Genomic DNA, 70,203 nt, shown 5'->3' with positions numbered 1-70,203 from the left:
GACCTGGCTTTTCATCCCAGCTTTGAGACTTGGAACTTTTTGATGGACAAATTGATAAACCACTTTAAGCCTCAGGGTCCTCATCTGTAAAATGGGGATGCCTACCTTAAGGGGTTGGTATGAGGATTAACTGAGATAACACTTGAAAGTGCCTTGCATGGGCCTGGCATGTGGGTGGCTCATTACATAGTCTTCTTGCTTTCTTGCCTCTGGGTTGGGGATTCACAGCACTGCACTACAAGGGTAGCCCCTCTCCATTCTGGATACCTTGCTAGGGGAGAGTCTGGGCTTCTACCTGTGGCCAGGGTGAGGGGAGAATTCTTGCCTTGTCAGAGATGGATCAATGACTATGAGAAACCTAGCCTGTGATTTTTTTTTCACTCTAAGCATTAAAAGCTCCTAAAGCCTTTTGTCTTGTTACTTTCTTCCCCCTCTTGCATGCTAGAGGGGGAAGATAGTCATTTAGATTTCCCCCCTCTTACCTCTTCATTGTTGGCAAGGGGTTCTCTTGGGTAGCTGGGAGAAGGTTGTAGTAGATCTCTCTCTTTTTTTTTTTTTTTTGAGATGGAATCTCATTCTATTGTCCAGGCTGGAGTGCAGTGGTGTGATCTCAGCTCACTGCAACATCTGCCTTCCGAGTTCAAGTGATTCTCTTGCCTCAGCCTCCTGAGTAGCTGGAATTACAGGCATGCGCCACCATGCCTGGCTAATTTTTGTATTTTTAGTAAAGACAGGGTTTCACCATGCTGGCTAGGCTGGTCTCAAACTCCTGACTTCAAGTGATCCACCTGCCTTGGCCTCCCAAAGGGCTGGTGCCTGACTGGATTTGGTAGATCTCTAATTGCCTTACCAAACCTGCAGGGTCTCTGTTAAGTGTCTGTTGGGATCTTATGTGATACCGTGGACACTGCGAGAAACAGATGATGGGGCAGATGGGCACCTGGGATCCAGCTCATTTTTTATGTCTGCTGAATGGTTGATTGGGTGCCCCTTTGTTTGGTAAGGGCTGGGAAAGTGAACCAAGTTGGAAGCAGAGCAGGTCTTGAGACCACCTTAATGAGGAACACATGGTCTACTTCCCATCTCCTGGGACACAGGTAATTTCCAGCTTCCAAAATTAATACGATTTTTCATATAAATCCTCCCCTACTTCATTGTATAATAAATAATTTGGCCTTTGTCTTCAGTTCCTGAGAAGAAGACTCTAAATTCTTAGAATTTCCCAAGTGATAGGAGTATCTTTGTTTTTCGTGGCGGGTCCCTGAAACTACACCTGAATTTATGTTGAGATTTGACCTTAGGCCACACCTAATTTTATATTGAAATTTGATCTCAGACCACACCTGAGTTGATGGTAAGATCTGACTGAGGATAGAGGCTGACATGCCAGAATGACCAACCATACAGTTATAGGGCTGGGACTTTGAGCTGGATGATATCAGTTTGATCCCCAGGGAGGGGAGAGGGGCTAGAGATTGAGTTCCGGCACATGCCCATGATTTTAACCACATTATACCTATGGTAAAACTCTATATATAAAAACTTCTGATACTGAGGTTTTGGTTAGCTTCCTGGCTGGTGAACACATGGATGTGCTGAGGGATGTGCAGGGGTGTCCTGTTTCTATGAGCAGAGGACACACATCTGTGCCTGGACACTCCTGGACTCTACCATGTATTTGTCTTCATTTGGCTGGTTCTGATTTGTATCTTTTGTGATAGAATTATAATCTTAAGTATAGCATTTTCCTGAGTTCTGTGAGTCATTCTAGGAAATTCTGCAACCTCAGGGTGGTGGGGGATGGGTTGTGGAAACTCCTGAATTTATAGCCAGTTGGTCAGAAGTGCAGGTGGTCTGGGGATCCTTGAGCTTGTAGCTGACATCTGAAGTGAGAGCAGTCTTGTTGGGGACTATGCCCTTAAACCCATAGGGTATGCACTAACTCCCTGTAGTTAGCGTCAGAGTTGCATTACAGTATTGAACCTCCACAGGCCGTAGACTCCTTTCCTTCTCTTTTTTTTGGTCAGTGCTATGTAGTGAGTGTCCCATGTTGCAGAGCACTGGATTAGGTACTGTGGAATAACTGCACAGAGATAGAAGCCATCATTTCATTATATATTAAGCTGAAATAATCAAGGAAAGCTCTCTGGAGGAGGCGGCATTTCAGGTAGCCTTAAGACTGGGAAAGTTTTGGATAACTTAGAGAACAGCATTGTTATGTTCAAGGGGTGGCAAGTTGTATTAGGGTCTAGAGAGACAGAACTAATGATACATGTATGTATGAAAAGGAGTTTATTAATGATTGACTCACCCAGGGTGAAGTCCCACAGTAGGCCGTCTGCAAGTTGAGGAGCAAGGAAGTCAGTAGTGGCTCAGTCCAAGTCCCAAATCCTCAAAAGGAGAGAAGCTGACAGTGCAGCTTTCTGTCTGTGGCCTAAGGCCCAAGAGCCCCTGGCAAACTACTGGTATAAGTCCAAGAGTCCAAAAGCTGAACAACTTAGATCTAATGTGTGAGGGCAGGAAGCATCCAGCATGGGAGAAAGATGAGGGCTGGAAGACTCAGCAAGTCAGCTTCTTTCACCTTTTTTCTGCCCGCTTTTTCTAGCCGCCTTAGCAGCCAATTGGATGGTGTCCACCCACATTCTGGGTGGGTTTTTCTGTGGGTGGGTCTTCCTCTCCCAGTCTACTAACTCAAATGTTAATCTCTTCTGGCAACACCCAGAAACACCCAGAAACAATACTTTGTGTCCTTTAATCAGGTTGACACTTAATATTAACTAACATACAAGTAGATTCCTATTGGCTTGGCCCAGTTGGGAGAAAAAGATGAAGAGGTAGATTGAAGCTAGCTTGTGAAGGGCCTTGGGTGCTAGAATAATCTTTGAGAATTTAAAGTGTAGTGGGGGAAGTGAGATACACAGAACACACACACTGAAAATACCCAACGATAGGTAGAAACCCATAGAAGGAGATGAAGGGGCACACCATGTAGGAGGCAGTGTGGGTGCAGTGGGGAAACGGATGGGAAGGGAGGGGATGAGTCTATAGGGAGGACATCTGGGGTATAGCAGGTCTGGTTGAAAGCCTAGAGTTGGGGTCTCCAGGTGATGAGATACTGGGATAGGATTGGGTAGTACACAGAGGCACTTGAACAGTAGTGACCAGAATGACTTGAAGGCCTGGGTATGGCAGAGTCACTGCTGGGTCTGGGTCCTTGTGGGGCTGTTGCTTTCAATTCCTGGGGTGCATCTTGTGGGAGAGGTTGATGAAGGTCCTGGGCCTGCCTTTTCCTGAGGGCACTATATTCTGCTGCTAGGGCTGCCATAACAAAACTACCACAGACTGGGTGGCTTAAAACAACAGAAATTTCTTTTCTCACAGTTCTGGAGCTTGTAAGTCCAGGATCAAAATGATTTGATCTTTCCTGAGGCCTCTCCTTAGCTTGCAGATTGCTGCCTTCTTGCTGTGTCCTCCCATAGCCTTTTCTGAGCATGTACCTCCCTGGTGTTTCTCTTCTTAGAAGGACACCAGTCATACCGGATGAGCCCCCTCCTTATTACCCAATTTAACCTTAGGTGCCTCTTTAAAGGCCCTATATCCAAATATAGTCGTACTGGGGCTTCAACATACAGATTGGGCGGGGCGAGGGGCATAATTCAGTCTATAACAGGCGCACAAAGACATGTCACTGCTTTTTTTGTCCCCAACCAATGTCAACGGTAAACAAATAGGGTACTTAGGAGTGCCTTTTTTCCAGTCTGAGGATTAGAAGTTGGTCTAGGGGCTTAGGTAGCTGATCAGACTTACTCTCACCAGACTGGCTTTTACCCTTCAATTCATTCTAGAGCAGTTTCTTTAGTGCAAATGAGAGTGTCCTCAGGGAAAGGAAGTTCATTGTTTTTTTCTGAGTGGAAGAGAATGGAGCCTTTGGCTGCTACAAAACAGCATTGTGAGAATTATTCTAAAGCCAAACTGAAATAATTTGGTGTCATCTAGACTTCTGTAGACCAATACAGTAGCCACTAGCCATGTGTGGCTGTTTTAGTTCAAAGTGATTAAAATTAAGGAAAAAAATTCAATTCTTCAGTTCATATTTCAAGTGCTCAGTAGCCACACATGGCTAGTGACTGCTGATTGGATGACACAGAAATTGAACATTTCCATTATCACAGAAAGTTCTGTTGGACAGCACTGATCTAGAGATCAGTGGCTTACAACCTTGCCTATGAATCAGAATTAACCTATGGAGGTTTAAAAAAACACAAGGGTCTCAGCTGCACTTCAAGATGTTTTGATTTGTGAGGTGCAAGGGGCATCCTGCTACCAGTCTACAACAGAATCTCTCCATGCTACCAATATGCAGCCAAGGTTCAGGCAGGAGTGTCCTGAGTGTCTTGAAGGCAAGGGCCAGGGTCTCCTTTTTCTTTCCCCAGTATGTAATCCCACACCTGGCACAAAGTAGGTATTCAGAGCAGACATGGAAGTAATGCATGAATCTGGTCTGGGAGAGCTGGCTGTGTGCCATCCAGAAACACTAGTTTCTCTAGAGTTTGTTGTTTTTGCCTGGTGATGGTGATTCAAGTTCTGATTCAGAGGAATGATGGCGGTCCCACCCCAAAACACACAAACTCAACTTGGTAGAGACCAAGGCTGTGCTTGGGTTGGGATGCTTCTGAGATTCTGAGGGGTGGATTGTGTTGGTGAAGAAACAGAATTTTCTTACCTCTGGGTGTTTTGTTTTTTTTTTTTTTTCTTTTTGAGACAGGGTGTCCTTCTGTTTCCCAGGCTGGAGTGCAGTGGCACGGTCATGGCTCACTGCAGCCTTGACTTCCTGGGCTCAGGTGTCCTCCCATCTCAGCCTCCCAAGTAGCTGGGACTATAGGCATGCACCACTACACCCGCTAAGTTTTTGTAGAAAAAACTTTCTACAGGCATGAGGCACCATGCCCAGCTTCTTCTTCTTTTTTTTTTTTCTTTTGAGACGGAGTTTTGCTCTTGTTGCCCAGGTTGGAGTGCAATGGTGTGATCTTGGCTCACCACAACTTCTGCTTCCCGGGTTCAAGCAATTCTCCCGCCTCAGCATCCTGAGTAGCTGGGATTACAGGCATGTGCCAACATGCCTGGCTAATTTTGTATTTTTAGTAGAGATAGGGTTTTTCCATGTTGGTCATGCTGGTCTCGAACTCCCGACCTCAGGTGATCTGCCTGCCTTGGCCTCCCAGACTGCTGGGATTACAGGCATGAGCCACCACGCCCGGCCCCAGCCTTTTATCTCTCTCTCTCTCTCTCTTGTTTTTTTTTTTTCTCCCTTACTGATACAGGATAGCTTAAAGGAAAATTGGGTCTTGAATTTGGCCACTGTGTGGTCTCACTTTCCTTTTTCAATTCAATAAACATTTATTGATGTCTGCTGTGTGTGTGTCATTCTTTGTGCTAGGCACTGTAGGGAGTGACAGAGGTGAATTAGATGATTCTTTGCCCTCACGTTGTTCACTGTCTAGTGCTGGGAGATACAGGCATATAATTATAGTATAAATCAAGCTGAAAGCATGTTGTGAACAAGTTATAAACACAGCGCTCTGGGTACACTGAATGAGGAAGTGATTAGCCCTCAGAGTCTGGGGAGGAGGTGTGTGTGCCTGTGAGAAAGGGCAGTGACTGGAGATTTCTTATCTCATCACTTGCTAAATCTTACCACCTCCACGGAGTGGATATTTGCAAAAGGGGACCACTGTGTCAGATACGTCCAAGAATTTCTCAGCCCCAACTGCAAGGGCCTAGGAAACAGGATGAGGGGAGGGGCTCAGATGCCAGGAATTAGGCAAGAGCCGAGGGTTGGGCGTGGCCCTATGGAAGATGAGAAGTGGAGGTTCCTTTCAGAACACATCTGTTAACTTTGGGGATGGAAAACTGTAGCAGATGGTGGCAGGCGATGTCAAGGTAGCAGATCAAAAAAGATTGGAAATGCAGCCTGGCCGCAGCTGGGGTAGAGAAGCTAGTGATGGAATGGAAGAAGGGAATAGAGATTGTGGCCTATCCCAGACTAAGTCTTGACTGAATATTCTTGTTTAGGAGGATATAGGGCAGCTGTTTCCTCTTCTTCCCTAGTGCTCCAAAGAAGTAAAGAACTTAAATGGAGCTTGAGACATTGAGGTTAGACACATGGATAAACTTCCCAGCTATGACCATCAGGTGATATAGAAATAAATTACTTTGGAGGAAGATGAATTGCTTTCTTCTTCAGAGACCTTAATGCCAGCCTGGCTTGAGCCGATGCTTACCAGTCAAGGTTGAATTATAATGTAATTGGGGAAACTTACTTTCTCTCCCTCCTTATTTTGGCCCTCACTCTCTCAAGTACAAAACAGAACAAACAAAACACCTGCAAAAGAATTTTCCTGTGCATCTTCTTTTCCATTCTTCTGCCCCTACATCTCATTCAAGGACCCTCAGCCTGATGTCTGTCTCTAGTACTAGCTTGCAGGAGGGATGGCTGAGAGCCCAGAACAGTCCTCCATGGTGGTCTGTGCCAAGCCAGGTTGCCATTTCCATTTTCATTAATTGAAGCAGCTTGACCCTGATCATTTCAGGCCAGCAATTTCCTGTCTGCTGGTTAGGAGTGTGCGGAGGACATGTCTTTGCAGGTCATTCTGTCCTTGCATCTACCTGGATGGTGCTAACACCTCATTCAGGCAGCAAAAAACGGTCTCCTGTCACAGTTAACTGGGAGAAGCCCAACCTCACACAAATGCCCAGCCTCTCCTCTTGGGATCTCACACTTTGTCTTCTTCAGAAGGTCCTTCTGGTGTCTACCCTCCAGCCTACCTGCTGTAATTTTGGTTGTTTTTTTTTTTTGTTCAGTTTTGAGAAACCTGCTAACTGATAGCTCCCTCTCAGAACCTCATGTCATGATACTTTCTTCTGTGGCCTGGGAGAAGAACAAAATGTCTTGGAAGGAAGGGGTTTGCCTTCAACCCTGGAAGGCCATACAGCTGAGTGATTGGGGTGTGATGGCTTTGCTCCGAGCGTGAGTGTGGATGTGTTTTGCTTATTGCCTGGCTGTAAGGGAGGTCTGTGTGTCCCCTGTGAATCACTGAGTTAGCATCACTTTGTTCTTGTGTTTGGTAGTGCCGCTTTGCAAGTACCGTTTTGTTTTTTTTTGTTTTGTTTTGTTTTGTTTTTGAGACATAGTCTCGCTCTGTCGCCCAGGCTGGAGTGCAGTGGCCAGATCTCAGCTCATTGCAAACTCCGCCTCCCGGGTTTACGCCATTCTCCTGCCTCAGCCTCCCGAGTAGCTGGGACTACAGGCGCCCGCCACCTCGCCCGGCTAGTTTTTTTTTTTTTCCGTATTTTTTAGTAGAGACGGGGTTTCACCGTGTTAGCTAGGATGGTGTCGATCTCCTGACCTCGTGATCCGCCCGTCTCGGCCTCCCAAAGTGCTGGGATTACAGGCTTGAGCCACCGCGCCCGGCCGCAAGTACCGTTTTAAGGGGTAGGGTAGTGTGTTCCCTTAGAGTAGGAGTCCACTGTATTACATGCATTTGTGTCCTCCTGTGATCATGGGATCTTTTTTGTCTGTAGTTTTCAGTCTTCCAGATGGACACTAGTGTAATTGAGTGTGACCCATTTTTGCTGCTGTTGTGTCTTTGTGTGTCTGGTATTTTTGTGTAACCTCTGTGTTTGGGGCATCTTCAGGGAGCTTGTGGAGTCTTTCTGAGTGTCCTCTGGCTCTGTTTGGGCGGGGGAACACAAGAAGGAGCCCAGACTCGAAGGGGAGCTGTCTGGGTGGGGGGAGCGTGTTGGGAGGGGGCGTGCTGCAATCTGTGACTTGGAAAACAGATTCGCAGAGGAGGCGAGCAGCCCGGGCGTGCGGAGCGTGCGGGGCGGGGGCGGAGGGCCGCTCTGGCCCCCAGCTCCTCCGCAATCCAATTAAATAACATTTAAATGCATAACCAGCCCGCGCGGCGATGAGGCTGGAGATTGGAGCGGGCTCGGCGGCGGGCCGCGCGGGCGGCGTTTTGTGGAGCTCAGCGATCTGGCGGCAATTTTCCCGCTCGACGCGGCTTTTACGAGCCCGCTCCCGGCGCCGCGCCCGCTCTGCTGCGCCCGCCCCGCTCCCGGCCGCTTCCCGCCACTCCCCGCCTCGACGCTTTTTTCTCCCTCGCCCTCTCTGCAGCCTTCTGGTCTGTCCGCGTGCGTGTCTCTCGCTCTGGTCTCTGTCTCTCCATCTCTTGGGGTGCATGCACCTCGCCCTAACCTCCCTATCCGGCTGCTCCCGCGTCTCCTGATGCCTCTCCTGTTTGGTCTGTCTCTGGGTGTCTGCCTCCCTCTTGCGCTGCCTGTCTGTGGCTCCTGCCATCTGTCAGCTTTTGCTTTTCTCGCTGCTGTTTCTGCCTCTGACTTTGACCCCCTGTTCTGGCGGATGCCGCCTCCACTTCTCTCTGGATCACCATGTCATCACAGCTTCTGGCTGTCTTTCCTCCGGTCTTCTTGTCTCTGGCCTTCTGCATCCTTCCACCCTCAAACCCTTTCCTTCAAGCCGCCTTGCCTTCTCCCCATGACTCAGAGAGCCCACCACACCAGGCTCTCCGCAGAGTCCTCAGCCTTTCTCCACCTGTGTGCCTGTGGGGAAGGCCTGCAGATTGGGAACAGCTAGAAAGGGCCGGGGAGGAAAGGAAGGGAAGCTAGGTTAAGAAGAGTGGGAGCGGGTGGTGGGCTTACCCTGCCTGGGCCTAGGCCCAGCGGGAGACGAGAGGAATACATATGTGGTGAGTGGACGACTGGAAGAGACCCAGTCTTCCCTACATCCTTTAGGAGCAGAGTAGGGAGGACCACCACATTCAAGGTCAGGGGAGTGGTTCCTTTTTGGGAGGTCTGCAGGAGCACCAGAGAGATGTGATTCCTTCAGGGCTTCAGGCTCTTCTGAGGTTAGCATGGAGGTGGGTATTTTCTGAAAAACTTCAGTGGGGCAAGTCCCCCCCGCCCCACAGGAGACCCCCCGTGAGCTCCTGAAGCCAGGTACCTGAGGAAGACAGGGGAAGCAAAGCGGGCATTTTGTTCCTTGTGCTGGACCTGACTCCATTGTTTCCTCTTCAGTTCACTCCCTTATCCCTGCTCAGGCGCCCCAACATATGGAGCTGCCGTTTAGCAGATGCTACATGGCATGCAGATTTCGAGGAAGAGTTTCCTGGCTAAGAGAACAGCAAGGGCAAAAGCCCTCATGTGAGCATGTCTGGTGTGTTGGAAGAACAGCAATGAGCCTGATATGGCTGGAGCAGAGAAAATCAGGGAAGAGAGTAAGTGATGAGATCTAAGAGGTGATGAGGAGCCACATCACGTAGAGGCTAATAAAGTTACAGTAAAACTCACACTCCGAGTAACATGGGAAGTCACTGCAGGGTTTCAGGCAAGGGAGTGACATGATCTGCCTTGTCTTTACAGAAAATTCTTGCTGCTGTATTGAGAATAGATTGAGAAAACAAGGGCAGAAGCGGGGAGACCAGTCAGGAGCTGATTGCAGTATCAGGTAAGAGGGAATGAGGGCCAGGACCAGGGAGATGGCAGCAGAGGTGATGAGAAGTGGTCAAATTTTTGATACATTTTGCAGGGAGAGCCAAGGGATTAGACAGAGGGTATGAAAGAAAGAGGAGTAGAGGATAAGACCAAGATTTTTTGGCCTGAGTGACCAGGGCAATGGATTTGCTGTTAACTGATACGGGGTAATACCACAGGAGGAGCTGGTTTTGGGAGTAGTATCAGTTGTGGACGTTAGCTTTGAGATGCCTGTTAAGCATCCAATTAGAGGAGGCTAGCAGGTAAATAGATACACAAGTCTATAGTGGGTTTTTTTTTGTTTTGTTTTGTTTTGTTTTTTTCAGACAGCATCTAGCTCTGTTGCCAGGCTGGAGTGCAGTGGCACGATCTTGGTTCACTGCAACCTCCACTTCCCAGGTTCAAGCAATTCTGCTTTAGCCTCCCGAGTACCTGGGATTACAGGCATGTGCTGCCATGTCCAGCTAATTTTTGTATTTTTAGAGGAGACGGGGTTTCACCATGTTGGCCAGGATAGTCTCAATCTCCTGACCTCGTGATCTGCCCACCTTGGCCTCCCAAAGTGCTGGGATTACGGGTGTGAGCCACCATGCCCAACCACAAGTCTGTTGTTTGATGGTGAAGTCCAGGCTGGAGATAGAAATTTGGGAGTAATCAGTGACACTGGATGAGATCCCCTAAGGAGTGAATGCTGATAGAAAGTGAAGGTGGCCAGGTGTGGGGGCTCACACCTGTGATCCCAGCACTTTGGGAGGCCGAGGTGGGTCGATCACCTGAGGTCAGGAGTTCAAAACCATCCTGACCAACATGTGAAACCCCATCTCTACTAAAAAATACAAAAATTAGCCCGATATGGTGGCAGGCGCCTGTGATCCCAGCTACTTGGGAGGTTGAGGCAGGGAGAAATATTTGAACCTGGGAGGCGAAGGTTGCAGCAGTGAGCCAAGATCACGACGCTGCACTCCAGCATGGGTGACAGAATGACACTTCATCTCAAAAAAAAAAAAAAAAGGAAGTGAAGGGCATCTAGTGACAGAGTCTAGGCGCCACAATATTTAGAAGTAGTAGAGGTGTATTTATCTGTCATGGGATTAAGAAACAAAAGGGTCCAGGTACAGTGGCTCATACCTGTAATCCCAGCACTTTGGGAGGCTGAAGTGGGAGGATCACTTGAGCCCAGGACTTCGAGACCAGCCTGTGCAACATCGTGAGACCCCTGTCTCTACAAAAAATAAAAAGTTAGCCGAGTGTGGTGGCATGCACCTGTAGTCCCAGCTACTCAGGAGGCTGAGGTGGGAGGATTGCTTGTGCCTGGGAGGTTGAGGCTGCAGTGAACCATGATTGTGTCACTGCACACCAGCCTGAGTGACAGAATGAGACCCTGTCTCACAAAAAAAAAAAAAAAAAAGTTGTGGAGGTACAAAAAAAAAATGCTGAGACATCTCAGGGAGGAGGATTTAGGGAAGAGGTGTGGGGGCTCTTGGCTTGATCATTCTTTTTCATTCCCAGCTGCCCTTGTGGCCAGGCCCTCATTGGTCCATATCTAGATGGTCCCAGTCCACTCTCTGGGCCACTGCTTCATTCCCTTCAAAACACCACACAACAGCCACACTGACCACCTCATGCCACGCTTGCTCAAGAACCTACGGGGACTCCTGAAGCTCAGCATTATAGTCCTAGAGTCAGGGAAAGAGAGCTGGGGCTAGATGGGACCTGAAACTCTTAGTTCACCTTTACTGCTTTGCCACTAGGGAAACTGAGAAGCAGTGAGCTTCTCTTTTTTTTTTTTTTTTTTTTTTTTTTTTGAGACAGAGTTTTGCTCTTGTTGCCCAGGCTGAAGTGCAATGGCGCGATATCGGCAGACCGCAACCTCCGCCTCCCGGGTTCAAGTGATTCTCTTGCCCCAGCCTCTCAAGTAGCTGGGATTACAGGCGTGCACCACCACGCCCGGCTAATTTTGTATTTTTAGTAGAGATGGGGTTTCTCCATGTTGGTCAGGCTGGTCTCGAACTCTGAACCTCAGGTTATCTGCCCACCTTCACCTCCCAAAGTGCTGGGATTACAGGCATGAGCCACTGCACCCAGCCCAACAGTGAGCTTCTCTAACGTCCCCCTGCCATTAGGTGTCTAGGGCTCCTAAACATAGCTGAGTGCTGTTTATACCAGCCCACCCTGCCTTTTGAATCACTTCTCAACAAGCCACAGATGTACTAGTACCTGATTTTACTCACTGCATGCAGAATAGCAGTGGAGGACTCCAAGGTGCCCAGTGGAAACAGAAGATGCAACTTTTGCCCTCAAAAAAACTTGAACTAAGGATTCCTGAATGATTTTCTCATCATTTTCCTCTATCCCTGCTTTCCTTTCTTATGACTTCCCAACATGGACTCTCCTCTTTTCCATTCTCTGCCCTAGGTTTTTCCTTAACCTGACTCATTCTTCTACCACCCCTCCCCAGATCACTTTTTTTTAAAAGCCTGACTTGGCCGGGCGCGGTGGCTCAAGCCTGTAATCCCAGCACTTTGGGAGGCCGAGACGGGCGGATCACGAGGTCAGGAGATCGAGACCATCCTGGCGAACACGGTGAAACCCCGTCTCTACTAAAAAATACAAAAAAACTAGCCGGGTAAACCCGGGAGGCGGAGCTTGCAGTGAGCTGAGATCCGGCCACTGCACTCCAGCCTGGGCGACAGAGCCAGACTCCATCTCAAAAAATAAATAAATAAATAAATAAATAAATAAAAGCCTGACTCACTGCTGACAGAGAGATCACCTTTTATTCTCCTAACCTACCAAGTAGCTCAGGCCCCAAACCCGAGAGTGAGTATCCTCTTTTCGTCTCTTCCCCATCCCCGATTCATATGCAAGTTCTGTAGGCCTTATCATCCAAATATATCTCAACTCTGACCACATCATCTCACAGTCTCCACTAGTACAGTCCTAGCCATGCACTGTTTATCTTGCCTCTGCTGCTGACCATGACAGCCCCCTAACTGGTCTCCCCTGCGTGTCCCCCTACAGTCCATTCTCCACACAGCAGTCATGTTCCCCTGAAGCCCTCAGCACCGTCTCTTGGGCTGTATGTCTTTTTGCTATTCCTGTGTCTGACCGGGAGTGGGGTGGGGGCCGTTGTGCTAGCCTAGAGGAAGTCAGCTGAGCATGATTGAGTATGCTTCTGAAATGGTGGGGAGTATTTGCAGGGACTGTCTTAGACTCACTGTTTCTCATTTCCATCTTCCCTGGTTCCTTCTGTTCAGCATTCTTCCTTGCTCTCACTGTTCCTCCCCTTCTGTCTCTCACTGACTGATTCTCTGTCTTTTGATTGGAGAGGGGAAAGGATCCCTCATCAGCTTCAGGGTCTTGAGAGATTCTTCAGTCAAATGTACCCCTGTTCCCAACTCAAGCCTCCCCCAACTCTGGGAGGTGGGCTGAAACAGGCCAGGTGGGGAACATTCATCTCATCTTCTGCAGTCTGTACACCTAATTTGAGTCATTCACCATTTTATCCCCAATGCCTAGCACAACTCTTTGCACCCAGTAGATGCTTATTAAGTATTTATTGAACGGGTAAATGAATGAATGAATGTCTTAGGCATTCAGTTTCCCTGTTGGACCCCTGGTCTGGCATTTCTGGTTCTTTACACTATTGCTTTCAAACTTTAATATGCATAAAAATCACCTTGGGACCTTGCTAAACTGGAGAGTTGGATTGAATAGGTCTGAGTTGAGGCCCAAGAATGCATTGGTAGCACGCTTCCAGGGATGCTGATGCTGCTGGTTCTTAAGTCACATTTTGAGGAGCAAGACTCCAAGAGGAGGGGGCTCTCAGGCAGATGGTATCCTCAGCCTAAATCTGAAAAAGAGAATGATGAAGATTGAGGGAGACTGAGAAATAGGGAGAGAGGAACCAAAGAAAGAGGAGGTCCAAGGTCACTAGTTTAAAGGCCTTTAAAGCCCCTGAGAGATACCCAGGTCAGTGGTCTCCAGAAGCCTAGAAGCACCTGCAGCATCTCTCACAACAGCGTCTCTTTCAAAGACCTCACCCCTGACTTGGGGAGGTGGGGCTCTGGAGATGTCTGCCATCTCCATGTCCCTGATTGGTCTCCTTACTCCTGATGAACCCCATGGGTCACAGAAAAGAAAACTTGGCAGAGAAGAGGTTTGGAGTTTTCATTCATTTCCGTGAACATTATCCAGACTATCTGTCAGCACACAGGTGAACAGGAGGCCTGTTTAGTGGAGGCAGACATCTTGCATGAATAAAAGAAGTTAGGATTTAAATCTGGCTTTGGAGGAGGATGGAGAGAGCTTTGATGAGCATGTGGGGGCCTTGGAAAGTGGTGGAGAGGTCATTCCAAGCAAAATGGGCTAGAAGCAGGATGGTTCAGGGATAATAAAGGGACCAGTAGCTGGGGCGAGGAGGAAGGATGTAGGAGGGAAAAACTGTCGGAGCTCAGTGTGGTTCTGCATTAAGGAGGGCTTTGCATGCCAATTTGAGGAATCAGTAGTTTGGTGTGAATGCAGTTTGTTCTGAATGCATTAGGGCGCCGTGGACGGGAGTTCCATGAGGAGAGACATGTATCTGGGAGAGGTGTTTCTGGGGAAGGCTTTGCCATCTACTGGTACCTGCTTATCGGGTGGGACCCCTCTTGTCAGTCTGTCTGTACTCCCTGGAGGCCTGGTCAGGCTTTGAAAGTGAAAGATGGTCCCTGGGTTGTGGGGGAGCTGGAGTGAGGTTTTTCTGTTTGCTTGTTTTTTGTTTTCCCTCTGGGAAAGAGCTAGAGTAATTTTGTTTGGTGGAAAATTTTATGAGCTTCTGCCCTAACTCCAGGGTTTTCTTTTGTTTTAGCCTAGAAGCCCCTGATAACAAACTATGCCTCAGGCAAGGGAGAGGAAGGGGAAAATAAGGAGGTCATTTTTCATGGTAGGTGAGCTGGTAACATCATCACTGGTCCATGCTGGTGAACACTGGGACCCACCTGCCCAGCAATGCCCTTCAGTCTGATTTCTACCAACCACTCAATCCTCCACCCTCCAGCCAATTCAAGTGTCTCCTGACCTTGGAGTGGGGGCCCTAGGACATACCATGCCAGGTGCTCAGAGGCTTTTCCTGCTTAGATATCTCCAGCGCTTGCCAGGCTGGGTGTCAGCCTTCCTAAGAACTAACTTAATACCTATGCATTTCACACGCAGGCATGTGAGGGTGGAGACTGTTTCTTTGCTGGCTACTGGGAAGGGGCAGCATTTTGTGATTATTTGTGGGAGGAGCCTGGCTTGCAAGTCTGGGGTTTTCCCTGACAAGGATCCATCTCTTTCCTCCCTGTGTGTCTCCTGTCCCCTGTGCCTGAGGTCACTCTCTTGTACTCATTCCTCTAGCAGGCCAAAAATTGTGCCAACGGAGAGGGCAGATTTTGTTTCTGTGCGAGAGTGTGGGAGATTATTTTCATTTGATTTATTACAGTGCCTGATGATCCTCATGCTGATGTGCTAACGAGCAGGAGAAGCCAGTAGCAGCCCTCACAGCATCACATGGAGGGCTAGACCGACTGGCTGGCAGGGACTTAGTCCCAAATAGCAATTTAGGAGTGGGAAGGGGGCTTGGGGGCAGGGCTATCACTGACACCTCAGACTCCATTTCTCAATTCTGGGAGGGGAACTGGCATTGGGACAACTTTGTGTGGGCCGTTCTTCTTCCTGGGTCCTATGGCCTCTGACATTTATTTATTTATTTATGAGACAGTCTCGCTCTGTTGCACAGGCTAGGGTGCAATGGTGCGAACTAGGCTCACTGCGACCTCTGCCTCCCAGGTTCAAGCAGTTTTCCTGCCTTAGCCTCCTGAGTAGCTGGGATCACAGGCTCCCGCCACCACGTCCAGCTAATTTTTGTATTTTTAGTAGAGATGAGGTTTCACCATGTTGGCCAGGCTGGTCTCCTGACCTCATGATCTGCCCACCTCAGCCTCCCAAAGGACTGGGATTACAGGCGTGAGCCACCGCGCTCCGCCGGGCTCCAACTTTTATATTCCTCACTGCTCTTAAGCTCTTTTAGCCCAGAGTCCTTTCAAGTGTTCTGTGGCAAATGTGACCAGGACATTTCAGGCAAAATCTTCTCACACTTGTAGAGTGAATAGAAAATTCCAGGTCCTCAGTGTTGATCACATCTTTGATGCATGACACCTAGTAGGTGCTCAGTTTATTTCTGGTGTGGGTGAGGAGGCTTTTAAGTTACTACCTGGCTTCATCTAGGAAGTCGAGGGAGAAGTTTTGGGTTCCTCTGCAGTAACTGTCCATTCTTAGGTTTCTTTTCCTAGGACATTTTAAAATCCTCACTTCTTTATCTGTTCTTATTCTTTTATGGGTGTTTCAATGGTTCTGTTATATCTGTCTTTTTAATTTTATTTATTTATTTATTTACAGACAGTGTCTCACTCTGTTGCCCAGAGTGAGTACTGGCATGATCATAATTCACTGCAGCCTCAAACTCCTGGGCTCAAGGGGTCTTCCCACTTTAGTTTCCCTGGTAGTTGTGACTACAGTCACGTACCAGCATGCCTGGCTAGTTTTTAAATTTTCGTAACAATGGTGTCTCACTATATTCCCTAGGCTGGTCTGGAACTCCTGGACTGAAGCTATCCTCTTGCCTTGGCCTCCCAAAATGTTGGAATTACAGGCATGGGCCACTACACCTGCCGATCTGTGTCTTACATGGTAGGTCATCTCAGACCTTTTTGGAAGGAATGTGGGTAAAAGCAGCTCTGAAGACATTGTGGTATTTCACTTCAGCTGCGGTATGATTTTTTCAGGGGTTGCTACCTGACAACTGACCCCAAAACGAAGGGGCTGCTGATCATGTGCAGTCACACCAGGTCCTGCTGGTGGTTGGAGGGTTGCCTTGAGAGTGAACAGAAAGCCAACCTGAAGTTTAGTGAGGCAGCATGATTGGAAAGGGAATTAAGGGAGGACATGAGAAGATGAGAGAATAGAAAGAGTTTGACAAGGGAAGACAGGAGGAGAGATCAGAGGAGCAAAGAGGGAAGGGCATAGGATGGAAGGTACTTACCGTTCTAGGCTTCAGCTTGTCATCTGTAAAATGGGAATAATGGGGTTGTTGTCAGGAGTAAGACAGTTAATACATGTGACATTCTTAGCAGGTAGTAAGCATTATATAATTGTTTGATGATAATAAATAGGGTAATACTGCCTCCGTCACAAGGGTTGTTATGAGACCGGGGCGTGTAAAGCACTTGGCAGGCTGCAAAATGCTCATGTTTTCTCTGCTACTATTATTATTCCACTCTTACACTTCTTTCAGCCACTGTCCTGTCTTCATGTGGGTGAAGAGGGAGCTGCCAGAAGGAGGTGTGGACCCCTGGGTTCTGTTCTGCTTTGGGGACTGTTTCCTTCCTCCCCTCCTCACCCCCTGGTGAACAGAGTCCAAGCCCCTCACCCTCCCCGCTGGCTTGTATGCCCTCAGGCTCAGTGGAGAGAAAGTAGAGGCTGGCAGGAGGGGCGCAGGAGGGAGGCCAGGGGAAGCCAAGCTGAAAATGAAAGCTGGAGAGGGGGCAGTGGAGCGCCTGGAATCATGTTTGCATAACGAGCTGCGCTGGCTCTGGCTTGCTGTTTTTCCAGACAGGGCTTTCCCTCCTTTGTCTCTCAGCTGGTGTTCCAGTCTCTTTCCTTCTTTTTTGTCTCCTGGCCACTGCCCCTCATTTCCTTTGCCCCTTAGTACTCCCTGCAGCCATCTGGACTCCAGTCTTCCCCTTCCATTTCCCTGACTTCTGCTCTGAGGCTCTGCTCATTTATACCCTTGTTTCCCTGATCCCCATCTCCCTCGTGTGCCCCGCTTCTCTGCCATCCATTTCTGCCCCAGTGAGTTCCCCTCTGTCTCTCTCCCTAGTTCTCCCTTCTCCATCTCTGTGCCATCCCCTTTACTCTCTTTCTGGCTGGAAGTCCCCCATCTTTTCTCTTCCTGCCTGCTTCTGTCTTGCTCTTGTATTCCTGGGTCTCCTTCTTCTTACTGACCCCCTCTGCCTCCCAGGTCAGGCTTCACCTCCTGCCTTCCTCTCCTTCTCTTGCCTTCCCTCTCTGGCAATAGCACTTTCCTGTCAATTATACTGCTTGGATTCAGGGCACTTAGCACCTAGATTCAGGGCCCACTGTGAAGCCCTGCTTTGTTCACTTGATGAAATAATTGCAGTAACAAGACTAAAATTTAATGAGCACTTACTAAACGCCTTATCTGTGTATGATCTCATGTAATTCTCTCAATAATGCTATGAGGTGAATATTATTATCCTCATTTTACAGTTGAGGAAAGTTGAGAGATTAAATAACTTGCCGAAGGTCTCACAGTTAATCAGAATTGGGGCTTGAATGCAGGTCTGCTTGCCTAAGGAGCTTGTGCTCTTAACCACAGGGGTTGATTCCAGCCCTGGAAGAAGCTGGTCTCACTTTCTCTCCCAGTGAGACTAACATAGCCCTCCTCCTTTCTTTAAACATCGTCTTGGCGCCCCCAGCTTCCTCCAAAGGTCATTTGGTTCCTTCTCTTTTCTCTGCACAAGTCCAGATTCAACCTAGCCTCAAGACCTTATTTTATATGACAGTGCTACTAACCATACATTGCCTGGCACTGATCTAAGCACTTTATGCATATTATTTTATTTAATCATCTTAGTAACTATGGGAAGTAGCTACTATTCTCATCCCCATTTTACAGATGAAGAAACTGAGGCACAGGGAAGTCAAATAACTTGTCAGTGGTCACAGAGTTAATAATTGGCAGAACCAGGATTGAGCCCAGGCACTTTGGCTTCAGGGAACCTGGCCTAACAGCCACACCGCTTCACACAGTTCCTGGGAAAACAGGTTTTGGTCCCTCACCTCTTGCTACTAGTCCAGGTGCTTTGAGCAGTTCTTGTGGTCCATCCTCAAGCCCATTTCTGTGGGCACTGCCTGCTGTGGTGTAAAGTCTGCCACCAGCACTGACAGCCCTCAAGATCTGGTCAGGCCACTTGCCCTAATCGGTGCCTGAGGGGATTTATTGGTGGCTGCCCCCAGGGAGGGGGGACAAGTGTTTTCCTCTCCAGCTCTGCTGTGCAGCCTCCTAGCCCGACAGCTCCCTCGTTCTGGCCCATCGCAGCAGCTGATTTACCTCTATGGCTGGGGGATTTAGCTGCTAGCCTGGCTCCTACTATAAATCCCTGGGCAAATAACCGAGCTCTGCATCAAAGCTGCCAACAGGGGAGTGAGCAGGAGCAGATGGTCGCTTTGGCTGTGGGGTGTGGAGGGCAGGGGCAGTGGCTCCAGGGCTTTCTTGTCCACCCCGTCCACACAGAGCCAGGCTGCACCTTGTTCATGCCCATGGGGTTCCCCTAAACTTTCAGAGGATTTGATGGCCCCATCCTGGCATCTCCCTACACTGAGCGCCGGCAGGTTCTGGTTGATGTTGAGTCTTATCCCTGCTACTCCATTTGAAGTCTCTTTGTCTGACATCACTAGAGAAAGAGAGAACTGACTACCATACTGGATTGTATCACCCTTCCAAGAGCTGAGAATCGGGTGGTTTTCTGGGAACCCATCCCACACATGTGGGATGTAGGTAGGTTCTGTCCTCCTGAGAGAGGCTCAGACTGAAGCAGGAATTAAGAACTTCTCAGTGGGAAGGAATGAAAGACCTAGAATGTAAGTGACCTAGAGTGGAGGCTGAGAGAAACCTCCAAAAAGTAGGCCAAAGTCAGGGTGGAAGAACCCGGAAGGATAAAGGTACTCCCTAAAAGTGAGACGTGTGGAAGCTGTGGTTGGAACCCTCAAACCTTTCATGTGTGGCCCTGGCTCAGGAACATGATATGACTGCAGGGATCCACACTGGATCTGCGGGTACAGTGGGACTGGAGGGGTCATTGTTCTATCAGTGCTCCTTGCTTCTCTGACTTCCACCCCTCTTTCTCTGACTCCTTCAGTGCCTTCTCCCTGCACTCCCTGCCTGTCCCCTCTCCCTTCTCTTTGCCATGTTCTCCCCTATGGTGCTCTCGCTTGCTGGTAGCCAGAAAACTCTTCCTGCCCTCAACTGACCAGCCTGCCGTGGTGCGATTGGGCTGAATGAAGCTCAGGGCTCTGGTTCTGCTCCCCAGAACCTTGCTCAGTCTGGAGTCTACCCCCAGTGCCTGTGCCATTTTGTTCTTATGCTCATTTATCTTTCCTGTCCCCTCCCCCACCACTGCCGCCTCCGCCTGGGAGATTACAGTCACTGAATCAGCAGCCAGCTCCAGAGTTCTGCTGACAGGGGACTTTCTGCCTCCGAGGGCTCCTTGGTGGGATCAGGGTCCCTCCTGAGGCCCAGGGGTTTGGGGTAAGGGAAAAGAAGGGCTGGAAAGAAGAACAGGTGGATGCAGAGGGACAGATGAAGGCAAAAGGTAAAGGAGAGAGGTGGGAATACGGAGACAGATAGGGAGAGATGAACAGAATTAGAAGAAAATATAGACAAAGATGGAAGAACAGTGGGAGAAGTGGAGAGAGAAGCAGAGGCTGGGGAGGTGGGAAAGAATACAAGAGGAGGGGTATGGGAACTAGGTGGGGCAAGCTCTGTTCGGCAGCCTGCCCAGGCCCAGGCAGTCCAGGCCCAGCCCTGCCCTCTCCCCTCCCCTGGTGCCTGGGGAAGGCCCCTTGGAGGCCCAAGTTCACTGGGACCCAGCTGAGGGGTGCAGGCTGGGGCCCGCTGGCCCTGGGTCTGGGGCTCTGCCTTGCACCTCCCTCTCTCCTCCTCACGTGGTGGTTTGTACTTCATCTTGTTTGCGGGGCGGCTGGGCCTGCTCTCGGGGTTTAATGATCTGTGCCATTATTTATAGCTTTGCGCGCCGAGAAACACACTGAATTTATCGCTTGCTTCTATAAATAACCCTGGCAAACGGGTGCCCAGGGAGGAGGGCGGGAGGGGGAGGGAGAAGCGAAGAAAGGAGAGGTTGGGGGTAGGGCAGGGGAGGACTCTGTGGACTCTGTCCCCAAAATGGGGTGATGATGTGCACAAGGACAGTGGAGGCCGGCCAGACTCTTTCAGCGTGGGTGTGTGTCTAAGGACGCATTAATATAACAGGACAGTGTGTGCCCTGTGAGGGGAGAGGGAGTGTCTGCATGTTTCTGAGGGCATGCATGAGTTGACTATGTGTTACTGTTTGTGTTTGTCTCCAGTGCCACATTGGTGGCGGTGAGGTTGAAAAAGCACAAGTTAGCCTTCAGCAATGGCTGGTCTCGAAACGGATGTCCAGCAGGGCTGAGAGACAAGGGTTGGGGGTGGGGCTTGGCTAGAGTCGGGATTCTTTCTCTAAGGTTGGGATAACAGAAAAGGTCGCAGTGAGACTGCTTTTCTGGGTGTTCGATGGCAGAGGTGATAAAAGGAAGAAATGAGGCCTGAGGGGGCAGGGGCCAGCGCCACCTGCTCCGGGATCCAGAGAGACCTTCACTTTTGGGCTTCATGGAAGGAGAGGTGGTGGATGGAGAGAGGGGCGGGGTGTGTGGTTGGCCGCAGCCAGCACTCCTCCTAGGACCCTCCTGGCAAGTCCTGACCCAGAGTGGGAGTAGGGGCTCCGTGCAGGCCAGCCTGCCTAGGCAGAGCCAAGGGCCTGGTGCTGTGGCCGGCAGATTGCACCATGCCTGCCTATAGCAGGCCTTCCCCCTGGCCAGGGCTCTTCCCTACCCCTCCTCAGGACTGCCCAGGGTAGCCAAGTCTTGAGAAATGGAAACCCTGGCATGGTCCAGCCACAGGGCTGTGGTCCTGCCTCCGTTCTCTCCCTTAGCCCACCACACAGAACCCACTGCAGCAGCAGCCATTAGCTCTGGGAAGTGCTGTGCATCTCTAATGAGGGCATTTGCATATATAACGAAGAACCTTCACAGGTGTTGGCAGAGCCACCACTCCTCTTTTCCCTTTCTTCTTTCCTGCCAGCTGCCATCTTTGACCTGTGGCTCTTGGGGTGTGGGAGTCCCTGCCCATTCAGCTGGGAGATGTGCTGTGCTGAAGGACCCCAGGCACAGGTGAGTTTCAGGGACCCCCCTCTCTGGGTCAGACACAGTCAAGGTGAAAGCCCATTGTGTCATTGTGCGTGGACAGGCCCAGCAACCTGTGTACACGTGTGAACATGAGCCTGTGCACAAACAAAGAAGGCACAAGGTCAACATGCCCATCTGTGCCCAAGTGCACTGCAGCGTGGTAATGTACCCTGGTCAGTGCAAGTATGCAAAACACGTCCCAGGCTGCACCCTGGCTCATGCTCCGATGCGCAGTGCACACGGCTGCCAGCACATGCTCCTTCACACTCACATCCTGGCACTAGTGCAGACAATTAGAGAAAAATGCACCTGCACCGACGCTTCCTCCATCCACACAGGCCCCCTCCCTCCCTCCTTTCCTTTCTCCCTCATGGAGTCATCAGCTCTTATTCAGGCCAGAAAACTACCTCCCCATCCCACGTAGACCTATGAAGTACGCAAGAGACCATTTTCCTTTTTAAAAAAAATATGAGAGGCCCTTACACCTAGATAAATGACATTGAAGGGGAAGAGAAAATGCCAGGGCCAGGGTGGCAGGTAGGACCTCAGGTTGGGAACTGCGGGGAGGTGGAGAGATTTCTGGGGAGGAGCAGCGCCAGGGGTGCGGAAGTCCCCACAAGGTCATTCTCAGGTTATCCCCAACAGCCTGACTTTCCTGCTGCAGACCAGCCAATCCCCAGCCCGAGGCCTCCCCCGACTCTCCTGTTGGTCCTGCCGAGCCACATGACCCTCCCGCTCTGTGGCATCTGTCTGGATGATGGATGCAGCTGCTCAGCTCTACCTGTTGGGGGACAGGGACTGCACAGCTCCTAATTACCTCCTTCTTCAGTGAGGGCTGAGGGCTGGGGGCTCGATGCTGGGCTGTATGAGACCCCTTCTCCTCCACTGGGGCTGGGGCTGACAACCTGAACTAGAGCCAGGCCTGGAGGCAGGCAGGCAGGCATTCCCTGAACTGCGCTAGGGTGAGGGGGTGTGGGAGCACTAACCTGGGGTGTGGAGTGTGGAGAGTGCTTCTGGAAGGTTGACAGAGGGGAGAAAGTGCATCATAAGTGACTTGGGAAGCTGGGATAGGATATTAAATGAATGACCTTTCTCCAAGGCCATCCCACCGAGGGCAAGATTCAGTTAAATATCAAGGCAAACTTCCTGGCAATCAGGGATAAATGTGCTTGAGCAAAAGACAGAAAGGTGGAGACAGAGGTTTGGAAAGATTTTTAGAAGACGAATCAGATCATCGTTTTCCTGTCTGATGGGTGGCTGGGTCAGAAATAGTCAAGGTGAAAGCCCATTGTGTCAGTGTGCATGGACAGGCCTAGCAACTTGTGTACACGTGTGAGCATGTACAAATAGCTGCAGAAGTAGGCTGGAGTTAGAGTAGGAGGGCTGGAGGTAGAACTCGGAATGATTTGTTGGACCAGTGGGTTGGGTGACACTGAGCTGGATGCTTGAGGAGGTTGCGACACATCAGTGTGGGAGGCTCTAGGTCTGGCCTGGCTTGGGGAGGGATGAGGAAGACCCCAGGATTGTAAAGATGGTGGAATTCCTCCAGACTTCTCCCCAGGGGCACCGAGGTCTTAGGGGGCAGAGGCATGTATTCAACAACACCCCAGTGCAATGGGATACCTGGTGGATGTGAGTGCCCCTGGCTAGAGGCAGGCAAACAAGTGTTTTGGGAATGGGACCACTACAAGATTTCTTCTGATTCTGAGATCCTAGGAATCCCAAAATTACAATTCTTCAGGTTTCAAGAAGGGAAAGTGGGGAAGGGTTGGGCACAGAGCTGGTGAGTAGTACCAGGCATCTTGGCTGCCAGTCCCCTTCTCCTGGTGGCAGTGGCTATGATGATATGGCTATGATAATTGCTATCCTTAGTAAATGATACTGCAACTCACAGTAATGACAACTCCACCAGGATTCATCGCTCATAGTCCTCCCATTTTGGGGGATCTCTTGGCTGAGGAAGACGCGGAAGGGGACCTTGAGTCCCTTTGTACCCCTGGTCCCAAAAGGAGGACAAAATAAACCAGTTGTCCAGGTAAGCAGACCTTGAGGTCAGTGTGGATAGCGAGGAAGGGAGTTGGGGCGAAGGCAGCAGGTAGGCTTCTCATGTTCCAGTGAGTTCTCTTTTTTTTTTTTTTTTGAGATGGACTCTTACTCTGTTGCCCAGGCTGGAGTGCGGTGACCTAATCTCGGCTCACTGCAACTTCTGCCTCCTGGGTTCAAGTGATTCTCCTGCCTCAGCTTCCTGAGTAGTTGAGATTACAGGTGCCTGCCACCACACCCGGCTAATTTTTGTATTTTTAGTAGAGACAGGATTTCACCATGTTGGGCAGGATGGTCTCAAAACCTGACCTCAGGTGATCCACTCACCTCGGCCTCCCAAAGTACTGGGATTACAGGCATGAACCACTGCGCCCAGCCCCAGTGAGTCCTTTTCTGAGTGGTCCCCTGCCAATCTTTATTTGTCTCCCCAGGGCATTTTTCCCAATCAACCGCACCTCTGGGTTTACGTGGGTTGCAAATGTTTGGGCTGTCCTCAGCAGCGTGCCCCCCTCATTCCCCGCCACTTGACTCCTCACTGTCCTAAGCTCATCAGGCTGTGGGGTGGACCCTCCCTTGCCCTTGTCCTTTATGGTGCCTTGGGTGCCCTCCTCTATTGGCATGAGTCTTGAGGGAAAAGGTTAGGTAGGAGGTTGCTTACTGTGCTCCCCATTGTGTGTGCGCGTGTCTCTGCTTCTAGTACAGTTTCTTCATGTGTGTGCTGCGGTGCAGGGTACACAGAATGTCTGGGGAGGCGGCTCTGCTCTTGCCCATTCAGGGTGGTTATGAAAGGGAGACAGAAGGGGTGGGTATCTGGTGATCCATCATCTCCCCACCAGGGCAGACTGGAGCAGTTTTGTGAAACCAGGCTTTCCTGGTCTTAGCATGACACTTATGAGTGTGCGTGCACACACACACACTCACACCACAGTCACCCCAAGAGACAACACACAGACTTACCGACATGCTTGATGCCTCAGGTTTTTTCCCGGGAAGTCTGCCCTGTAAGCTGCTCTCTAATTTATTACCCTAATTTATTAGAGTAAATTTCCTAATAAGTCCCTTTGCATGGATCCCCCATGGCACCCCAGACAGAAACCTTCCATAACTCCCCAGTGCCCATGGAGCGAAGCTCAGACCCTCTAGCCAGCACCCAGGTTCTTCTCTGGTCTATTCCCAACCTGCCTTTCCAGCTTTGTCTCCCATAATCCTCCAACAGGAGTGTCTTCCCCAAGAGGACTATTCCTGTGCACTACATTTCCTCCCTCCTGGATCACCAGAGCGAGTGCCCTCCTCCCACTCACACCTCTAATCATTTTTTAGGCCTCCCCACTCCAGGTAGCCTTTTTGACTTCCCCAGCTTAGAGCAACTTCTTTCTTAGCATGTATGTGGTCCTTGGCATTTGGAGGATGTCTTTCTACAGGTTGGGTCGGAGGAGCTCTGTCTCCTCACTTCTGAGCCTCTCAAATCAGGGCCTGTACCCATTCATCATTATTTCCCTGGTGCCTAATATGGTGTCTGGCATCTGTGTATGTAAATAGCTGAGAACCTGGCCCCAGGAAAGAGCGGCCTTCTGATCTGGATTAAGTCCCTGCCCTGGTTCTTCTGGCTCTGTGACCCTAAGCAAGCAGCTTCCCTTCTCTGGGCATTGCACTAATTGCACTGTGGGGAAGTTGGACCTCCTTACTCTAAGATTCTGTTTCTGTGGTGGTGAGAATGGAGACAAACAGCCAGATATAAATAGATGCATAGGTAGCCCATTACAACACAGCAGGTGAGGAGGCTAGGGGGTAGTAACTAGATAAATGGCTAGGCAGATCCATGTGATCTGGGCTACTTCCTTTGCCTCTTGCACCCTCTATTTATTTATATGAAAAATGGGATTGACGTTACAGGATTCCTTTGGACTTTAGGTAGGCAGAAGCTTAGTTCACACACAGTACACAGAAGGACTTATTTGGAGAATTGTATCTGGGGCCCCTCTCCCTTTTCATGTCTTCCCCTCATGGTCTCTGTTCTGTTTCTTTTCCTCTTGATAATTGCCTGGGAGAACCTGTACTCACCTCCCTTCACGTCAGCCCCAGTGGCTTGGTATCAGGCCTGAGTGCAGTCCCTGACTGGCAGCCCACGGTGGGGTCTGGGCTGAAGAATGCTTCAGTGAGCCTCCAGGCAGCTCCTCTGCTGGAGTCTCCTTTGCAAATGCTGTTGCTGCTGCAGGAACCACAGGATTTCCCACCACCCCAGATTCCCGTATTCCGACTCCTCTGCCTCCCACACATCCTGCCTTCTATCTGACCCTGACCTCGGGGGTCTCTCCCAGCCTGAGAAATGTCCCCCTTGCCTTGTTACCCTTCCCTGGGAATACTGAGGCTGGAGTTGTCTGTGGAGGCCAGGAAAGTTCCTCAGAAATTTGAGGAAGGGGGTGGGGTCTTGAGTGAGGGGAGACCCCTATTCTACATTATGACCTCTGGCTCACCCCCACTTCCCAAGTCACCCTTGGGATAGCACTGGATGGCGGCCCCAGAGTGCGGCCCCAAACCCATGTCCCTGTCTCCATAAGGCCTTAGAGGCGGGAAACTTTCTTTGCAGGGAGCCAAAGGGGAACTGGTGTGTGTTCAAGGTGCCCCGGGGTCCCAGCTTCCCAGCCCTGCCCACTCTGTGATCTCCAAGGACCTTGGGTGCATCCAGCCTCAGGAAAGCCGCTCTGTTTACAGTGTGGGAGGTTTGTTCCCACTGATGCTGCTCAGTCTAGAGCACTGGAGGGAAGAGGGGAAGGACTGTGGGAAAATCGAGGGGGGAAACCACGTGAACTTTGGAAGGAGGTGGAGTTGGTGACTTTTCCCCTCCTTGGAGCAGCTGGGAGGTCTAGCAAAATTTAGCCCTTTATCCTAGGGAAGAAGGACCCTAGAAAACAAGTGAAGAAACCAAGTGGGGGAAATTGAGGGCAGGGAAGGATCAGCAGTTTGCCGGGGGCTGTAGTTGGTGGGAGGGAAGAGCTGGAGAGATCCAAACCAGAGAGTACAAGTCAAGACTTATTGCATGTGATTTGGCTGCAAATACACAGCATTTGGGTCATTGAAAGGGTGAGGGCCCTAGAGGCTGGGGCTGAGTCACATGTTTCATTTTTACCATAGGGACTGGCCTTTGCTTGCAGGGGCCCAGAGAGGGAAAATATTTGGGCGAGGTCACACAGCACTTGCCTCAATCAGAGGCCAGCCTGGCTTTCTCTTGCTTTTATTTTCTCAGCCACTGTTGACCTAAAAAATACATGTATTCTCCAGTCTGTACAATCTCCCATGCTCCCTCTTCCCCCTAAATAGTTATGTGTGAACTTTGACCTGGGAATTCGCTTTGAGGGGAGCACTTTGGGAACAAACATGATAAAGCCTCATAAAGAACTCCAACAGCTTGCAAATAGCCTGTGCTAAATTGCCTCTTCAAGTGAAAATTAAAGCAAATGTCTGTTTTATGGCCATGTTTTCTTGGGCGGCAACTATGGGGAGAGTGCAGGCAGTTCAGAAATGGGAAGCAGAGGGAAGGTGGAGGCATGTCAGGTGTGGGATCCCTGGACAGGTAGAACGAGCTGCTCCGCAGAGGCCCTCTAGACCGTTCTTCTGCATTCCTGCCTCTTCCACCCCTTTTCTATATAGAGAGGGTGTCAAGATAATCCTGTCCCCAGGAAGCCCTTCTTAAGGCCTCTCCTCTTCTCCCAGTGTGGCTTTGGAAAGTTCTTGGTCTTCTGGGGGCACCAACCTCCTAGAGTGCCACTGGTGGAAGCCGTGACATCACCCCGGTCAAGGTCTTGACCTGGGGTCTGTGACCTCCCAGAGTTTCTCTGACAGGCCTCTGAGGTTGTTGCTGGGGTCGAGGGGCTCTAGACCACCCCACCCCCTGCTCTTGCAGTTTTCCCCAGATCTAGTCCACTTTTGCATAGCGGGATTCTAAGTGAGGATTGTTTGAAAAGAGGTTCTAAGGCAATAATAATAATGCAATAACAATAATAATAGTAATAATAATGATGATGATGACAAAAGGAAACTCCTGATCTACTCTAATCCCTTCACTGCACAATTGAAGAAATTAAGGCCCAGAGAGGACCTCTTGGGGGAGGACCGTTGGTTGGATGAAAGGAAGTCTGGGAAAAGCAGCTGTGATTCTGACCCAAGTCGCTTCCCTTCTCTGGGCCTCAGTCTCCTCATGCGTAAAACAGATTTCCTGAACTTCAAAGGTCCTTTTCAGGTCTGTGAACCCTAAGTAAATAAGTGTATAATAATGACAACAATAGCCCATGTTTTTTGACCCCAGGGATGTGCCAGGTCCTAAGTGCTATGCATTTTCTTTTTTTTTTTTTTTGAGATGGAGTCTTACTCTGTCGCCCAGAATGGAATGCAGTGGTGTGATCTCAGCTCACTGCAACCTCCGCCTCCTGGATTCAAGTGATTCTCATGCCTCAGCCTCCCAAGTAGCAGGGATTACAGGCATGTCCCACCATGCCAGGCTAATTTTTATATTTTTAGCAGAGACAGGATTTCATCATGTTGACCAGACTGGTCTCAAACTCCTGGACTCAAGTGATCCACCCGCCTTGGCCTCCCAAAGTGTTGGGATTACAGGCATGAGCCACTGTGCCTGGCCGCTATGCATTTTCCATGGGCCATCCCATTTAAGACTCAATAACTTTATGAAATATCATTATTCCCATGAGGAAACTAAGGCACAGAGAGGTTAAATAACTTGGCTGAGGTCCTTAAATGGCAAAGGCAGAATTTGAACCCTGGCAGTCCCTCTCCAGGGCTTGGGCCCTCAGTCACTACTCATGTAAGGGGACTGGGACTCAGTCCTGCTGACCTTGGGCCAGTGCTCCTTCCACTGTACCAGGCCACCTGCCTAGCTAGGGCGGTGCTGGCCTCAGGCTCTCTGGAGGCTGCTGGGGTCTGCTGTACTCAGTGCTGGGAAGCGTAATGCTCAGTGCACACCTTGCAGAAGGGGCTTTGGGGCAGAACAGGATTTCTTTTTTTTTTTTTTTTTTCAGTGAGTTTCCTGAGCTTCAAAGAACAGGGCTTCTTGAAGGAGGCCTCAAAGGCTGAGAAGAGCTTCTGTGGGACTCCAGGAAGCCGTGAAGGTTCTTGATCAGGGCAGCAATGATACAATAGTGTAAAAATTTCCCTCCCTGCCCCTCACCCAATGGCCTGCCCACCTAGGAAACCCTGCAACAGGCAACCAGACTGGCCCAGTCTGCAAAACCTTTCAGTGACAACCCCCTCAAACACACACATACACACACACACATGCACGCAGTGTCCCTTCTAACCTGGCTATCCCAGCCTTTTCTCTGAAGCTTCACTGCTAGAACTTGATGTTGGATCTGGCTTCCTCCTCAGAAGACAATTTATGGCAACATGTCGAAGACTCTGTTTTAATGAAGTTGCAAAAGTAGGTTAATGGGCTGTGGGTGTTTTTCATTCCCCTCCTCCTGCCCCATCTCCACCCCTGGGTGGATGAATGATGCCTCTCCCAGCAAGATGCAAAGTCAGGCTGAGGATCTCGGGCCTGGACTCAAGCTTGAATCCCTTCCTTGGCCCCCTGCTCAACTCCTCAGCACCACTCCTCTCTGCCACTGGGAAGGTACTCAGAATATCTAGCCCCAATCCCTCCTGCTGTAGCTGTGGTCCAGAAGGTGCTCCAGGTTCTGCCCAGAGGGGAGGAGCATGGCATATTTGAGTGGTGGGTCTGGGGTAAGGACTGAGGCAGGGGTGGGACTCTGAGGAATAAGTAAAATGCTGGGGAATGGATTCTTTTAGACTGGAGAGGCAGGGAGGTAGAAGCTCAGCTAGCATGGACCCAGAGAACTCTGAAGCTGGTGCTAGTATTCTGGAGGAGGACTGAGTTTCTGGGAGTCTCTCCAGTTGCTGTCCCTGCCTGTGTAATTCATCTCTGTGTTTCCTGGTACCATGCCGATGTAGAGCTGCTCTTGCGACTGTTTGCTAAGTGAATGATGGATACAAGAGTGAATGACTCTTCTTTCCCTATGCCAAGTCTCTGGGGCTAAACTACCCTCATCCTTGCTCACCTCTACACCTTCCCTCAGCTGTTACTACTTGGAACCCTCTCCCTTCTCAGACTGTGCCCAATGCTGGCTCTACACTTCTGTCTCTTGGGGAGTTTTTCATGATTAAACTGCAAGAAGAGTTCTCTATTCACTCGGGTCCAAGATTAGGGTCTGTCATCCCTGTAAGTTCAGGGTCCCTAGGGTCTATGTCATTTTCCTCCAGATTCTGCCCTGCCTCAGCAACACCCAGGGCAGGGCTCCAAGACTGAGGTGGGAGCTCTGGGCTCAGTTATTGCTGGGGACATACACCCAGGAGGACCATACTGCTGCCCAGGACCAGGCCTGGTCCTTCCTCCCTACAGAAAGCCGGGAGCACGCACAGCATCTGGCCTGCCATCCCTCCCGGGGAGCAAGTAGCCTTCTTCATTCCCAGCCCCTCACTGCCAACAAAGGAGGCTGTTGGCCAGGGTTCGGGACTTGAATACCAAGATGGGGTAGAGCAGAGCCTTGCTGCCCTACAACTTCAAACTATCCCCTCCTCTAGGAAGCTGGGTCACCTCTGTCCTTCCCCCTCCAAACTCCCTAGCTTTCTTTTACAGCCTTAGCTCCCTCCCTTCCTCTGGGCCAGGTAGTAGCACAGGCCTGTGACCTTTTGAAGTCACCCTATAAAAACCCCCAAGCAAACCTAGTGTGAAGCCCAGAAAACCCCACCATAATCTCCAGGGCAACTCCACAGTTGTACTCCAAACTCTACAACAGCATCCACAATCTACAGTAACATCCCAAATCCCTATAGTAACATCCAGAACTACTCAGCCCAGGCAGTGCCACAGAGCCACCCCAAACATGGCACAGGAAGCTCAACACAGGCCCCTTCAGGAGCAGCTAAGCCTAAGCTGATCTAGCTGACCCGGACAGGGGGGTCCTCCTGTCCAAAGCCCCCATTGGACCTTGCTCCCCACTAAGCTTTGCTGTGGTAAAGGGACGGGTGGGTGCCCAGGGCATGGACGTGAAGGTTTCCGCTCACCTGAGGTGCTGAGGGAAGAGGTCTTGGAGGACAAGCCAGATTGCCCCTGGAGGGCCAGGGAAACCCAGAGGCCATGGTAGTTTAATCCCTGAAATGGGAATCCATGGGGTTTCTGTGGATATTTCTGTGGATGAAGAGGAGACAGGACTCCCGGGTTCCCACGGTCACACGCACATGCTTTACAGATCTGTTTTGGGTCTGAGTCTCGGGGGCATGGGAGGTGGTGTGGAGACAGTGGGTATGGTGGGGGTTAGTAATTGGCAGTTCAGAGGGAGGAGACACAGGCCCATTCCCCTAGTCCGATGAGAGAGAAGAGAGTCACACTGGCACCTGATTTAGGAATTGCTGGAGGGGCTTGTTGAGTGCAGGGAGAAACCAAGAAAAGGGGAGCCAAGGGTTTCAAATCAGAAGGGCTTCAGGGAGGAGAAGAATGGGCAGGAGGTTGGAAAAGAAGGGGCCGGGTGTGGTGGCTCATGTCTGTAATCCCAGCACTTTGGGAGGCTGAGGTGGGTGGATACCCTGAGGTTGGGAGCTGGAGACCAGCCTGACCAACATGGAGAAACCCTAAAATACTTGGAAGGGAGGCTCCCACCCTCTCTGCCCCTGCCCCTGGCAGCCCTACCCCCAATTTCAGCAGGGCTAGGTCCCCAGAGCCTGGGGATGGGTTGGGAAGGTGGGTTACATCTACTAAAAATACAAAATTGGTGGGGCGTGGTGGTGCACACCTATAATCCCCGCTACTTGGGAGACTGAGGCAGGAGAATCGCTTGAACCCTGGAGGCAGAGGTTGCAGTTAGCCGAGATCGTGCCATTGCACTCCAGCCTGGGCAACAAGAGTGCAACTCCATCTCAACAATAATAATACTATTTTTTTTTTTTTTTCTTTTTTTTTGAGACGGAGTCTCGCGTTGTCGCCCAGGCTGGAGTGCAGTGGCCGGATCTCAGCTCACTGCAAGCTCCGCCTCCCGGGTTTACGCCATTCTCCTGCCTCAGCCTCCCGAGTAGCTGGGACTACAGGCGCCCGCCACCTCGCCCGGCTAGTTTTTTTTGTATTTCTTAGTAGAGACGGGGTTTCACCGTGTTAGCCAGGATGGTCTCGATCTCCTGACCTCGTGATCCGCCCATCTCGGCCTCCCAAAGTGCTGGGATTACAGGCTTGAGCCACCGCGCCCGGCCAATAATACTATTAATAATAATTTTAAAAAAAGAAGAGAGGAACAGAGCTGGGAAGGTCCCTGGCAGGGAGGGGTCTCTGTAGCTTTTGAAGGGTTGAGAGCTGGTTCCAGGCCAGGCTGAGTTCAACCTGTGGAGTCACCAGACATTGGCATCTCTGGGTGTAAAACTCTGAGAAGGGAAGAAGATGAATATGGAGTCAGGAGGCCTAGGGACTGCAGGCTCCACCCTTGCCCCTTGACCTTGGGTAATTCCTGCACACTTCTAGTGTCATCTTTCTCCAGTCTGTAGAGGGGGAATAACAACATCCAGCATTCTTGATTATTTAGAAAGCTTCGCTAGCAGATGAGAAAGCTGTTTGGCCCACAATTTAGTAGATGTAAACGGTGCCAGCCCCTCTGTGGTGCATGAGATGTCAAGTTCTAAGTTCCCAGCTCTGCTACCAGACAGTCCTTTTTTCAGGCCTCAGTTTCCCCATCTGTAAAACAGGGGGAGTTGCACTTGTTCATTTCTTGGGGCCCCTCCCCCATCTGGCATCTGTTTAATAATTTTCAAGGTTCTTACAAAGGAGATAATAAATGCCAACAAGCTTTGTTCAAGTGTAAAGTGTGCTTTCGATGTGAGGGGCTGAAGGGCTCCCCGGGTGCGGAGAAAGGTGCTTTGAGCTGGGCCATGGCCCACAGTCTATCTTAGGCTTGGACCCCTGGAAGGAAAATGCAGGGAGCCCTGCTCAAGTTTATCCCACCTGCTTCCCAGAGCTGTGCCCACACCAGCAACATTCTGCTCCCCCTTCCCAGTCAACCCCCAGGCTCTGGGGACCAAGCCCTGCTCAAATTGGGGGTGGGGCTCCCAGGGGCAGGGGCAGAGAGGGTGGGAGCCTCCCTTCCAAGTGGCTCCGAGCTGGAGCACAGCAATTATGCGGGAGGATTTATGTCCCTTTGCCTTTAATCGGAAACTCCATGTCAAGAAGAAAAATCTGCACTGTCCTCCGGCCCGGCTTCCTGCTTTATCATTATTATTGGAGGAAGGTTGATTTGGAAACTTAAAGAAAAGTGGGGTTGGGGGTGGGAGCCACTGGGGAAGGGGAAGTGTGGGGCACAAGGATGGCCTTCCTACTGTTTGGTTTGTCACAAGAAGGGGACAAAGGGCAGGGCGGGGGCTGGGGTCCTGGAGGGCAGGTGAGAAGAGACCAGAGGAATGCTAGGGGGAGGTTGGGGGCTGCAGGGTCATGAAAGGAAGGGGCACCCAGGAGCTGGGGGGTGCTCGGAGGGAGGGAAAGGGTGGGCAGGCAGAGGGGATAGCTGGGGGTTGAAGGGACCTGGGGAGAGAAGAGAACCAGCAGCCAAGGTGGAGGGATGGAGCAGCCAGGTGCTAGAGGGACTATGGGTGGGCAAAGGGGTGTGGAACAGCTAGAGGGGCAGCCAGGCTCTCAGGGGATACTGTTGGGGAGGGAGAATGGGGGGTAAGCAGAGGGGATGCAGGGTGGGGGAAGAAGAGGGTAGGGCCTTGTGGAGTGAAGAGTCATCAGGGGCTGGCAGAGGGAGAGGGAGGGTAACCAGGTGGGAGAGTCAGGGACTGGGGCTGGTGGGGGGTTGGACCAGGAACTCTGGGACTATCTCGGTCTATATGGCCTGCTCCCACAAAGGCCTCTCCTCACCTGGCCCACCTGTGTCTCCTGGTGTCCTGATTGCAGGGCTCTGGCCTCCCAGAAAGCCCAGGTTTTTGCCTTCCACCTTGGGAGCTGTTTCCTCCGGTGATCCGGTGTAGCGACTGGGAACAGGCTGAGGGGAACCACTTGACTGTCTTAGAGAGACAGGTCTGCACTCTAGGGAGGGGAGACCAGGGATAGAAGGCGTCCTTCAGCCATCTTCCTGCCCTGTTTGGAAGTCCCCCCAGTGTCTTACCTGTTATCCCTCCTGTTGCCAGGATTTCATTCTGATGCTTTGGAGTCAGGCCTGGGTTTGAATTCTGTCTCTGGCACTGGCTACTGGAGAACACCTCTCTGAGCCTCAGGGTTTTTGTCTGCAACATGATGACAGTAATACCTACGTGGCAGGTGTTGTCAGGATTAGAGATAATTAAGTAAAGTATCCAGCACATAGTACGCCTTCAAGATGCACTGTGCCCATCTGGCGGTAGCACCTGATATATGCAACCTCTCTGCTTTACAAAGCATTGATGAATTATTTGTATGTTTTCTCATTTGATTGTCATGACAGCTTAATGAGGGAGCCTGGGTAGGTGTCATTATCCTCATGTTAGTGATGGAAACCATGGTACAGAGTGGCTGAGTGACTTGCCCAAGGCCACACAGCGCATGCCTGGAGCAGCCGGGTGACACAGGCCCATAATACCACATGAGAGGCTTGAAGATCTTCCTCTGGGTCTTCTTCCTCCACCCTTGCCAAGGCCCCACACCCAGCCGCTGGTCCCTGGAATCTAGAGTTGAGTTTGGGGTGCTCAGCGGAGTGGCTCAGCTTCCAATCCTCCTGCAGCCCGGGCCATGCCCACCTTCATGTGCCTCCTCCCCAGCTTGACTAAAAGATTTTATAGCCGTTTATGAGCAATATCTGTCCATATATCATCGGAGATATATAGCCAGGCAAATATTAGGGACCCAAACGGAGGTTTTAAGAGTGAGTTTTATTGCTGCTGAAAGCAGGTGTGATAGGCAGCATGTGGAGACCCACCTTCCCTCTTGCTTGGCGGCCGGGTGGTGGCAGCAGGGACTGGGCTTCAGCTGAGAAAAGCCATCTGTGAAGCTTGTGTGTTATGCCAGCACCCAGGGGTGCGTTGGCGGAGGTTGGTGATGAAGGGTGGGGCTCTGTTCCTCAGAGAGCCATGCAAGTGGGTGTGGAGGGGTGAAAGGAGGCCAGAAGTCACAGGCTGGTGTGGACAGAACACCCTCTCCAAACCTGGGTGGGAAGACACTGAGTTCCAGTGGATTCAAAACCCAGAAGCATGGATTGAAGTGAGACAGACTTGGGAACCAGCTTCTCCCCAGGGGCCCCTGGGAGAGATTTTGGCATTGCCTTTTGCTGGAAGTCTTTAAAAACTGGATCTGAACAAGGAGACCCCTGCCCAGAGCTGGTAAGCTGGACAACGTGACCCCTACACTCTTGAGACGTGGCCCCTGTTCTGCTGGAGAAAGCCCTGCAGAGGAGGTCATCCGTGGCCTCCTTTTGGGCTCTGTCCCAGGCCCCCGGCCCACGTGTCCTCTGCCCTCTGCGGGCTCCTGGGTATGGGTGAGTGGCAGAGGGGTAAGGAGAGCCTTCTTGGCTTGCGGCATATGGAGAGAAGATGTCCCAGGGAATCCTCGCTCCTGATTTAAGCAGCTCCGACAGCTTTATGGCGCCTCCTCGAGTGAGCCCCCAACGTTGGCTGTTTAACTTTTTAGCGTCGTTTAACGCTTAGACTCTGGCGGACAGGCAGGCCCCAAGGCCCCAGAGGCAGCGGCACTAAATCAGGACACTCTGAGGCCCCGATAAATAATTTTTACAGGGCACGCAGCCCATAGATCACCAGTGGGGGTAGGGGGAGAGTGGCTGTGATATTTCAACCAATTGTCATATGTGACTGCCCTGTGCTCCGACTCCAGGTCGCCCACATGGCAGCCGGCTTCATAACTGGGGCTTTATTCTGGGGCTTCATTCTGGGGCTCTTCACTTTGGGGCATGGGAGAGGAGTGGGAGACGGGGCCTTTGATAACCCCAGCCAGCAGATGACCCATTGCCTCCCCGGGAATGATGTTAAGGTCTGCTCAACTCGCTGTTGTCCATAGAGCATGGGTGCTCAATCCAAGTCTCCTCTGGCATTGGGAGAAGGGACAGCTGAAGGCACAAGGGCAGGGTGGCAAAGAGGAACATAAATAACTTTCTGTAGCCAAAAAGTCACTTTTCTGACCAGCTTCCCTGTTATGTTGACCACTTCCAAACTTGAGGTCTGCGTGAGAGAACAGCACAGAGGGAGGGAGGCATTAGACCTGACCCGTGGAGAGGAGGGCAGAGCTAAGGCTGAAGTTCAGAGAAACTGGCAGCATCCCTGTACCATTTATACCTCTAGAGAAAGAGACGGAGAGATGTGGTGGGGGAGTGTGGAAGGAGAGAGACAGAAACACAGAGAAGACTAGAGAGTGAGAGGGACAGAAAAATGAAGATGAAAGACACATGAAGATGCAGAGAGAAGAAGAGACAGAGGCAAGAGGAGACAGACCAAAACTGACTCAGAAAGGACACTCCAACAGATGGTTTGGTGTGGAGAAGGAGGCCTTTTCCTAAAGCTTGGTACCAAGCAAGAGGAACAGTGGTATCAACAGACCAAGGCAGGGGCTGCGTCTGTGCCAGGCTGACCTGCCCCATGCCCTCTGAGGGTACCCTTTCCCTGGCTCCAGGACCGTGTTTCTCTGCACCAGCTCCACGCTGCTTCCCCACTCTCTCCCCTCCCCTCAGTGCCCTTGCCCCGTCCCCTCATCTGTAAGATCCTGGGATTTGCGGGGACACTTAATCCATATGGAGCTGATTCATTCCCATCTAAATCATCTCCATGAGCTTCCCTAAGAGCCCTCTGATGTGCCAGCCACCATTCCTCTCGCGGGGGTGATGGCGGGCTGGGGGCTGCCAGTAAACAAACCTCAGCCGCCATCCATCTATCCTGGCCTCGCCCATCAGTCCAGCCAAGACCATTCATCTCTCCAGCACTGCTCCCTGCACTCCTCCATCCCTCCATCCATCTGTCCCTCCTCCTCATGCCCCTCTACTGGAACCTTTACCTCTGTGTCTTGTCCTGGGTAGCATCTTGACGGGTCATCTCAACCATCCCCCTGCCTTCAGACAGGAGCCTTACTTTACCCCTGGCCCAGCAAGACGGGGGCTCTCCCGGTTCATCACCTTCCAAGAATGAGGCCTTTGAGTCTGATGATTTTACTCTACAGCACTGACAACCTAGGGAAGTTCCTTCTTCTGTCTAGCTTGTGTGTTTGACATTCACATATGACCACACGTCTGAATGGGAGTGGGTATAAGATTATAGGATTATATTCAAGCATGAGAGTCTCCAGTATTTGTAATATGTACCTCTCTGGCTTACCATGGTATGGGGAGCATAAGACCAGTGAAATGAGCCTCCCCCCTAGTCTCCCCCAGCAGAGTCTGGCCCAGTGCCAAGCACACAGTGGGCACTCAGTGTTGATTGCTTCCTGGCCATCTTATTTGCCAGTGCCAATGAGCCCAGTGGTCTCACATACATCCTGGGGGGGTTTTGGTGGTATAACTCTGTGGATCTGATACAGGGCAGATTATGGCACCTCTAGCCTGGCAGGGTTTGCAGTAAACACTAAGGAAATGTCTCTTACATCTATTCTCCCACCCAGATTTCTTAATGCAGGCCTGGGGTAGAGCTTGCCTCAACAACTTGCTCTTGGTAATTGTGGGGCTGAAGAGAGGGAGGACAAACAGGAGGGGCAGCAGGTGTTGGTGGGGCCTTCTATGGCCCCGAAGCAGAACCCTCACATTTGGGAGAAACCCTTATATGTTTACCTGCACTAATGGGGAGAGGGCACGGAGGGTGCCGCTGTCCCCTGCCCCAGCCTTATCATTATGGCCCTTCCCTTCTCAGCTTCTTCAGCTCAGCCTGGGAGGGGTGACTCTGAGAAAGGGGCTTCTGCAAGCCCCTCAGGAGAGAAGACGGGAGCAGATCTTTGGGTCCCACCTCAGCATCTCAATGCGTAGCACCACTGGGAGTTGGGGAACAGGTCTGTCTGTCTCTGGAATAGAGAATTTGGGTCAGGTTCTAGTAACCCTGCAGAGGGATAAAGTGGGTATGGGGGGTGGAGGTGGAGTTACAGGGAAAGATGAGGGCAGTACCTGTGTCAGGTGTGTCCTTCTCGGGATCCACAGTCATGGAGAGTGGGAGGGAGACAAAACATGAACTTTCACATGCCCTGAGAGAGCTGGTGCCTCACCACTGCCAGTGGCTCCCCCAAGACCTGGGATGCCTTGTTGAGCATCTGCCCTGCTCCCAGACCAGACTAGACCAGGCAGGGAATCCCGTTGCGGGATTCTCCCCTGTCCCCACACTAATTCCCACTCCCTTTCCCCTCGTTGCTGGTCCCCTGCATGGAGTCACTGTGAGTGCACAGGATAGGTGAGGCTCTCTACAGCTGTTATTGAGTTGTGAGGATCCTTGACCTTGTCCCTCTCACTTCCCTACAGGGAGAGGAGGCTCTAATTGTAGTCAGAAAGATAAGAAGGGTGTCGTGTAGTGGAGAGGGACTGGAGGGGCCATGGGGAAACTAACCACTTGCCCCAGTCGTGTGAAGGTAAGTGTGGGAGGGGAGGGGCCTGCAGGTGGCAAGGCCCAACTTAAGAATGATGGAGTGCTTCTTAGTTTTCTGAGCTATAGACGTGTGGGGTATGTAAGACCATGCAGAAGGATAAATTATTGCTTAAGAAGGAGAGGACATGGGGAAATAAGAAAAAATTCAAGCCAGGGAGACCCAATGCTACTACCCCCACCACCATTGTGACCTAACCCATCTGTGCTGGACTGGATTAAAGTCCACAGGGAGGGGGAGGCCTGAGAACTGGCCCTGAGGTCTTCAGAGGAAAAGCTGATCCCACAACGTGCATTTGCTTGATGTTACACAGAGCAAGGGGGAGCTGGGAACAGCTGCTCAGATTCTTCAGGTGGGACAGCCACGGGGAGCTCCCCATCCTCCTCCTTCCTTCCTTGCACCCACCTCTCTACAACCCCTCCTTCTACCTAGTCCACTGAGGAACAGTGCCCTCCTCTCCCATTGGCCCGCCTCTCATGGTTGTCCCCAGCCTCTTGGGCTGGGCCCTCCTCACCCACTCATTGGCTCCTAACCTCTCTTGTCTCCTCTGAAACTCCTCTTCCTGCAAGAAGCATCCCAGGCTGCTTCTCCCCTCCCCCTAAAAAAAGCCCACTTACCCAGACTTGCGGCTGATGAAAATCCTTTAGGATCCACTCGTGGGCTGCTGCCTTGGGTCCTGCAAGGTTTGGAGATTCCTTTGTTTGTCTGTCTTCTATTGCTCAACGTCCACATGTCCAATTTAGGCTGGGATTCCCACAATACAGGTGAGGAGCCAAGTCTTTTTTTTTTTTTTTCTGTATTTGAGATGGAGTCTCGCTCTGTCGCCCAGGCTGGGGTGCAGTGGCGCTATCTCTGCTCCCCGCAAGCTCCGCCTCCCAGGTTCACGCCATTCTCCTGCCTCAGCCTCCCAAGCAGCTGGGACTACAGGCGTCTGCCACCACGCCCGGTTAATTTTTTGTATTTTTATTAGAGATGGAGTTTCATCGTGTTAGCCAGGATGGTCTCGATCTCTTGCCCTTGTGATCCACCCGCCTCGGCCCTGCAAAGTGCTGGGATTACAGATGTGAGCCACCACGCCTGGCCGAGCCTGGGGTTTTTAAAATCTGTTTGACAGCCCTTCTTCTGACATCATGAGGCAGAAGTGTCTTGAGGAATGCCGGGGGGTCTTAGAGGACCAATGAGCGGGACTGGTACACTTTCCCCCAGGGAAGCCACCTATGCTACACAGCAAGTAGTGACTGAGGCTGGACAATGGGAAGAACTGGAATCTCTTAAAACTGAAGGAAATATTTCCAGGGTTTCAGTGAAGACCTTGAGGAGGGATGACTTTAATCTTTTCAAGTTCTGAGGGAGCAGAGAGCCCTGGGAGTCTGGAAAAGTTTCTGTCCACTCTTGCAGAACTGACTCAAAAGAGGGATGGCCACTTTCTTTTTCAAGAGCCCTGACTCATCCGCTTTCAGTCCAGTTCCATTCACAATTTCTTAGATAATTGTTTCTTTCTTAGACAGAAATTTGGTTCCAGAATTCCCTCTCCTATTCTTCCCTTGACCTGGGTACCATCTTTGGGAACCAACTTCAGCTCGTGGTGCCAGAAGAACAGAGATGTAGAGACATTTTTGGACAGTCACATAGCAAACCATCAAGGAGCTGGGAATGCCCCCTTATGGGTCCTCTTCTCTTCTCTGGATGTGAAGGGAAATGATGTGATCCTAGGGGGAAGGGTGGGGTTAGTGAGAGCTGGAAGAGCCCCCCCCCCCGCCCAGCAGGCCCAGATCCAAATGTGCACATGATGGAAATGTGTTCACAGCCAAGGGCCCCTCCCTCCCAAAGAGAAAATCCCACAATTGGGGAACATCTGGATCAAACCATAGCCATGAAAGTGCAACATCAAACGAGGGTTTCTGAGCGACCCTCCCCACAGGCCCCCGTCCAAGAGAAATTGCAGACCTTCCTACTTGAAGCTTTTAAGTGTCACAGAACCCCTCAAATTTGGGATTGCCCCCTATTTGCTGGAGACAGATGTCCCCGAGTGTGGTTGGGCCTGATTGCCCCCAGCGGGAGAGAGTGTGTATGACCTGATCTTACCCCCAGCTGATCCAGGCAGGAAAGCTGTGATGATGGGCTCCAGCCTTTCAGGCTGGGGGCTGGGGAGAGAGGGGACAGGTGGGCCTTCTGAAACGTGCCTACATCAAAGGTTTGAGTATCCTCCCTTCCCAGCTTTGGCGCCTCCGGGGGGGGGAGGAAAGCGGTGATTTCACCACATAACTGCACGTAGGGCGGATCTCAGTCTGAGAACTTCTGGGGAATGTGGAGAGGGGAGGGATGGTGCTTCCCAGAGGGGAGGAAAGGGCAAGGGGGGTTCTTGCTTCCAAAATAGGCTACCCAGGCCAAGGAAAATGGGGCCATATGCAACCTCCCTCCTGCTCTGGCCTCTGTGGAGGGAAAGCTGAGGGGAGGGTGCATTCTTTCAAGGGGGGAGAAGGAGAAGCTGTAGCAGGAGGAGGGCAGGAGTCGGATCACAGATGGAAAACGGTGGGGAACAGGGGCATCTTACACACACAAGGGTGTGAAATAGGAAGGCTGTAGGGTATGTGAATTCCAGGAGACAGTAGGCGCTCCCCTCCCTGTTCCCCAGGCTCTGTCCTGTCTCAGGAATCAGAGAGTGTCTGGTCATGATTCTGGCAGGGTGGGACCGACTGTGGGGCACATGGGTTAGGGAGGCACCCCATATCTGGCTGGAATCCCAGTTCAGATTTGGATCATTTGAGGATGAGTGAGAGTTGGTTGGGGTGTTGACACCCCTTAAACCTTAGTTGAAGAAGCTAAGGATTTATTTTTGGGGTGGAAGGTCACCTTCAGTTGGGAAGAGTTTGGGGAGAAAAAAGGGGCACCATTTGCATATAATTTTGCTTCTCGTTTCCATCCTCCTCCCCTTCAGGGAGACTTTCATGACCCTTTCCTTTCCCTTCCCAGGGAGGTTTAGGTGTGTGCATGGTGCTCCGCTGGTGCCCTGGGCGTACCTAGAGTCTTAGTTCTTTTCACCTTGCTTTGTAAAGATCCCTGGTTTCTTTCCCCATCTGGACTGTCAGTGCCTTGATGGCATGGACCTCCTTGGTCTTCTCTGTGTTCCTAGTGGCCAGCACAGTGCCTGGCAGAGAGCAGGTGCTCAGTGATGCTACCCTGCTGCTGCTGGAGCCCATTCCTCCCATGACCAGTGTTCTGGGGGAAACAAAGGACAACCCACAGGATGGTTCTTTAGCAGCCTGGAGGCCTCTGATGGGCTCTCAGTCTTTCTAAACCTGCAAGGATAGCTCCTATCTGACTGCCTCTGGGAGTCTCCTGGGAGGACCCTCAGTGACAGCACTTTCTTCTACCCCTGAAACTTATTGTCCATAAGGCTCACCTTCATGGTCAGATACTTATTTATTAGAGACAGGGTCTTGCTCTGTCACTCAGGCTGGAGTGCAGTGGTACAATCACAGCTCACTGCAGCCTCTAGTGGGCTCAAGTGATCCTCCTGCCTCAGCCTCCCATAGCTAGAACTATAGGCACTCACCATCACACCCAGCTAATTTTATTTTTTTCTTTTTGTTGAGACTGACTCTTGCTCTTTGCCCAGGCTGGGGTGCAGTGGCATGGTCTCGGCTCACTGCAACCTCTGCCTCCCGGGTTCAAGCGATTCTCCTGCCTCAGTCTCCCGAGTAGCTGGGACTAGGATTACAGGTGCCCACCACCATGCCCGGCTAATTTTTGTATTTTTAGTAGAGATGGAGTTTCACCATGTTGGTCAGGCTGGTCTCAAATTCCTGACCTCAAGTGATCCACCCACCTCGCCCTCCCAAAATGCTGGGATTACAGGCATAAGCTACCACACCTCACTAATTTTTAAAACTTATTTTGTAGAAACAGGGTCTCACTGTGTTGCCAAGGTTAGTCTCAAACTTCTGGCCTCAAGAGATCCTCCTACTTTGGCCTCGCAGCGTACTGGGATTGCAGGTATGAGCCACCAGGCATGGCCCCTATTCTTATTTTTAAATCTGGGATGGACGTGTCTCTTTTTTGTCACATGAGACCAAATACTCTTTGGGGCCAGACTACCCCTACTGTTTCTATGGCCCACAATGCCTAGCTTGAAGGAAGACTTCAGTCAAGATAGGTTGGCTGTGGACCAGCTGACCCTCTCTGTGAGTGCTAGTGCCTCAGTCTTCCATGTGGTAGCTTTGTCTGGGGCTCTGAGGGCTGAGCTTCCATGAGCTGTTGAGTCAGGGATGTTTTGACATAAGGGGGTGAATAGGACACATTAGAAGCTCCTGTCCTGGTGACACAGGGCCTGAAGGACTCTGTCAGCTGAGAGAATCTGTGCTCAAGGGGAATGTTGTGGAGATTACAGCGGTCAGAGGGTTTTATTCAGAGTCTGTGGGAGAGGAAAATAGGAAAGGAGCTGAGAGAAGGGGAAGGAAGGGTTAGGCAGAGGATGAAGGAGGATGTCCATATGGGATGAACTTGACAGAGGGTGAGCAGGCAAAACATCTTTGCTTGCTAGGGAAGACCCAAGTGTGAGCCTGGCAGGCCTTATGTCTAGGAGGGGTCTGGGCGATTGTAAACAATATACTGTGCTCTGAAGATTGTACCCACCCCTCCAGTCCCCACTCCCATCCCTTCCCAAGATGGGGATTTCTAGGCCTAGCCTGAACTATGCTGGGGTGACACCACCCAACACCAAGCTCAGGTCAAACCAGCTTTGCTTCATACCCTTGGGGCCTCCTTGAGGCTGGAGGGGACTTTGAAGTTGATGGAGAGAAGATTGGTGAGCTGTGTGCTAAGCAGGGATCTCTCAGCCGTCAATGAGGTGGAGAGGATCTCCACTCCCTTTTTTGAGGGGCTGAGATATTGATACCTTAGTTGTCAAAACCTAGGTTTTTCATCCTTGAATGCTGCGTGAGGCCGACTTGATCACCAGGCGTCTCTGGGTAGTAGGGTGTGGCAGCATTGCTGAGCTCCAGAGAGCACCATTCACTGTATTCCTGGAGCACAACTCGAGGTGGTGCCATTCACATAGAATTCAATGTGTAAGACGCCCCCTTCTCCCCCGGGAAGTTGTGCAACTGTGGGTCACCATGATGCCCTTTTTGGGTCAGAGTTCTGTTTAGAAGCCCAAGCTGGTCAACATGAGAACTAGCAATATTCAAGTAAGACTTTGCCCAGAGACAGAGAAAGATGGACAGAATGATTTCCGAAGGTTTTTTTTTTTTTTTTTTGAGACGGAGTCTCGCTCTGTCGCCCAGGCTGGAGTGCAGTGGCCGGATCTCAGCTCTCTGCAAGCTCCGCCTCCCTGGTCTACACCATTCTCCTGCCTCAGCCTCCAGAGCAGCTGGGACTACAGGCGCCCGCCACCACGCCCGGCTAGTTTTTTGTATTTTTTTAGTTGAGAGGGGGTTTCACCGTGTTAGCCAGGATGGTCTCAATCTCCCGACCTCGTGATCCACCCGTCTCAGCCTCCCAAAGTGCTGGGATTACAGGCTTGAGCCACTGCGCCGGGCCGATTTCCGAAGTTAAGTCCTCATGAAAGTGGCACAGGAATCGGAGCTGTCTCCCGGAACAACAGGACCGTGGAGCAGTGTGTGGTCTTGGGCTAGATTAGAAATGACAAAAGTCCATCATCAGGGAAGGAAAACAGTCTCAAAATCCCTGAATTGGAAAGGATAACCCATATGGAAGTACCTAGTGGTGCTGGGCATTTAATAGGTAGGCAGTTAATACGAGGTGAGGCAGTAACTCATGCCTGTAGTCCCAATACTTTGGGAGGCTGAGGTGGGAGGATTGCTTGAGGCCAGGAGTTTGAGACCAGCCTGGACAACATAGGGAGACCTCATCTCTACAAAAAATAAAAAAATAAATTAGCCAGGCATGGTGGTGTGTGCCCGTAGTCCCAGCTACTTGGGAGGCTGAGGTGGAGGATTACTTGAAACCAGGAGGTCAAGTCTGAAGTGAACCATGATCATGCCACTGCACTCCAGCCTGGGTGGCAGAGCAAGACCCTGCCTCAAAGGAAACTCCCCCAAACAAACAAACAAACAACGATAACAACAATGAGGTGAATCAGAACCAGAGTCTACATTCCAGTCTCTAGGTTTGCGGATCTTAGAGGCCGAATGGCCTAGCCACGATGGCTACAGTTGTGCGTGGGAACTCACTGAAATCAGAAATGGGAACCTGACCTAGATAGAGGTCAGGAATTTGTTTTCTTCTTTTTTCTCCTTCTTAGGGAAAGCTTAGTCCATTGTTTAGGATGAAAAATAACAACCAGATGAACGAAAGAAGGATCATCAGGAGTGATGAGTAATGCGCTCCAGATGTGGCTATGGAGAACTGGTTCTGATGGGCACCGCTGCCTGCGAGTAGTCACCTTGTGGGGAGACCCCCTTATTTCAACAAGGTTGCGGTGACACAATTTTTTGCAGCCTTCTTTTGGAATTGTCTTCAGGGTGTGTGGCTCAGTTTTTTGATCGTCCTCATTGGTGGTAAATCTTTATGCTTTGCTTTTTTGGAATCAGTCAGCCCCCGCCACCCCCCACCCCCAGCTAAAAAAAAATCAGTTAATAATGGTTGCCTTGAATTCTTTGTAAACTGGCTCTGAAGTCAGTTTTGAAAGGAGACTGCACATATGTTTTAATCAATAGAGGCACATAAGGAATGAGTGTATGTTCTCTGCAGGTGACTGTTTTGAAGGGCAACCCTTGTTTGTTCTGCCATGTTTGTTTAAAGGAGCTAATCACAGATGTAGAGTTCGTATTGTATTCTGTATAATAAAATAATGTAATATGATGTTGAAGGCAGTATGCTGACTACCTCTTCCTGCTGCTATTATGAATTAATACCTCTGATGATGTATAATGCATTTGCTTTTGCCAAGAAAGGGAGGGAATAGAGGCATGGAGGCTGTGTCTACACAGGCAGACCCAAGTGAAGAAATGGTTCAGTGATTCAGGGAGAAGGTTCGGGCATCCCTCTGCCCGTGAGAGTTGCCTAACTATGCACTCCTTTCTGGACTAGCTCTGTGTTCATTCTTCCAGAGGATTTGGTCAACTGGGCAGGGTGCACAGCCCTCTTTTAGAGGGGAGATTAATTTCTTAGCTTGGTTCTCTGTCATTCACCTGCAAAAATCAGCACTAAGATCTAAGAGAGGGAATCATAAATCAGTTCATAAATTATACTTTTCACAAAAGTGGAAGAGGTGAGGTCAAAATGAACCTACACAGCAAACTTGTTCACACAGTTATTAGTTAACCTAAATGAAGACCTCTTTGGTTGAGGAAGTTTCCAGAACTTTCCTTTCCTGAGGAAAGACCAGGAAGGAATGGGTAAGCATCAAATCAGGAAGACTGAGGGTCGCCCCCTTTCTCTCCTTTTGGGGAAACCCAAAAGGATTTACCCACTATGGGCTTGTGTGGGATTTTGGGTGTGATGGCCGGGTTGGGCAGAGAGAGGGTAGAATGACCTCCAGGAGGCCTAGCCAGTAGAACACTCAGTGCTCCTTTGCTGATAGACCAAGCTGCAAATCAGGAATTTATTAGGAGCTGAGACTCATTTTCCCACCCTTTATAGCCCTGACGACTCAGAGCCAAACTCTGGCAAGGGGCTTCCTCATGGTTTTAATTAGACAATTAATTTTTTATTGCATCGTTTGATTTCCAGAGCCGGTTCCACTCTCCCTCTTGTCCCCCACCTGCCTCCCAGCTGTGAACAGGAAAGGAGAGACAGGGGGATTCAGGGAGGGCGCAGAGAAAAAAAACCCTGTCTGCCTTTGAGCTGATTTAGGAGTGGCAGGGAGGGGGCGGGAATCCTCTGCCACCCCAGCTTGTCTAGCACCAGAGACACTGTCCAGAGCCCAGACCTGGGCTTTCAGAGCCTGCACAAAGGCATTCTGAGCTGCTCCTCCCAAGCTTCTCCCTGTTGCTGGGCTAATTAGTAACACAGGGTGGGGGTAGGGGCAGGGAGCAGTGCCCCGAAATACATTAGCGGCATTTCTGTGGTTAATCCTGGCCATGCTTAGAGGCTGTTTACCCTCTACCCAGGGATTAGGAACCTGTTTGAGTTAGAAGGGCAGGGAGAGGCCAGTGCTTGGCTCTGTCCTCCACCTGCTTTCAGGCGCTGGGTTGGGGGCGCTGAGCCAGCGAGGGGTGGGGAAGTAGTGAGAGAAACCTGTCTCCAATCTGTCTCCCCTTATTGATCTGCCTTCCAGCAGCTTGGCCTCCTTTTGAATCTTGATCCTTCCCCCCACCACCCGCCCCAAGTTTCACCCCTCACCACTGCCCTTGTCAAATATCACCCTGGCTTGGAAAGGTGGGGAGCAAGGGAAGAGGGAGGGGATGCAGTGTTTAAGCAGTGGGCATGAGCCTGGCTGTGGAAGGGCCCCCTATATGTCACGTGTGTTCTCTTGGAGGAGTAGGGAGCCCCCCTCAAAATTTCTGACTATGCTCATATTCTGCCCTGAAAGAAGAGGAGACGGCTAGACTCTAGGAAGAACTTACTTTCAGTAGCAGAAACAGGTAGCTCCTTCTTTAAAGTTTTATGATATGCCAAGTCCAATATTTCACTGAGAGCAACATTGCTCAGAGGCCCTAAAATGGAATCGAGAGGGCTGTTTCCTCAGGTGTCCTGTTGGTGGGGACATTGTCAGTCATTGTTTCAGCACAAGGGCTTTTTCTGGAAGTGTATGTTCATGCACACATACACACACACCCACATACACATCAGGGGCACTGGCATGCGTGTGCAGGCATGCACATCACCAGGCACGACCCGTCAGCATGCCAGGACTCCAGGTTATCCGCAGAAAGGTGTGCACGTGCTCACACACACACACCCCGACAAAGCCAGACTCAATCCTAGAAGCAAGCTGACAAGCATCTGCAGACACAGAAGTAGCTCTGAGGAGCCTCCAGGGCGCTTGCAGGTAAGGCAAGCCATCCAAAAGAATAGGCCGGGATGCCATTCAAGCAGAGGGGCTCTGGCAACCTCCTTGCTCCTCACATTCCCCTCTGGGGTCAAAGCAATATCAGCATTGGTGAATATGTGCCTCCCACCTGCCATTGTGAGTCTGGAAGGGCATACATTTCTCATGGGGTCCAGGACTGCAAGAAAAAGTAGGACGTATTTATACTGGACTGTGAGAGACACAAAGATAAAAGGACCCAAACATCAAAGGGCCCCCCAGAAGCTCAGTATGCAGACCTCTGGATCTAAGACTTGTTCTGTCAACAGGGTTTCTTCTCCTTCTGGGAAAGCTCAGTCCCTCTGCTGGGGCTTCAGGTGGTTCCATGCTGGGAGTGAGGGATGGGCCTTCTTGAGACGAAGCCCTGCCTCAGTGGTTGGGGCACATCTCTGACAGCCTGGCCACTGCCTCCCAAGTTGTGCATAATGGTATTTAGAAATCCACGGAAGAAAGGGACAGAAAGGCCAGGTGCAGTGGCTCACGCTTGTAATCCCAGCACTTTGGGAGGCGGAGGCGGGCAGATCACCTGAGGTCAGGAGTTTGAGACCAGCCTGACCAACATGGAGAAACCCCATCTCTACTAAAAATACAAAAATTAGCCAGGGATGGTGGCACATGCCTGTAATCCCAGCTACTCAGGAGGCTGAGGCAGGAGAATTGCTTGAACCTGGGAGGCGGAGGTTGTGGTGAGCTGAGATCGTGCCATTGCACTCCAGCCTGGGCAGCAAGAGCAAAAATCTGTCTCAAAAAAAAAAAAAAAAAAAAAAAGAAAGGGACAGAAAGGTTGTGTGTATGGGGTGTGGGGGCAGGCCCAGTATTATCGACTGACATGTGTGTTTCCATATGGCCCCACAGCGGACAGACGTGAATTCAGGCCTCCTAGCACTCGGAACGCTAAGTGTGGGGTGTGTATGCATGGGGATCCTGAGCTGGCACCTCTGGGACAGTGAGGACAAAGGGGCCAAGAGAGCAGGCAAAACTCCACCAGAAAGGCCATGTGTGGGGCTCAGTGTCCATCTGTGGGCAGAGGAGAGATGAAGAGAAATGGTGAAAGGAATAGGAGAAAGAGAAGAAATAAAAATGAGGGCACTGAAACAGAAAGAGCTAACATCCACACAAAGAGAGGCCGGGAAACACCGGCTGAGCTTGAGGAGCGGGTGGTGGGCAGCGGGAGGCAGGCGAGAGACAGCCTCGGGAGCCCAGCAACCAAAACAATTGGCCAGGCTTGTGGCTGGAAAGGTGGGCAGGATGGCAGGGAGGGGAAGGGGCTGCAGAGAAAAACCCTGCTCTCTGGACAGGGGAGAGGCGGTAACTGAACTTGCTTCTTCCAGCTCACAAGCTCACAGCATTTCCCCCGCTCTCTGTGAGCCCAGGGCTGAGATTGACGGGCCTGCAGCTTCTCTGGGTCCTGGGTGGATTTGAATAATTAAGTCATCTGGATTCTTATGATTTACCATTTTCAATGATAAATAGACAGCGCCCAAGCCAGCCAGTTGGCAAAACTCTGGCTGCTAGTTATAATTTGTCAAGCTGCCAGCAGATTCATGTTTTATGCTAATGGAGGGGGACTCATTGACTAGGGGGAGGCAGTGACCGGGTCAACTCTTTCCTCAGGCACCCCAGAGGTCGAGAGGTCAGGGGAGAAAGGCCGAGGCTGGTATGGATTTTCTGTAAGGGTCGGTGTAATTTTATAATAATTCAGCGGGTACACACACTCTGACATACACTGAGGGTCATGTATGGAGAGATATGTTCAGATCTGCAGGCACCTCTATCCCCCTTCACACACACACACACACACACACCGGCAACTGTGCAGGCGTCTGGGCCTGGCACAGGCACACTTATCTGCCCCCCTTCAGCTCGCTCACACATGCACACCCTTGTTATCACCTTGAGGCACGTGATTACACCAAGGCAAACTCACAGACCTGCTCTGCAACCTGGAGAAACATATCATATCACCCCTAACCTTCTCACCTCTGACGAAGCAATGTTTTGGAGGGCCCCACTACCGCCCATCCCAAACCCTTTATTTTGGGACTTTCGTGGTGGCTGATCCCAGCCCAGGCCTCTTGCTCCCATTCTAACATTTTTCCAGTGGGGAAAACAAATGGGCCCCAGGGAAGTCCTGCTTGTTAACCAGCTGGGGCTGGGTAGCTGAAGCTGGGAAGTCAGGAGCTCTGAGACCCAGCACATGGAAAGCTGCAATGAGAATCAGCTGACTCCGAACCACACTTTCTTTTCCATTGTTTTATTTGTATATTGGTCCACAACACACTGAAGTCTCACCGTTGCAAAATTTTTTTTTTCATATTTGTGGCAAACTGAGGTAGAGGCAATGCTTGGCACAGAGTAGGTACTAGATAAATATTAGTGGAATGAACAGCCGAAGCGACTGACTTCTAAATGGAGCAGATTGTTCATTTCACTTCTGTTCCTCCACCTCAGCAAACCTTTACATCCTCACTGGTTTGTGAGGGCAGAGAACAGGTGTGGCCTTTGGTGTGATAAGAAATGCTAATTTTATACAAACCGAAGCAATCTGGTCTCAATTTTGACCCCCAAATGCCCTCAAAATGGATCAACGAGCCACGGAGGCTTGAGGAAGGAGGGAGCCTCTGCCCTTCCTCCTGGCCAGAAGAGAATTTGAATTTGCTTTGAGTAGCTTATGGGCAGAGCTGGAAGCTGCAGTTCATGACTGTCAGCAGCTCTGAGGCTGATGGAGGCATGGGGAAGGATTAAGGGCCTGGGAGAAAACATTTAATTTCCCTGTACCCCACCACCCCAACATGCAAACTGAACAGAGCAGAGGCCATGGCAGCAAGAACCCAGAGACAGAAGCTGCTTCTAGCATCAGGCTCCAGGATGCAACTGCGGCTCTCAGCTCTGCGCGCTGAGATTCCAGATCCTGCAAAGCAAGTCAGGTTCCTTCCTTCCCTGCCAGGCTGGAGTAAGGAGGCTGTTCTAGGCAGGCACTCTGCAGCCGCTCACCAAGGTCTGGAACAAGCTACCTTCCTTCTTTGCCAAGCAGATGTGGATGGCGGTGGGCCTGGCTAATCAGGGGTGTTCTGTGGAAAGATAGCCACCAGCCAGAATCGCCAGCCTCTCCATTCCAAGGGATAGATGACCCCTAAATGCATCAGGAATAGGGAAATATGCTTTGCTTATTTAAGAGTTTGAGGCTCCGACCTGGCGTCATTGACCTCACTCTCACTCACCCTGGGAGAGTAACAGCCTTGGGGGCATCAGCAATTCCATTTTCGGGAGCAGGGACAGGCTGACTGTGGCTTGCAGATGGCTGGGAGTGGGGAAGAATTGTCTAGGGGTGAGCCAAGGGGATGTGAAGGTCATAATCATGATTAATACATAAAACTAATTTATTCATCCCACATCTGGTTAGCAAAGCTTACTCCCCATTTCCCGCCTCATCTTTTGTTTTTTTTCTTTTTTTGAAACAGGGTTTTGTTCTGTCACCCAGGCTGGAGTGCAGTGGCATGATCTCAGCTCATTACAACCTACATCTCCTGGGCTCAAGCCATCCTCCCGCCTCAGCCTCCTGAGTAGCTGGTACTACAGGTGCACACCACCATGCCTGGCTAATTTTTGTATTTTTCATAGAGACGGTTTTGCCATGTTGCCCAGGCTGGTCTTGAACTCCCGGGCTCAAGCATTCCTTCTGCCCTGGCCTCCCAAAGTGCTGGGATTACAGGAGTGAGCCACCAAGCCCAGCTGCTCCCTCCCCATCTTCTAATCCTGCTATTTGCATCCACATAATGAACTCTTGAGGGCAGGGTGCATGTTAACCAGCCTAAAGGGCTTAGAGCAGAGCAATCTGGCATATAAAGATAGTACAAGATCCCCAACTTGGACTGGATGAAAAGGGAGACAGAGAAATCAGAAAGGTTGGAAGGAAGAGAGAGAGAAAGAGAAATAAAGGAAGGGAGAAGCTAGAGAAAAGAGGGGAGGAAAAGCTTAAAGAGCAATGCTAGACAGTGCTGGTCAGAGGCCTCCCTGAGAGCACGGCAAGGTTGACTGTGAACATGCCTTTCTAACCAGTGGTTTGGGGGTGCCCCAGCCCATCCTCAAGGCATACACTGCCCTTGGAGGAACTGGCTAACCTCAGTGACCTGCCCCATCCCACTTTTGGGAGACAAAGGAATTGGCTCTAAGAAACCTTGTGAATCAACCAGAGCACATGAGCAGGGCATGGGGAGTGCAGGCCCAATAGGCTGAAGATACCCAGAAATCTCAAGTTGATCCTCTCCATAGCTGAATCTAAAGTCACCTTACCAATTAATCTCTTTGTGTGTGTGAATTCAGTGAAATCTACTGCAGACCTAAGGTCCACTTGCCCTGGTAGGGAATGTCTTCCTTCCCTTTCATGTATGAGATCCTTTCTGTGACTCTTCCAGGATTTGCAAACCTCCTCCCAAGCTCTTTGCAGATGAATCCAACCCCTCCTGGCATGGAGAAACTCCTTGACCTGAAAGGTGGTTTTCTGGGGCAGGGGTGGAGATAAGGATAGCAAAGGAGGAAGACTTTTCTTCTCACCAATGGAAGAAAATGAAGATCTCACTCCCAGCCCCCCATCCTCCCACCCCCTACACCCCCACACCCCCCTTCCACCCTCGAAAACTGAACTAGGTCTTATCTTCATCCCTGTCTCATTTGTACATACTCAAGCAGGCTAACCAAAACTACAGAAAAACCCTCCAGTGCAAAGGGCTCATTTAACAAATGATCACTGGGCACAGTGGCTTAACCTGTAATCCCAGCACTTTGGGAGGCTGAGGTGGGCGGATCACTTGAGGTCAGGAGTTCGAGACCAGCCTGGCCAATATGGTGAAACCCCATCTCTACTTAAAATACAAAAATTAGCTGGGCGTGGTGGCGCATGCCTGTAATCCCAGCTACTCAGGAGGCTGAGGCAGGAGAATCACTTGAACCGTGAGGTGAAGGTTGCAGTGAGCTGAGATTGTGCCACTGCATTCCAGCCTGGGCGACAGAGCAAGACTCCGTCTAAAAAAACAAAAAACAAAACAACAACAAATGATCAAACAGGCCCAAGGTCACAGAACCAGAGCACCTCCAAGCCCAGAACAAAGCTGCCCAGTCTTCAGACAGCCTCTTGCAGCAGGGTGGGAATGGAGGCGCTTGGGGCTGCGGGTGAGAGGATTGAGCCCAGGAGAAGGCGCCGCCAGGGTGGGAATCCACGACCAGTCCCTGCCTCACTGGCCTCTTCTACTTCATGTGCGGCTTTTGGAACCAGATCTGGACCTGCATGTCATACAGCCTCAAGGCCACACATCCAGCTTGGCAGGCTGTGCCGGGGTCAGGTAGGGCTGCAGGAAGAACTCCAGCTCGCTCAGCTTCTTCGAGAAGCCGGTATGCAGGCAGCTGGCCCCTGCCTCTACCTCCCCTGGTTCATAGGGCTGGGTCCTGGAGAGGCGGAGTGGTGGTGGTCAGGGCCTCCGCAGCCCAAGGTGAAGCAGGGAGGGGCCCCAACTGGGCTTTCTGCTCACCCTCCATCTCCTCTTCCCTCCCTGTGCTCCTCAGGAACCGGGATCCCCTTTCTGTTAACTGTTAACCCTAGTTGAGTTCATGTTTCTCTTTCTCTCTCTCTACCCTCCTTCCCCTCACTCCCCTTCTTCCTTCTTTATCTCACTGTATCTTCATTTCTCATTTTTTCCTTCCTTCTTTTGCTTCATTTCTGCCCTACCTTCACTTTCTCTCTTTCTTCCATTCCTTCCCCTGTCCTCGCTTCTTTCCCTTGTCCCTGTCTTTCCTCCTTTTATGCCTTTATGTCTCCCTTCCCTTTCTTTTTTCTCACTTTTACCTCCCTTTCTTTCCCTTCCTTTTTCTTATACTCTCTAGCTCTCTCCTTTCATTTGCTTTCTGTTTCTTTCCCTATTTTTCTCTTTTCTCTTCCTTTCTGCCTTTATCTCTAATCTTTTTAATTCTTTTTTTCTATTTTAACAGGCCCCAGACTATCTCTAATCTTAAAAACCCAAACAAACCTAGTCTTGCTTCTTCCTTCTGCCTTTTATCAATATTCCTTTCATGTTATCTCTATCCCGGCCACCCTTCCAGAATACCTTTCTGTCTCCAGCATTAGGGCTTTTTCATATCTTTTCCTCTCTCCCAGTCTTTTCTCTTTGTTGTTCTGAATTTTTCCAGTCCTTTATGCTGTTTCTCTAGGCTGCCCTCTTATCTTCCTTTGTTTCTAAATTCCCTCTCATTCGCAGTAGGCACAAGGCATAAAACTGGCCCCTCCCTAGTCGAGGTTTTTGTCCTGTGTCAGCCCAGCCATCCTTCATGCATTTCTTTCTCAACTCCTCTCAACTTGAGACTCAATCTCAAGGGCCCAGGAATAGAGCTATTTCCCCCAACTTGAGAAGTCAGGGTTGGGTCCACAGCTCCCCATTACAGGCTTAGGGGAGCCTTGCCAAACTGCTGTCACTCCATCAATCCTAAGAAGAAAAGGGAAGAGGAGCAAGGAAAGACAAAAAGAGAGAGAGTCCCATAGATCTGTGGGATTGGGTTGGGGGGTGGGGCGGGGGGGTAGTATTGGAGAGGCAGGAGCAAAAAGGACCACATTCATCAAAGGGGGAGTGGGGTAGGCAGAGGACCAGACACCTTCTCTCAGAGCACACAAAGCCCCAGCAGCCTACAAGAAGATGCCCAAGCCATCTCCGATGTTTGCTTTGGGACTGGGGATGGATGAGGCCTTCCATCCAAATCCTCTGGACTGCAGAGGTGTGAAGGGCCCCGGTATATAAGGAAAGAAAAGGGTTTACATTCATTTTGAATATCAGTGGGTTTTGTGTCTGTCCCTGGACACGTCCCTCTCAAAGGCCCCTTTCTTAGGGGACCAAGCCAAACTCCCTGTAGGCAGTGCCAGCGGAAGCCCTCCTAAACCTCTCAGCTAGGCCAGTCCAACTCTGTCCGGGGCTTGCCAATGAGCAGATGCCCAGCAGGTGCCAGGGCAGCTGCTGGGCCACAGCAGAAAAACTTCAGGAATAGCGAAAACAAAGGCCTGGGCAGATTTGCCGCTTCTGACCCAGCAGGGCCAAGTGGCCTCTGGAGGTGTCTACCCAGGAAGGGCCAAAACACCACGTGTTGCACGTGGGAATTTTCTCTCCTGGGATCCACATCCCTTCCCGGCCCTTTCCAAGGAGTCCGAAAGTGGCCTCTGCCACCTGCCTGGCTCCTCCAGCCCAGGGCTCCCCAGGAGGGACCCAACCTAAAAATTAAAGGCACAACATAGACCCTTGCCGCCTGGCCAGACCTCCCCGCCCCGGAACACCCCGGGCTCCAGGGTATCCCCCAACACCTGCAGCGGCCTCTGCCCTAGTCCACTTCCCCAGGCCGCCCGGCAGCTTCTACACCCGCCTGGGCCTACCCTTCCCCCTTGTCCTGGGCCCCGAGTTCAGCTGTGCCCTCTGAACCCACTCTCTGCCCTAAACTGCCCTTGGAAGAGCCTCCCTATCCGTTCCTCCTGGGGCATCTCTTGGGTAGGGGAGGAAATCTCAGCCCTGGGAGGGGAGTAGGGGCCTTTTCCTTGCCCTGCTTTGGGAACTGGAGGAGCGGGAGGTTGTGTTGGAGGCGGGAGGGGGCACGCGCTTGGCTCCATCTTAGGGAGATGGGTCTCTGACTCAAACTGGCTTCAGAAAAAAAAAAAAAAAAAAGATTCTGGGGAGTTGTTCCTTCTCTCGGATCACTCCTAACTTAGAATCAACGTAAGGTCCCAGGACAGCAGGGACCTGGGCAGTCTTGGACTAAGGCGCTGGGCGGATCTCCCGCCCTGTCCCGGCAGAGTCGGAAACGGGCTGGCGCTTCCTTCCCTTTCCGCGGGGCGTGTCTGGGGATCTCCAAGCGTCTCTAAGGGCCTGCTGGGGTGAGCGGGTTTGGGACGCGGCTGGGTTTTTCTAGGCTGGTAATGGATCCCGACTGGGGAACAAGCACGCACATCCTTCCTTCAGTACGGGAAGCCGAGCACCCTCTCTCCCACTTCAGCCCTGGAAATCCCAACTCCGCTCCCTTCTCCATCTCCCCTCAAAAAACTTTTCCGAAGTTCCCCCAAGTTGCATTGGAGGAAAGAAGTCGTCTCCCTCAGACTGTGGGTTTCTCGGCCCCTAACCCTCCCCTCAGTCCCCAGTTTCGGAAGCAACCCTCCCCCTCCTCTGCCAGCTACCACCTTAGTCCCTAAGCTCGGGGAGGAAAGCTGGTCTGATCCCATGCCTCTGACAGAAGCCCAACCCCAGCCCGAATTTCTCCGGGGGAAGGCAGATTAGTGTCAGCCTGCGGGGGAAACAGGGGTAAGGGGAGGGAGAGACCGGGACGGGGAGAGACAGATTGTTCTCGGGCTGAATCGCACCCGTCCCGGGCCCAGCTTACCTACTGCAGACCGGCTCCTCTAGATTTCCATCCTCTCAAAAGTTTGTCCTTCTCTCAAACGATTCCGGGAGGAGCGCAAACTTGGCCCTTGGGGAGGGCAGGCGGGCCGGGTACCCTTGAAGGCGCAGGCGCCTGATCCAGAGCAGGCCCCGGGGAAGCGGGACTCGGGGGCACGGTCGCCAAAGTGGGGACCCGCGCAGTGATCCAGAGGGAGAGCGTTCAGGCGCCCGGGCTGGGGGCTACACTGCTGGCGCGGGACGGCCCGGGACAGAGTGGGCGCTATAGCGGGAGTGGCGAGCAGGGCCGGGCGGGCCCGGGGAACTGGAGGGAGAGGTCCCTGGGTCCCTGGCGACGTCTCTCGCTTCCTCCAGTTTCTGCCCTGCCGGTGTGCCCCAGCCCACAACATTCCCTCGACCTCTTCTGGGGCGGTGCTCAGGGCCCCCCCATGGCGAAAAGGGAGGGTGAAGTGATGAGGAGCCCCTCCCGCCTTAGCCCCTCCTCAGCCCCCACGCCACAGCCCCCCCTTTCTCCCCAGAGCCGAGGGACAGACAGAGAATTGCGACTAGAAATTCGATCGATTGGTACGAGGGACCACGTGGCCAGGGGCTGGCCAATGACCAGGCCGCCCGGGATGAGCTAATAATGGAAGCAATTTGTAACTTTCAGTAGCTCTCTAGGCCTGAGTACCGGAGGGAGGGAGGCGGGCAGAGGAGGGGAGATGGGCACCCCCAGTCTTTCCATCCTCCTCATTCTTCTAGGGGCACCCGAATTCCCCATTCCTTATTTCCCCTATCGCGCAGGCACTGGCAGGGTTCTTTGCGCACTCCTGTTGGCCGCTGCGGCTCCAAAACAAGGTAAGCTTGTCCTCTACCCCTCAAACTCTTCACTACCCGCATCCCGTTTACTGGCACCTGCAAACCACAGCCTCCCTTCCTGTCCCATTAGTCAACTTAAATCGGATTTTATTTTTCCTCTTAGTTGAAAGAAAAATATTTTTGTATTCTTTTGTGTAACTTATCTCGGATTTGGAGAAAATTTTAATTCAAATTAATACACTTTTATGGGGGGGTGAGTAGTACTTTCCTCTTTTTCAATAAATTTGTATACTTGCTACTTTATGGAGAGTTTACTTTTCTTTGGGGATGAGTTATACCTTATGTTTTCACATGTGTTATTTCTTTAATGATAAGTTCAACTCCTTTCTCCATTCCATCCTCCAATTTTGCTATTTATAAATATCATCTAGTAGATTTAGAGTTTATTCATTTTTCTCCTCCCTCACTAGTTTTTCAGCTGTTACAGAATCACCACAATTTATTTTTCTCTGTGTGGATGAGGTTTTGTGTTGATTCCTCTTTTTGTTTTGTAAATGAATTTATTGTTTGGGAAACTCTGGGGGTGTGTGTGTGTGTGTGTTAAAAAGTCTTTTGATTAATTCCAACCTCTCCTCTTCTGAAGAACAATTTGCTTGAAATGTTTTGTGTATTTTCCTCCTTTTTATTGTGTTTACATCTGAGGTATTTTCCCTTCTTTAAAACCTGACCTCTTTTTAAAAATTAATATTTTGCATGTTAAACCATTTTTAAGGTTTTTATGTTATAAACTTCAGTGGTTAGTAGATTTACTTGCCTTTCCCTGACCTCCTTCACACGCCTGCCTCCTTCATCTCAGAGCTTCCATCCCCAGCTTCCACAATTCTCAGCTTCCAACGGCCTCATCCCCCGCTCCCTTCCCAGCCAAGGAGGGATGCCTGGGAAGTAGACAGTGTCCTTCTTGGGTCAGAGCCTATGCTCTGGTTCTAGTTCAGGACACCTCCAGTCTGACCTCCAAGCCAGCAAAACCAGTGAGAGCAGAATTTCTGTTCAACTTTTTCATTTGGGACTAAGTTCTTTCCACTCGGCTGTGTTCTGGAGAACTCTCTGATGCATGAAATCGAATTTTTAACTTCTCATTTTTTCCCTAAATTCTAAGAAAAGTGCAAGCAGATTGTTTTTCTTCCTTAAATGTAAGCTGTTAGCTTAGGGGTCAGCCCTTTGGGTCTTTTACCTCCTGGGGGAGACTTCCCAGAGAGACCACACAGTGTTGATTCTTCCTGTTAGTTTTGGTTAAGGTAGAAGGGGCAGGGATTGGGGAAGCCAATATTGATCTCTGGCTCTAGCTCTGCACAAAGAAGGGTAGAGAGCTGACTTGGGGACTTGTCCCTTTGGTTAGTAAGGTTTGGCTTAGGAGAGAGTTTGTAGTAAATCCCAACTCTGAGGAAATTCTTCTTTTTAGCATTACTGTGAAAATAGTTTAATAAACTATTAAAATGGTGTGACATGGTTTCAAACTATTCAGATTTCTTGAAGTAACAAAAATAAAATTACAAGAGTAATTTGTGTTTCCCAAAGATCAACCTCCAGTGACTGTCCATTTCTCTCAGGGAAACAGAACCCAACTGGGCAGAAGTAAAACTGCCGCCCCTCCCCTCTCAGTTCCCCAGTCACATTGACATTCTGGGCACATTTGGCCCAGCCCCCATCCCTGCTTCTCCCAAGTATGAATCTAAATTACTATTAATAAGGGGCCGCTCCAAGTTAATTGGCATTAAAAGAATTCATTTCAATTTGTTAATATTAAATGAATGCTCTGCACTTTAGCTTCCTTCTTCACCCTGGATTCCCAGATGAGTGATGGGAAGAGGGGGCAGGGAAGTAGAATGAGGATTTTATTTCTGGCTCTCCAGCTTAGCAACTGTGGTGCCTTCCCTAGGGGTGTGCGATCAGGCTCAGTGGGGGCCTGACTGGGGAAAGTCTGATGGTCTTTTTTCGTGAAATTCATCTGTTTCAGTAGGAGTCGGGGGGGGGGGGGGGGGGGGAGCAGAGGGAGAGGGACAGAATGGTTTGGGGGACTTTGTGGGGAGCGGAGGGACTAGGGAGAAAGTGGGAAGGGAAAGGAACGGAGGTCAACAGTTTTGGAGAACAAGGGTTGTAGGCTGTGGGGTAAAGTAGATTTGTGAAGAACTGGTGCTAGGAACTAAACAACCCACCTAGAAGGGGAGGGGCTTTGGGCAGGGGTGGGGAGGTGGGATTTGAGGCAAAACAGCTAGGAGTTCTGAAACTATTAATATCTAGCTGTGTGACTCGGGGCAAATTGCGTAACTTTTCTCTCTGCCTTAGTTTCTTGACCTGTAAAACAGGGATAACAATAATAGAACTTATCTCAGGGGGTTATTCTGAATTAGAAGAAATACATGTCGTGTGTTTTCCACAGTGCTTGGCACATAGAAACTGCCAGTAAATGTTAGCTCTTTTTATGGCAGAGTGGTTAACAGGATGGATTCTGGAGCTAGATGGCCTGGTTTTGAATCTCGGTCATGCCTTATGTGAGTTGTATGACCTAGGCAAGTTACTTAACCCCTTGTGCTTTAGTTTCCTTGTCTGTAAAATGGGGTTAATAGTACCTAGCTCAAAGGCTGCTGTCAGGATTAAATGAGTTATATGTACGAAGAGCCTGGAACAATGCCTTCCCATAGGAAACATTATGTAAGCATTAGTTGTCATTGGTATTGTTGCTCTTCTGATCTAGAAAGGTCAGAAATAGATGCACAGGTGAGTTACTACTTACAGGCTAAGATTGGAATCAGTTCAACTCTTTCACTCCTATTCCTGAAGCTAGTCCTACAACTGGGGCTGCATATGAGGGCTTGGGGAGAGATCCTGTAACCCTGGAAGCTGGGATATCCAAATTCTTCCTCTGCTCTAGCTCTTGGGTTGGTGGTCCCTCCAAGACCCATAGACTCGAAGTCACTTCTTTTTCCCTGGGTGGGGTTGGGGTGGGGCTGGTAATGGTAGAATTACTTTCTTGGTGTAATAACTCCCATTGGTAGAGAGTTAGTCCTGGGAATGTGAGTTGGGGGAGGTTGGGTAGAGCAAAGGAGACTAAATATCCTCTATGTACCAGCTCACACACACTTGACCTCACCAGAGATTTGGGAAGACAGAGATTTGAAGAGAGGAAGTGATCTGACAAAGTCCTAAAGTTAGAACTTGGCAGAGTTGGCATCTGAACTCTGATCTGCCTGATGACAAACTTAAAGCCCTTCCATTGCTGCATGCTTTTTGAAGGGAGGGATGGGACACGTGTCAACTTGGGCCAGGACCATGGGGTAGATGGAAGATGGGCGAAGACAGAGTGTTGGAATGGGAAGTGGCCGAGCAGGAATTTTTCAGTCATGGAAGACTTCCTGAGAAAAGAGATTCCAGGCCAGGGTTCAGATGGTAGGGGAGAGAGGATAGGAAGTAAAGAAGAGGGAAGGAGCCACGCATTGGCAAGGAAGGAGGAAAAAAAGGGTTTATGCAAAGGTTGGGTCAGAGTAATGGACATGAATTCGATTTGCCTTGGGTTTGCCTTGCTGGTACCATTTATTGAGGGCATACTATGTACTAGGTACATACGTGATCACATTTGATGCTCACAACAGCCCTGACAAGTGGGTTTCTTACCCCTATTTCCAAAAGAGTTCATTGAAGTTCTGAGAGCTTAATCCCTGCTTTAGGTTACATAGCAGTAGCTGGGTTTCCTGGCACCAGAACCCATGCCTAGGCTGCCCTGAGCATGGCTTCTGTGTCCCAGTCTCAACTTCCATGACTGGTTCTGGTCCTCCTGTTTCCCGGCATTTGTAGTCACTCTTGGTGACTGGGAACAAAGGGTTAGAGCATGAGCTGAAACTGAGAGAGGGAGTGGCAGGCAGGCAGTGGGGACAGAAACTTTTCTCACATCCACCCATGTGAAGAAGATGGACAGAAGGGTGGTCTTTCTGGAGGGGGGCTTCCAAGCCACTTTCCCGAGACTGCTGATCTTGGTATGAATGGCAGGGACCTGACTGGATAGGGGATGGGTGGTCACATTGTTTTCTGCGCTGTAGACTTTATTTCCCTTCCTTTGGGAAGAAAAGAGGAAGAGGATAGCTCAGATGTGGGTTTGAGCCCTGGATTAAGACTGCCCATGTCCACTAAAATCTCTTCTTTCCTTGCTGCACGAGGGTAGAGAGACGCCCAGCTGGACACCACATTTCCCAGCTGCTCTTGTTGCCAGGTGTAGACATAGGGGAATGTGAGGCGAGCATGTCCTCAAAGGCTGACGACATTGGGTAAATTCTCCTTTGTATTCTCTCTTTCATGAGCTGGGCAGATGTGCCTGAGACAGGTGTGACCAGGCAACTGAAAAGACATCCCTAAGAGAAGACACAGCAAAGGTGTGAAAGGAACACACATCCCTGACTGACCAGGTGGAACTGTCCAGCTGCCTGCTGTCTGGAACTGCTTCCTCCCAGACTAAGTGAGAAATAAACTTCTGTTTTCTATATGCTACTGTGTTTTGGGGCCTTTATGTTATAGCAGTTTTGCTGTCATCCTTTCTGATTCACCTTCTCACACCAGATATTTCAAATTAAAAAGATTATATCAGGTCAAGTGCAATGGCTTGTGCCTGTAATCCCAGCACTGTTGGGGGGCTGAGGCAGGCGGATCACTTGAAGCCAGGAGTTCGAGACCAGTCTGGCTAACATGGTAAAACCCCATCTCTACTAAAAAATACAAAAATTAGCTGGACACAGTGGCACACTCCTGTAATCCCAGCTACTTGAGAGGCCGAGACAGGAGAATTTCTTGAACCCAGGAGGCGGAGGTTGCAGTGAGCCAAGATCATGCCACTGTACACCAGTCTGGGCTACAAAATGAGATTCTGTCTCAAAAAAAAAAAAAAAGAAAAAAAGAAAAAGAAAGAAGAAAAGAAAAGGATTACATCAGATCACGGAATAACTGTAATAATGTTGATTGAGCCAGATAGCATGCGAAGGACTCTATGCACATTATTTAATGTAATCTACATGACAATCCTCTGAGATATGTGTTACTATTATTCCAATTTACACACGAGGAAACTGGGGTTTAAGGAAGGTAAGTTATGTGCTGAGGGACATGCAGGAGGGGCTGGAGCTGGATTTAAAGCGCACTGGGTGTGCAGAGCTGAGCCTCTTCACCGTGGGGGCAAATCCCTCCTGAGGACAGGGCTGGAAAAGCCATGGAGATCATCTTGTGCTTGGACAAGCCTCTCGCCAATCACCACAGGGTCCCTAGACTCCCATTCCTAAGAAGCTCAAGAAGCTTCTTCAAGAAGCTTCAAGAAGCTCAGCAGGCTACTCGTGTTTATGTTGGGTCACTATATATGGTTTTATTTGAAGGAAGGACCCCAGAGTCAAAATCAATTTGAAATCCCCTGATTAAATTCAGTCCCCTCCCTCTTTTTACAGGTGAGGCCCAGAGAGAAGATATGACTTGCTTAAGGTCCCACACTTGGTTTCTCTGTCGATCTTTCTAAATCCAGGACGAGTTCTCTTCCCACAGTATCAGGCTGCCTCAGCAAACAGGGAGGTACAAAAATAACCAAATCTGGGAAGGAGGGCAGTGGTCTGTGTCTCCTCCAATAATCCCATGGGACAGCCAAGCCCATTTCCTTGATTTCCCTTGTGCCCCTCCTGTCAGATATCTGCCTTGGGACCCATCTCTTTTGGGCTTGAAGAGAGAATGGGCTGCATCAGTTCTCTACCCTCCTCATCACCCAGATGGTCAAACATGCAAAGGGAAAGGAGAGCTGGGGCCAGAGCCAAGGCAGGCAAAGAGGCTCCTCGACCCCCTCCAGTCTTCCCACATTTTTATTTTTGGAATTTCAGGCTCCCTCCTCCCCTAGACCTTTCCTAGTAGCCCACCAGGGAGAAGAAGAGGAAAAACTGCCATAAATTTCTCCTATTTATATAAGAAGACAGAGTTTCTTGTGCCAGAAAAAACACAGAAAGGGATCTGTCAGGGGAGAAGGGACCCAGCCCTATACCTTCTGGGGGTCAATTTATCTTTCTGAGTCATGGCTTGGGGGTCACCCTAACATTGCCTGTATGAAATGTAGGCTTTGACTTGAGGGCAGCCAGGACAGACAGCCCGTGAGCTTTGTTTCTGATCACAGTTTTTCTGCTTCATCTCAACCTCCCCCTACCCCTTACGGTGTCTTTTTAAAAAACAACCTTCTTGAGGTATAATTCATGGATCATACAATTCACCACTTGAAATGTACAATTCAATGGTTTTAGTATATTCACAGGTATGTCAAACCATCACCATAGTTAATTTTAGAACATTTTCATCACCTCAGAAAGAAATCTTGTAACCTTTAGCAATCACCTCCCTATCCACCCATATTCCTTCTTGCCCTTAACAACACGAATGTACTTTCTGTCTCTGTAGATTTCCCTATTCTGGACTTCCACATAAATGGCATCATATAATAAGAGTCCTTCTGTGACTAGCATCTTTGATTGAGCATAGTGTTTTCAAGGTTCATCCACGTTGTAGCATTTATCAGTACTTCATTCCTTTTCATGGCTGAGTAATACTCCTTTATATGGATATACCACATTTTGTTTATCCATTCATCTACTGATGAACATTTGGGTTGTTTCCACCTTTTGGATATTATGATTCTCCCTTTCCTCTTATTCTCTAGACATCTTGGATAGTATCCAGTGAGGCCTGGGGGCAAGAATGGGTGTTTCTTATATTTGGGAACACCTAATATCCATGAAAGCAGGGTCTTGGCACATGTCTTCTTTAATATTAAGTACATGTACTAGCTGGAATTTTCCTTCGTCTATTGTTACTGAGGTGGGGCTGCTCCCTTCTTTATCAATTCTCACTTTTTATTATGATTACTATGTTGGACACTTGCTGACTCTTCAGACTAGGGGATTCAGACCCCTCTCTTGGGGCTTCAGAGACATGGAGTGCATGAATGAATGTCTTTCCATCAGGGAAGAGTTCCCTGAGTCTGGTCTCAAGTGATTCTCTGGTGCCTCACAGTGGAAGGAAGGTCTGTGAAGACTCCAGGGTCAAGGGAAAGTTATGTTCTTGAAGGTATGACTGAGCCCAGAATCCAGGCCTCCAGTTTCCATCTCCTTGCCTGACCCATTTCAGTCTGCAGACATGCTTTGAGCTCAATCCAGTCACTCACCTAGCAATAGACATTGCCTCTGCCCTCACGGACTGTGCAGTTCTAGTGGTGAGAGTAAGATGAATACAAGTGAACAAAATGATGGCAAGTTGTTCAAGCTTGTAAACACTGTTCAATGAATGAATGAATGAACCAACAAGTACTTACTATGTGCTCTGGAAAGAAAATGTGAAAAAAGTCAAAGTTGTAAATCACTTTCTGCTACCACTACCTTTCCTAGTGTGGAAGTCAGCATTACTTCTCCATCCCTTGGAGGAGATAGTGGGCAGATATTACAAAATGTTAGCTAATAAGAGCTACCATTTATTGGACCAGACATACACCAAGGGGTTTTTATAGCTCATTGATTTTCATTCACCCTTTGAATTAGGCATCAATATTTCCATTTTGAAGGTGAGAAAAACCGAGACTCATGGTTGAGTAGCTATCTGAAATCACATCCATAGCAGTAAGTGGCAGAACATTTGCTCTGGACACTGGGATAAGTCTGTGTGTGTGTGTGTTTTGTTTGTTTGTTTGTTTGTTTTTGGGACGGAGTTTTGCTCTTGTTGCCCAGGCTGGAGTGCAATGGCAAGATCTCAGCTCACTGCAACCTTTGCCTCCCAGGTTCACGTGATTCTCCTGCCTCAGCCTCCTGAGTAGCTGGAATTACAGGCGCCTGCCAGCACGCCCGGGTAATTTTTGTATTTTTAGTAGAGACGGGGTTTCACCATGTTGGCCAGGCTGGTCCCAAACTCTTGACCTTGTGACCCACCCGCCCCGGACTCCCAAAGTACTGGGACCACAGGAGTGAGCCACCGCGCCTGGCCATGTATGTGTTTTTATTCCTAGCACTTCATAACAAATGCCAACATCTCTTCCTGCGGCCCTACCACAGAGGAAGCTCATCAGTTTCCCCTCCTGCCCAAAGGCAAAGCAGCCACAGTGGAGGTGCCAGGGTCCTCCCTCACAGCCTGCTGTCTAGTGCTTATTCCTGCTTCAAGGCTAAGGAAGGGAAGGGCCCGTTTTGTTTTCAAAGGCTTTTTCCTTCCAGCCCTTGCTGTGCAGCCCGTTGTGTGTGGGAGAGACCATGAGAGGCCTGGATATTGTCAACAAAAGACTTGAACAAGCCGAAGAGCTGATGATGTTGACAAGAAGGGGACCTTAATAAGGCAGATAATCAAAGTTGATGACTGACAGCCCCTTTGGCATCCCTTCACCCTCTGCTAAATCAGGTCTCTTACATGATCTTGATGACAAATAATAAAAATTATAAACACATGACAATTTTCACACGCATTTGTTCACTTCTTACAGCAAATATGAGAGGTATCCAAGGCTGAGGTTATTACAGAAAAAAAGTTTTTGGGACTAGAACCTTAATTTTATGTAATAAAATTTATGTAGAGCTTACTGTGGATCACGTACTCTCCTAAATAGTTCAAAACTTTCATTTTTAGAGAGATGGGAGTCTTGCAGCCAGGTGTGGTGGCTCACACCTGTAATCCCAGCACTTTGGGAGGCCGAGGCGGACAGATCACCTGAGGTCAGGAGTTCAAGACCAACCTGACCAACATGGTGAAACCCTGTCTCTACTAAAAATACAAAATACAAAAATTAGCCAGGTGTGGTGGTGTATCCCTGGAATCCGGAGGCTGAGGCAAGAGAATCACTTGAACCCAGGAGGCGGAGGTTGCAGTTAGTGAGATCATGCCATTGCACTCCAGCCTGGGCAACAAGAGTGAAACTCTGTTTCAAAAAAAAGGGGGGGACAGTCTTGCTATGTTACTCAGGCTGGTCTTGAACTTTTGGGTTCAAGCAATCCTTCCACCTCAGCCTTCTGAGTAGCTAGGACTATGGACCCATGCCACCAGGCCTGGCTGTATCTTATAACTATTAACTCATCTACTCTTTTTTACCACCATACGAAGTAGGCGTTACTGTTATTCACATTTTTTTTTAAGATGAGGAAACTGAGGCATGATAATCAAGTATCTTGCCCAAGGTTGTACAGCCAGCAGGTGGTAGAACAGGGATCTTGAACCCAGCCCCAGCGTCTGTGTCTAACCGCTTCACCAGGTGGGCTTCGCATGGGAACTACACTTGAAACTCTAGTTTGTTAGTCTGGTGCCCCCCTTCTGCCTGCCTCCCTCAGTCTTTATGGCCCATTGGAAAAAGCAAGCCAGAGCTGTGGCTCCCAGGGTGACGATCCTTCAGCTGCCTCCTTGGCACTGTCATTCTCTCCTCCCATCTCCTGCCAAGGGCTACAGCCGGGAATACCACAGACGGTTTGCCATGGATCAAGATTTCTCCCAAGAAAGAGCTCACAGGAAGGCTGCTGTGAGAAAGGAAGTCACTTGCTACTCCCCTTATTCCTCCATCAGGAGGAGCCAGATGAGGTCACTGCACATTTGAGTGGGTGCCATCAAAGCACAGCCTCTGGCCAGCCTGGAGACAAACGTGGGGTGTGTGGCCCATGACTGAGGGGCTGAAGGGAAACCTGAGGTGGTAGATGATTGAACTGATTGAAATAAATAAAACTTCTGTAGGAGTGCTGCATGTCATTCATTCAACGATGCTCCCTGACCAGGGCCCAGGGCTGTGCGTATGAGCTGCAAATGGGTTTGTTCATTCGTTTACATATCTATTTGCTTATTTATTCAATAAATTCTGATTATGCCCCTAAGAGGCACTATGCTAGATGTCGAGGATGAACAAGACAAAATCCCTGCCCCACAGGGGCTCCCGATCTAGAGAGGGGAGGAGGAAGGAAGATCCACAGTGATTTGTATCATATGCTGAGGCAAGAGAGTCATTTGCTATCGCCGTTTGACATCCTCACCCCAGTGCGGTCCTTCTCTTTGTCTCTCCACGCTGGGAGTGAGCAGCCCCTGCCCAGCTGCTCTTCAGACACAACCCTCTTCCCTCAAGCTGCCCTCTGCCTGGATCCCACCTTCCTTGTGAGCTGGAGTATCTGTGTTGAAGAAGGAGTCTTGACTCTCCTTCCCTGTCAGTCACTGTTTGGCTGCAGGCGGTGATAGAAGTGGCAGTAAAGCAGCAGAGAGAAGGCTTTGGTGTCGGAGCAGGGACTCGTGGGTGGGATGGGATGGGGATGGTTTTCTGTTTGCCCCACTGTGTTCTCTGTGCTGCTCTGCCCGGGGAGGCTGACCTCTGCAGACTGTGTCACCTGGGCCCCCTGATCTCTCCACCAGTAGAGGTCCTGGCTGGGAAGAGGGAGAGACGAGTTAGGGTATTTGTTTCCCCCATTCCCTGCCAGCCTCCCTTTTTGCCTGTCTGAAGCTCTGGTAGTGGTTGTGGTTCCTCCATGGTCACAGCTTTGCTGAGTGGCCTCTCCTGTGTCCCGTGACCCCAGTTGGCATCGGGCTTTGGTAGAGCTATTTCTGTCCTGGTGCCACACTAGACCTTGTTAGTTTTCTTCATCCAGTCTATGCCTTTAGAAATTGTCACATGACTAAACCCTTCAGTGAAACCCTTTCGAATGTGTCATTTATTTTCTGTTGCCGCCCTGACTGGCTTACCTGGGTGCAGAGGAGGTGGGGACAGAGCAGGTCAGGGCTCCAGTTCAGCTTTATTATCCCTCTTTGTCAGGGTTTCCCAGAGCAAGAGAGAGAATTTGGACAAATGAATGAGGGACAACGCTCTCCTGAGGGTTTTCATTAAGGGGCGAGAATCACTGCCGCTAGCTCCTTTGAAAGCAGAATTAAGAGCCTGTGCAGGAAGGCACAGCAGGAAGGCTCATGGTTAGACCACAGGGAAGGAAGCAGCCAATGCTGGAGACCTACCCTGTGCTGGTCACTGACAAGCTGTCTCATTAAACCTTCCCGGACCCTCAACCCCTCCTAGTATCTTATCCCCATTTTACAGATGAGAAGACTGTGGCCCAGAGAGGTAAAGATCTGGGGAGCAGGATGGGAGCTTCACTCTGTCTCAGTTTCTCTGGCAAAGAAGCCTCTGGCAAAGAGAAACCTTGTGATCAAGGGATTGGGAGGGTGACAGATAAATCTTGGCTTAAGTGTCAGCATAGCACTGGGAATCTGGAGTTAGACAGCACTGGCTTGACTCCTTGGATCTGCCTCTTTAGTAGTTGTGTGATACTGGGCGTGCCTCTGTTTCCTCATCTATAAAAATGGGGCTAACGATAATAGCACCTGCCTTATAGGTTGTGGAGAAGGTTGAATTTGTAGTTATGAGGTGCCCAGGAACAGTGCTGGCACACAGTGAGCGCCATACACAAGTGTTAAAGAATGGAGCCTCCTGCTCTCTCCTTATTTTCCACCCCCTGCCCTCTTCTCATTGCCCACCTCCCCTGCCTTCTCCTCACCATCCTGAAAAAGGGTGAACAGCCACCCCGGAGCCCCTGAACAGGCATGTTGGTCCCAGGCCCTTTGTGAGCATGCTTTGCCCTGCCCGGCCCCCTGTCATCACCATTCTGGACGGAGCAGGAAGGATGGAGACACTTAGTTGGGCTATCCACTCCAGGTCCAATGCCAGTGGGATCAGCTTCAATGGGATGCGTGCAGACCGGCCTCTTCTCCCCAGCCCCCTCAACTTCCCAGAGCTGCAGGGGGCCCGGGAGTTCTTGGTAACAGCACATTAAACCTCTGTTTGTGGGAACTTTAAACACAAATTAGAGACGGCAAATGACTCTGGCAGCCAGATAAGCCATCCCGGGAGAACAAGGAGAAAGCCAAGAGAATCAGCCCAGATAAGGCCTGAATTTAAACTGCTGGTGATACCCAGAAGCCTGGGACAGATGAAATGTAGGGGTCCTGAATGAAGAACCCCAGAAGCTCCACACCCCAGTTGCCCTTGCTCTGGGCTCTATGCCACCTCCTTCTACTGTGTTCTCTCTATTTCCATCTTTTTGCAAAATTCTAACCTGATTCTTTGGCTCCATCCCTCCCCACTCCCACCCCACTGTTTTAGAGAATGCACTTTCTTTACTTTGCTTCTCATCTTCTTCTGTGACCTACTATTCTGAGAAAGTTCTACTTGTTATCTAACCTCCGTCTATGCTACTACGTTTAGAGTCTAATACGTCCTGCTTAGTGGTAGCTCTGGGGGTTTCTGTTCAGGTGGCAAACGTGGTGTAGTAAAAACAACCTGAAAAAGACCTGGGTGAACTTCTCTGCATCTCAGTGTCCTCATCTGTATGATGAGTGTGTGAGATAAGAATCTCTAAGGACTTGTAAGCTTTGACTTCTCACAGAAAATCTGGGGACAAGTACATCCCAGGAAATCTCTTTTGTTCTGGAACCCATGAATTTTCCACTGTTCTACTGTTTGGGAGTGAGGGTGGGGAGAGCAGTCAAGCCTGTCGATTGCTTTCTGGGGAGGGGTCTACAGGCTTTGCTTCCACCCCTCCACCCACAACCCAGGCGCAGGCCAGGCCCAGGCCCAGGCCCAGGCCCAGGAGAGAGGCTGCCTTTCCAGTTCTGCTAAGACCTGCTGAGCCCAGCTCTGTGGGGCTGTGGCTGCTAAGATGTTGTCTCTGTCCTCTGGGGTAGGAGCAACATATGTTCCCTCTGTCACAGCACCTGTGAGGGTGGCAGAGGGATGGCACCCCCCAAGAGGGCAGAGTTCCATCTCTCCAGCTGACCTTGAAGAATCTTTTTATCCTGCTTTTCTGGGAGGCTTAAAGTGAAGGCGAAGGGAGATATCACCACATCCCCAAAGCCCCCACTAAATGGGGAGCTATTGTCTTTCATCTTTCATGCAGGGTAAAAGAAGACACCTTGGCTACAGCAAGAGGAAAGAAGGTCAAACCACAGGCAGAACTTTCAGGTTGGGTGTTAGAGCAGACTGTGATCCCAAGAGGTCATCCAAGACCCTTGGTTTCAGAGGATGCCTATGAGGCCCTGGTCCCTGGCTGGGGTGGGGACAATAATCCCAACAGCTCAGGCCAGACTGACTTGGGAGTCAGAAGGTCCCTGGGACTAGAATAGAAGGACTTTGGCATTTTCCCTGGCCTAGGGCCCTTAGACAGAGGTGGGCAGCTGCCATCAGGGGCCTGGGGCCCAGCTGTGTCCCTACCTTCCCTGCCTCCCCCCTCCTGAGTGCCTGGCTGTCCCTGGAGCCCCAGGCTTGCCCGCCATCTGGGCAGCTCAGAGGAGAGCCCACTGCCAAGGGAGTGCCAGCATTGATTTATAGCCCACAACCTTGGCAGGCTCAGGCTGTGTGCCCGATCCGCCTTTGCTCAGGAAAGAGATGCTCCTCTTAAAGGGACAGTGCAGAGAAATGCAGGAATGTCCAGGATGAAAGCTTGGCAGGGGGCTGGCAAGGCTGACCTCCACCCATCAGCACTCTGGGTGACTGCCACTCCCTAAGGAAACTTCTCCCTAGGGAACCACCCATCATGCCTGTTATACACTATCCTTTGTAGACTTGACCCAACTGTGACATATTAATATGTTTACTGTCAGTCTCTCCCACTGGACTGTAATCTCTAGGAGGGCAAGAATCAGATCCATTGTGCTCATTCCTGAACACTCAGTACCCACCACAGTGCCTGGCGCCTAATAAGATCTCAGTAAGAATTTGTCAAGTGTAGGAA

General features: G+C 50.4%; 1 protein-coding gene and 2 long non-coding RNA genes across 30 annotated transcripts in view; 2 read left to right on the top strand and 1 right to left on the bottom strand.

Moving 5' to 3' along the window:
- SMUG1 (single-strand-selective monofunctional uracil-DNA glycosylase 1) overlaps positions 1 to 1,194 on the top strand; it is a 26,329-nt gene extending 25,135 nt beyond the window's left edge. For 24 of the 28 annotated variants that reach the window (XM_025403221.1, XM_025403230.1, XM_025403239.1 and 21 more), the window contains one exon: positions 1 to 92. This exon is cut by the window's left edge. Coding sequence is in view for 8 of the 28 variants with exons in the window: in XM_025403230.1 (XP_025259015.1) it covers positions 1 to 26 (26 nt within the window). In the remaining 20 variants the exon portion in view is untranslated. The other 4 variants (XM_025403212.1, XM_025403211.1, XM_025403228.1 and 1 more) reach the window with 1 other exon arrangement.
- Positions 1,195 to 49,448: 48,254 nt separating this feature from the next.
- LOC112634778 lies at positions 49,449 to 56,189 on the bottom strand. The gene is made up of 2 exons (XR_003121822.1): positions 55,611 to 56,189; positions 49,449 to 50,281 (listed from the first exon to the last, which is right to left on the bottom strand). It is a non-coding gene; the product is annotated as an uncharacterized LOC112634778 (long non-coding RNA).
- Positions 56,190 to 56,231: 42 nt separating this feature from the next.
- On the top strand, positions 56,232 to 60,956 carry LOC112634583. The gene is made up of 2 exons (XR_003121791.1): positions 56,232 to 56,464; positions 60,775 to 60,956. It is a non-coding gene; the product is annotated as an uncharacterized LOC112634583 (long non-coding RNA).
- Positions 60,957 to 70,203: the final 9,247 nt, after the last annotated feature.

This window comes from Theropithecus gelada, chromosome 11 (assembly GCF_003255815.1).
Source record: "Theropithecus gelada isolate Dixy chromosome 11, Tgel_1.0, whole genome shotgun sequence".
NCBI classification, from domain to species: Eukaryota; Metazoa; Chordata; class Mammalia; order Primates; family Cercopithecidae; genus Theropithecus; species Theropithecus gelada.
The sequence above is the reverse complement of the archived record's forward strand: the minus strand, read 5'-3'. Positions and strand labels throughout refer to the sequence as shown.